The sequence below is a fragment of the Nothobranchius furzeri genome, chromosome 2 (genome assembly GCF_043380555.1).
Source record: "Nothobranchius furzeri strain GRZ-AD chromosome 2, NfurGRZ-RIMD1, whole genome shotgun sequence".
Taxonomy (NCBI): Eukaryota; Metazoa; Chordata; class Actinopteri; order Cyprinodontiformes; family Nothobranchiidae; genus Nothobranchius; species Nothobranchius furzeri.
In genome coordinates, this window is record NC_091742.1 from 95,810,335 (window position 1) to 95,882,423 (window position 72,089).

A 72,089-nucleotide genomic window follows, 5' to 3' on the forward strand; every position below is an offset into this window, starting at 1 on the left:
CAACATATGCTTTGATTAGCTTATCACAAATAAAGTACTTTGATTAATCAATGAAAAGCGTTGTTCTTCTGTTCTTCTGTCTCTTCTCCTGGAATGTAAACATACTGAACCAAGCGTCCGACCTTGGCGATGTTACTGTGTGAAGGGGCAGCTGTTAAGGGCAGACCATTATAAGGTGAGAAGCAGTGGTGCTAAATGCTCTACTCTCCATTTTGACAAGAAGAACAGGAAGGCTGAAGAGCAAAAGGACACTAGGGGACAGGAGTGGTCATGTGAATGAAATCAGTTGTGAGGCACAGACTGATTATGGAGAGCTTAAAAAATGATGAATATTTTGAAATTGAGTTTCTGCTTGAGGGGACGTCAGTAAATTTGTTGCAAAATGGACTTGATGTGATGAGAGGACACGTGCTGCAGCGTTCTGCAGAAGCTGATGCATCTAGAGGGATTTTCTGGAGAGACCAGAGAAATCAAATCAAAGTTTATTTATCAAGCGCTTTTAATACAGCGAGTGCAACTCAAAGCACTGTACAAGAATAAAAATAACTACACAACAGTCAATTTCCCACACCACCACACCTCCCACCCCATGAGCAAACATCTAAATGTTTAAAAGTAATACCTCCACGGGGCGTTTAGAGGTGTGCAGAATAAATGAACAGTTTCTCCCTTAAAAGCTATATTTGAAAAATAATCAAGTTTATTTTGTCAGGCACAACACTGGGTTTATGTTTACATCTACCAGCCACTAGAGGGCAGCCTTGTGCTAAAAAGTCCTCTCAGCAAGGCGAGGCTGGGACTGTGTAAAACGGCGGACTGGTGCTGGAACATGTCAGCAGTGAACCAACATCTCGATGGCTGGAAAATTAATTCTGTTGTTGTGATATTGAAGCGAGAGTCCACTTAGTGGTTTCGTTAGTATACGCTGCTTTTTCAGGGAAGTTGAGGCCATGGTGAGTTTTATTGTGCAGACCCTGGTTTGGGCTCCCTATTAGAACTTGTTTTCTATTTTAAGGTGGAATGGAATAGCCGTACTAGTTTTCCTGTTGGGAGTAACGCTGTTACTAACGGCGTTGTTTTTTAGGTAACGGAATAATCTAATTAATTACTTTTCCCACTGTTGCAACGCCGTTACTGGGGATGGAAGGTTGTGCGTTACTATGTGCTTGTCGAACGTTGAGCAACAGTGTGAGGCTTTCTGACCGCCACACTTCAGCTGCAGCCAGGGAGAGAGAGGCGTCGGTAACGCGCTTACAAACACGATGATGATTGGCCGGGTGGGCGGAGACCCTCAGTGTTCTCACTGTCACTGCCTGCTGTAGACCCAATGAGCAGTGATGGGAATAACGCCATTTAAAATAAAAAAATATTTCTTTCTGTAACGAGCAAACTAATTAATTACGTCTTCTTTTAACAAAACGTCGTTTCTGTTACTGATAAGGAAATGCGTGCGTTAAGCAGCGCGGTGTGTTGAAGCTGTCATCAGCTGATCAGGAGCTAAAGAGGCAGATGTTTTCATCCAAGCGCATCACGGCCCGTGAAGAACGAGGAAGACGTGATGAATAGTCTACGGCTGCAGGTGCGGGTCTGCAGCCGTGCCCTTCTTAGCGTGACAGCGGGACGTCCCGAAGGTCCGCTCACCTGTTCACCGCTCAGACGTCCTGATCTTCTACCTTCCTAGATCATCCAGCTGTAACCTGTTTCTGATCATGTCTTTAGTCCCGCTGTAACACTGATGCATCTGTCTCAGACGGCATGGAGCTCAGGTGTTATCAGAACTTCCTGTGTGTGTTTACCACCCAGCTTCAGCTCTTCTGTGGTTGGGTCTGACCCAAGTTAGTAAATGTAAGTCCTCCATCAGGCTTGTGCCTCTTCTAGTGTCATTTTAAAGGATATTTATTTATTTATTTAACCGTTACTAGATTACCAGCAACAGAAATGCTACTAATAACAATTATGTGAAGCTGGAAAAATTAGAATACTGTGCAAAATTACATTTATTTCTGTAATTTAACTAGACTGAGAGACCATTTAAAGGCTCGGGAAACTTTACAGGTGTTTCTATTTGCAATTTTAAATTTTAGCTTTTTCTTGGTAATTAGTTACTTTTATAATCTTGTATCTCAGTTAGTAACTGAGTTACTTTTTTGACAAAGTAATCAGTAACTATAACTAATTACTTTTTTAAAGTAACGTTCCCAACACTGCTTGTAGGTTCCCGTTATTCAGCGGTTTTGAATACTAGGGCGAGAGTTACTGGAGGCCAACACAGCTGACTATTATTTGGGTCCTTTCAGGATTAATTTGCGCCTCTGTCAGCAATGTGGGCGGTGTTAACTAGAAAATGATTCCCGTTAGGTGATCAGGCTAACATGGATTTATCAATTAATCTAATTGATCCACCCTTTGAAATGGTTCCTTCCCACGCTAAACAGAGACTTTTTCACACGTGCAGAACAGAGCCTGTTTGAACCAACTAACCATTATGGTTTATTACCCTGAGGATGTCCCGCGACAATAGGGAGGAGGAGAGACTAAGCTCTCATTACCTAAGGTATCTTTTCTTATCTGTCACAACCTGAAACCAGTCCTGAAGTACAAGCACAAGCATTAAGGCGGCTTACCTTTGCTGTTAGGTCTGGTCGGGGCTCCCACTCAAAGGCTGAAAGAGCCCTTTAAGAATTGAGAACGAGGATTCTTTTTCCAAAGATTTTATTTCAAAATTAAAAATACAAAAAGCGTGAAGCTAAGACTAAATATCCCTTTACGAGGATGCTGCTTCTAAATTTCTCTCTGGGGACAACTTCTCTCTATTACTCCTCCATTACACACACACACACACACACACACACACACACACACACACACACACACACACACACACACACACACACACACACACACACACACACTACTAACTGTCTAACTCTCTCCCAACTAACTCCTAGCTACCTCTAACTGCTCTTATATATCATTCTAAAAACTGCAAAGCAAAGCATTTTCATGTTACAAGCATTTTTCAGAGTGAAGCAATTTGCATTACATATATCAACCAGTCACAAGACAGCCAAACAATGTGATCGTTATATTTGTAAGATGGTTTCAGGTTCACCCAAAGTTTAAACTCCCCCACGGACGGCTCCACATCCTGTGATGCTTCCTTCAGTTGGTCCACTTCTCATTTTCACCTGCCCGATTCCACTCGCATCAGCAGGCTCCCACTTATCTTTGCTTCCCTTGTGACCTCTTCCTTTGTGGCCTTCTGTGGTTCTGGCATGCGGGAGCTTGCAACAATATCACCTAGTTTCTCAAGGATATCAATAAAACCTGCAGCCACCTGAGGGGTTAGATGATTTTTCTTGACGATTCTCACAGAGGACTCCTGTTGGGTAAAACCAGTGATATTAAAAAATACACAATAATGGTCAGAGACGGCCAAGTCAACAACAGAGAGCACACGGGTGGACAAGTCATAAGTCAAGTCAAGTCTAAGATGTGCCCTCTGTTATGAGTTGGCTAAAATTGATTTAATTAAGAATAATTAAAAAGCCTGTTGATAAAGGGTCTGAAGGCTTATCGATATGTAAGTTAAATCACCAGCTATAATGATCTGTTCATTGGAGTTGTGTAAGGTTGATTAAAAACTATAAAAGATGTGCTCCTTTTGCGGTTCAATAAACTGACACACAAAATCTGAGGAGTCCCAAAAACACCTGCATCACATTCAAATGTGCTAAAATGATCAAATTAAACAGGTTTAGTGGTAAGTGTTGCTGAGCTTACCAAGGCAGTACTGTCTCCCCTCTAACTGCTCCTTGAAGAAAAAGTCAAATTAAAATTTAGTGGGGAAACCTCTGTGAGAACCACAGGGGCATCTGCATTCAGCCAGGTCTCTGTTAAACATAAACAGTCCAGGTTAGAATCTAAAACGAGGTCAATAATAATACGTAAGTTGTACTGTTATCGCTACGTGTTGGATACACTGTGTATGTTAACGCAGGTCAACAGCAAGCCAAACTCATTTTTCGTGAGCCAGGAAACTGAGCGTCTTGCTCCTTTATTACGGTCTTCTCGACAGCTTACAATCTTTTACAATTGTGGCTTGAATAGCTCGACGAAAGTGCTGAGTGAAACTAAAAATAAACCAGAAATAAAATATCATTTAGCTCTTTGACATGTGAAATAAATGCATAAAAAGAAATATCTATTGATAGAAAACATGTATCGAAGTTGGTCTTCGCTGCTAAGTAATGAAAACAGTAGTTTGAACAATCCTCCGATATGCAAATTAGGCTGCTAGCATCATTGCTATGTTAATAGACCATGCTCTAAGTAAAATCCGCTTCTGGGTTATAAAGATATATATAAATCTATATAAAGATTCAGGGCACAGGAGATGAAGTTTAAACACAGATAAGCAGGCTTTCTGTACAATGTTTTTTCCCCCAACTGTCTGTGGCTTCCGCTTCCCACAATGCATTGTGAACACAGATTACTCCTTCAAAATAAGATACAGAAAAACTAACGCTGACTGTATAGAAAACATATTTTTTCACTAAATTATTATGAATCATTTTTAATCTTTTACTTGGGACGGAACATAAGTATCTAAGATTTCTGGGGTTGCATCTTTTTTATTTATGGTAATGGGGTTGCTCTCTGCTGATAATGACTAGAATTGATGAGTTAAAGTGAGGTCCAAGTGCAATAAGCAAGTTACTGTTAAAATCTGGGGTCATAGGACCAGGGATGAGCTGGAAATCAGGAGGTGGTGGAGAGGGCAGGGGCAGCGTGGTGGACAATGGGGGACGTGGACATGCCAAACTCATTGCCAGGGCACGAATAACTCTGTTTAGGTGAAGCCCATCTGCCCTGAACAGGTGCCTCCTGCCCCAGAAGGATCCAGCTCGGTGACCTAGTGGTAGAGTGTCCGCCCTGAGACTGGGAGATCAGGGTTCGATTCCTGGTCGGGTCATACCAAAGACTTTGAAAAAATGGGACCCAATGCCTCCCTGCTTGACACTCAGCATTATGGGGTTGGATTTGGGGGGTTAAACCACCAAATGGTTCCCGAGCGCAGCTGTGTGACTTCAACATTAAAATTGTCTGTAAAACTATTGTTGTGCATCGGGACTGGGCAATAAATCTAAACATTTATTGTTATCAAAATTTCTGACTCATCATGATAATTTTTCCATGTCAATAAATCTGATAATAAAAAAATGAAAAGATGTGTGTAGGCTGGCAACATTCATGTCCCTTCAAGAGGGTGTACCATCTTGAGTCACGTAAAAATGTGACTCAACGTAAAACTTGACAGCCCCATCTAGTGGACAACTTTTGTCTCTGCGCATACCTGTAGTTATCGTTCTTTTATCGTTATCGAGGTGAAATCCTCAATATATCGTGACATTGATTTTAGGCCATATCGCCCAGCTCTAGTTGTGCATGACTGTAGAAGAGGAGAGCCAAGTGTTCAAAGATAAAAGTCTACTAAAACGAACAATTCCTCTGCCAACGGTGAAAGTGGGACCAGAGATAAAACAGACACAAGGTTTTTAATAGATTAAAAAGGTGGATAAAATCACGCTTCAGGAGCTCCGATTGCTGCTTGTAGATGTTGTAGCTGCTGGCGTGGATAAAAACCTTACTCACATGTGAATGGAGATCAGCAATATTTATCACTGCTGCTAGCGCTCCTCTCATCCGAACATTCCTCATAATGCATCAAAGTCAAAGTCAGTTTAATTGTCACTTCTGCCACATGTACAGGACATACAGAGAAATGAAATTACGTTACTCTCAAGCTCTCGCTAGATAGAAAATAAACATTTAGTATAAAAACAGTAATCAAGTTCAGAGAGACTGTGGGGGAAAAGAGAGGAAAGTTGGGAGAGCCGGGAGGGAGTTTAGCTTCCTAACTGCCTGATGGATAAAGCTGTCCTTCAGTCTGTTGGTCCTGGCCTTGAGACTCCGCAGTCTCCTCCCTGACGGCAGCAGCTCGAAGAGGCTTTGCGTTGGGTGAGTGGGATCAGCCGCAATCCGAAGGGCCTTTTTTGTGAGGCGGGTGATGTAAATGTCTGATAGGGAGGGGAGAGAGACCCCAATGACCTTCTCTGCTGCTCTCACTATACGTTGGAGGGTATTAATGCATGAAACGTTGCAGGCTCTGAACCACACAGTGATGCCGCACGACAGTATGCTCTCGATGGTGCCTCTGTAGAAAGTGTACATGATGGGGGCTGGTGCTCTTGCTCTTCTTAGTTTGCGGAGGAAGAAGAGACGCTGCTGTGATTTCCTCGCCAATGCTATGGTGTTGTTCGTCCAGGAGAGATCTTCTGTAATGTGCACACCCAGGAACTTGGTGCTGCTCACACTCTCCACAGACACACCGTTGATGGTCAGCAGAGCGTGCTGAGTGTGTGCTCTCCTGAAGTCCACAACAATCTCCTTGGTCTTCTCCACATTTAGAGAGAGGTTGTTGTCAGCACACCATGTGGTAAGGCGGCTCACCTCGGTCCTGTAGTCGGTCTCATCCCCGTGGTTTATGAGACCCACCACTGTTGTGTCATCCGCAAACTTGATGAAGAGGTTAGAGCTGTGTAATGGTGTACAGTCGTGGGTCAGCAGAGTGAAGAGGAGGGGGCTCAGCACACATCCCTGGGGGGCCCCCGTGTTTGAAATGATGGTGCTGGATGTGTTTCTGCCGACCCGTACTGCTTGTGGTCTTCCAGTGAGGAAGTCCAACAGCCAGTTACACAGTGAGGTGTTGAGACCCAGCTGGACCAGTTTTTGAGTAAGCTGTTGGGGGATGATGGTGTTGAATGCTGAACTAAAGTCTATGAACAGCATCTGGACATATAAGTCTTTTTTGTCCAGATGTGTGAGGGCTGAGTGGAGTGCAGTGGAGATGGCATCATCGGTCGAGCGGTTGGGCCGGTATGCAAACTGGAAGGGGTCCAGGCAGGGGGGCATGATGCTGATGATGAGCATGCTGATCACTGTTGCCGGAAGTACATTCAACATCTAGTACACGTTGAGGTCCAGGTGGACAAGCATCTCCAGGGCTGCTGCGACCTTGGATCCGGGTTGAATTGCAGAACTCCTCGGCGAGTTCTGGCTGTAATCCAGGGCAACACTGTGAAGCTGCAGGAGCAGTGATCCTGCAGAGGGGTGGGGTCCAGGTGCTGTCGGAGAGGGAAAGTCCGGACCCAGGATGCTGAACCTGTTTGTCAGCTGCAGGCAGGTAGGAGAAGAGTGGTAGGAACTGTCCCATGCTTCCTTACTGTGGACCAGACACCCGACACAACTGGAGTGGACTTGATCGGGGCTTTGCGCTTTGCGCTTTGCCCCCTGCCGAAACCAGCGGTCGTCCTCTGCAGCAAGAGAAACATAGGCAGTCTGCACCCCATCCAGAGACCCTGTAGCGAATGTCCATGGCCTCACCGTGCTAGAGGGGAACCGTGTCAGCCAGCTGGGCACTAGTGGTGGTGGAGATGGTCCGACCCAGGATAACGTTTGAGTTTTGCTCATTTTGTTGGGTTTGGTGAAAATGTGATCCTCTGCTCCAGCTTGAAAACTCTCTGGCTGAACCTGAGATGGCTCTCACAGCCAGGGCTCTAGGTGAGCAGAGGCACGGAGGGGGAAGAGTAGTGATGGCCCACACTGCCACTTCAGTAAGGTAAAAGCATGCGATTACAGCAACTGATCATTTAAAAAAAATGCCTTCAGAGCAACGTTAAAAAGTTGTATGCAATTACTACGGCCAGTTGTTTAAACACGAAATGACATAAAACCAGATCAACAAGCGTGTTTTGTCGGGAGCCAGTCTAGCAGAAGTGAGGTGCAGTAATCAATCCTGGATTGATGAGGCTGTGGTGTGAGGAGGTAGAGATGGACGGAGATGAGAAATGTCTCCCAAATAGGTCGCAGGTTATTAAAATCGTTGGAGAGATTTCGCGTCTCTTGAGCCTTCCACATCAGTCACGGTGAGAAAGTTAACTCTTTTCTTTTTCTCCGTTTACAGAGCCAAGTCCACACCGGTGTCCAAAATATTATGATTATTTTCACGTAACATCTTTTTGTGTTTTTTACAGCGTAAGCAACGTGAGACGAGGTCATCTGTCCAGCAGCTCCGCATCATCACAAGACCAGGAACTGAAACCGGTGGAGGAAGGAGCCGAGAATGATTCCAGCGATGGTGGAGAGAATCCAGACTCGGATGACTGGAATCCAGAGCTGGAATCTCCAACCAAACAAAAATGGAAAAATAAATCTAAAACGGCAGTAAATAAGAAGAATAACTGTAAAGTGTGTGGAGTGTGGTACAGGCACCTGGTAAGTTTGGTGCGGCACTCCTGGACTCACGTGGAGCAGCAGCAGGATGTCTGTGGCGTCTGTGAGGAGAAGTTTGATTCAGTGGAAAAGTTAAAGGAACATCTACAAAATCACCAGAAACTTCACGGCTGTTCACTCTGTGGGAAGACTTTTGTTTCCCTGGCAAGTCTCAATAAACACAGAGCTAGACACGCAGTGAAGCGGGCTTTTAAATGTCTGATTTGTGACCAAAGCTTCGATAACGTGTCTGCTCTGTACCATCATCGTCTGTCACACAGAGAAGAGAAACCACACCAATGTGACGTTTGTCAGAAATCCTTTATTTTGGAGAAGCAGCTCACGGCACACCGAGAGACACACTCCAGAGTTGATGAATACTTCTGCAAAATCTGTAATAAGTCTTTTACTAACCGTAAAGGTCTGACCCGTCACAGGGCGATCCACTCAGCAGAGCGGCGATACGCCTGCGAGGTCTGTGGGAAACTCTTTAAACTGCGTGATTCAGTACAGAAACACATGAGAACCCACACCGTCCAAGATCGATCGTTCCTCTGCCACATCTGCAGCAAAACCTTTCCATCGAATGGAAATCTGAAGATTCACATTCAGACTCATGGCAGCGAGAGACCGTTCATCTGTGATGTGTGCGGGAAAGCTTTCGTATTCAAAGGAAGTCTAAGTGCTCACACGAGGACTCACAGCAGCGAGGCGCCGCACAAGTGCTCCGAGTGCGGACGCTGCTTCAAATGGAAGTCTCACCTGAATGTCCACCTCTTTGGCCACGCTGGCGTCAAACGCTTCAGCTGTGGGGTTTGTGGGAAAGCGTGTTATCGACAGGAACACCTGAAGGTTCACATGAGGACCCACAATGGAGAGAAACCCTACAAGTGCTCCATCTGTGAGAAAGCCTTCACCCAGAGCCACTGTCTGAAAACTCACATGAAGATCCACCAGACCGCAGAAAACCCTGTCCCTGGTCCGCCAGAGTCCTCGGTGACATCATCAGCCGAACCTTCATGCTTCAGTGTTGACGAGCAGCGACTCTGAGCTCCCCTGAACTGAACTCTGGCCCTCTCCACAGCTAGATCTTGAATGTGATTGGTAATTGATTATTCTGATTCATAGCTGAACCCCTGACATCACCCAGCCCAAAACAAGAGGCAGTCTTCAAGACGTTTGAGCTACGCCCGCCTAACTGGCTGACATGAGTGCCTCAGACATTTTTGAACCCCACAGGAAAATATACTTGGTGTTTGGTTATCTGTTGTACTGTGTTTTTTTTTTAAGTAATCTGACATTTTCATATTTTACACTGTACCTCAACATGAAAGATAAGAATTTCTTAAATAAAATAAAGGTAAAAGTACCACTTTTATTGTCTCAGGTTCATGTTTGGGGTTGAGTTTATGTTTGAGGTGTGTAGAGTGGTAAATGTAGTGCTTTAAAAGCTAAATATATAACCTTTACCTATGAACACTAAGCTGTGATAAATATAGAATATCAACCTGCTTGGTCTTTGGATGTTAATTAGAAGAAAACGGCTTCAGGTTGTGTGTGTGTGTGTGTGTGTGTGTGTGTGTGTGCGTGCCCGTGTGGGGGGTCTTGTTCTGTGTGAAAACGAAGCGGTACAAGTGATAATGCTGCAGGATTTCATAATTGTATCTTCTCAGCAGCAGCACTGCAGGTGCTCTCCATGTCCAGCATGTGTGTAAGCCAGGTCCTTAGTCAACTTAAAGTTACGCACATTTTTTCTGCTAAGTTTTCTTTCATAAATCCCAAAGTTTGCGTGGAAAGTAGCTTACGCAGTTTTCCGACCCCGTTTTGTGCGTAAGCTAGCTTGATGAATGAGGCCCCAGGTCATTAAGCCAATCGGTAAAAAATAGTAGTGGCTTAAATAAATCACCAAGGTGGGATTCATTAGCTCCCAATCTTTCAGGTGGCTGAGGCGGCTGTGCTGGACACACGTGAACCTGCTGCCAATCAGGACCACCTACATCCCAGGTGTCCTAAACCATTACAGGGTATCCGCGGGTCCTTAAAAAGTCTTAAAAAGTCTTAAATTTGCTTTTCCAAATTTAAGGCCTTAAAAATCCTTAAAAATTACTAATAATCCTTAAATACAGTTTCCAGAGGTCTTAAATTACCAAAGACCCAATAAACAAGATTATTTTATTTCAATTTTCATGAATTTCTAGTTAGTGTTCAGCATTTTTTTGTGTACGATGTTGGCGTAAGCGGAACCGTACACATTCAGTTGGTTATGAAAGGGGCTTTTTTAGATGAGCACATTAGCTGTTTAAGCTAGTGGGAGATTGCACCATGGGGACGTGCAACTTTTATGGTAACTGGATGGCTAATCCCACTTTCGCAACGTGGTTCGCACCGGTTCCAGGCAATAGCTGGAAATTATAGTTTAAATTACATTTTAAAAAATAGCTTAAATTTGGTCAAAGTGGCCTTAAAAAGGTCTTAAAAAGTCTTAAATTTGGCTCCCTTAAACCTGCAGATACCCTGCATTAAGATTGGTGTCTACACGTGAATCTGCGTGGACATATTTGCTGCTCGCGACAACACATCTGTAGGTTTCCCTGAAACCGCGAGACCAGCCTCCACTGGGAGTGAAGTTTGAGCACCAAGCTTGACCCAGGATGCTCCCTTACGTATTTTCCCTAGACTCGCGGATTCCCAGACTCCTGGTAGTAGCCCCCGAGCGCAGCTCCAACTCTTAATATTAATACAACTGGGAATAGTTTACTATCTTTAGAGGAGACATCTATGCATTTGATTGAACCTTCACATTTTATCATACAAATCTTTAAAACATAAATATATTATCAAAATGTTACCTTGTACCTCTATTAGGGTGCTGCAAATAACAAAATCCATCTCAAAGTTCTGTCAAAGCCATTTCTGCCATTTTAATGGCTGTAAATCCAGCTTGTGCTAACTGTTAAAACAGGAAATAGACTTCAAAAATAAAAGCATTTCATCCAAACAGGAAATTGACCAAAACAGATTATAAATAGCTTGTTAATAAAATACAAGCCAATGAAGAAGTGATTTTAGGGTAAGTTACACTCCCACTGAAATATGAAGAATTGGTTTACACAAGAAGAGAAAGGAACAAAATAACCCAAGTTAAGGTTAGTGAGAAACACCTAAATGGACTTTTTTGTACTAATAAACCGGACAGATGAGTGTCTAATAGTGCTGTATGCATGTAGTCTTTAGTTAGGCATTTTAATGCATCTTATTTAAATGTAAAAAATTCAGCTTAAACCATAGTTATGTCTCCCTCTTCAGGTTAAAACTCAGCTCTGCACTGATTTTGAATCAGCCACAGCTGATGGCTATAGAAGTGGGGGTTAGGGTTAACCCCTAACCCAGATCAGGACAAGTGGGGGAGTAGAGGGAGGTGGAGTGTACAGCCGGTAAAGACGGCTCTCCCTTGCCCTGCCTCCAACATGCCTCCATCTAAATAGGATAGATTATCCAGAGTTATCTCTGTAGTTATGCTGCTATAGGCTTAGATTGCTGGAGGACACACTGACCACTTTCCACACTCTACTGCTTTCTTCTACAGTCTGCTCTTTAACTGTATTATTTTCTGCAATTTCAGCTGTTAACTTTATTTTCTCTCTAAGTGTTTTTCTCCCCAGAAGAAGCTACAACGACGTTCTGCTGAGCTGTGGTGGCCTCATGGAGGGGACCATCGTCTAGCACACTGCTGCTAACCACTTAAACATTCTCCGTCTCCTGATAACTTTTTGGTTTCCTTGACGTTGGATGTGCTACTACTAGTTTATCCGTTTAATTATAGATCCACTAGGATAAATACAATAAAGTTTATCTTTCACCAAATAGAATATTTACTAAGCAATCACGGTGTAACCAGACACATTGCTTTGTGTGTGTGTGTGTGTGTGTGCGTGCATGCGTGCGTGCGTGTGTGTGCGCTCTGTCTTCTCGATCCCCAGTGAGTCGTGGAGGATGGCTGCTTATACTGAGCCAGGATCCTCTGCAGGTTTCTTCCTGTTAACAGGGCGTTTTCCTCTCCACTGTCGCTAAATGCTTGCTTAGTATGAGGATTGCTGTTAAGACTCTGACACTAGTCAGTGACTCGATGCAACCTGCTGGGTTCCTTATATAGGAAACTTACTGATTGGCTTAATGAACTGACCTGCGCTGGAATGTTTACTGTGTGAAGGTCCTTGAGACGACTCTTGTCGTGATTTGGTGCTTTATAAATAAACTTGAATTGAATTAAGTCACCAATGTAAGATGGTGCTTGTCCATGTAAGGCCCTATAGACCAGAACCAGGATCTTGAAATGAACCCTGAAGTTGACTGGCAGCCAGTGAAGCTGGAGGAGAAGCGGGGTGATGTGGGTGTGTTTGGAGGACTTGGTCAGAAGCCGAGCACAGGCGTTCTGAACCACCTGTAGACGGTTCAGGGAGGTTCTGCTCAGACACGTGAAAAGAGAGTTACAGTAGTCCAAGCGTGAGGAGATGAAGGTGTGGAGAACTGTCTCAAGTTCAGAGCGGGACAGAATGGGACTCAGCTTAGCAATGTTCCTGAGATGGAAGAAGGAAGAGCGAACAAGAGAACTGACATGAGAATCCAGGGTGAGAGCTGGGTCAAAGGTCACGCCAAGATTCCTGACTGAAGGTTTGGTGTGAGAAGCAAGCTGACCAAGAGAGTCTCTGACTTTGGGAACCAGCTTGTCTGGGGCACAGATGAGGATCTCAGTCTTATCTTCATTCAGCTGAAGAACGCTCCCAGCATCCAGGCTTTGATAGAGTCTAAGCAGGTGTGTAACAGCTGCAGCTTAGACATCTAATGGGGCTTAACCCTTTAGGCCCTAGGCCTTTTTTCTTTGGGCCCTGGCGCCTCCCAATTGGGGCCTTTGGAGTTTCATGTCCCAAGTGTCAGAGATTGTTTGCATTCCTCGAGCACAGCTACAGCTACAATCAACACAGTTTAGATTGTAAACAAAGTAATTTTTGGTTTTTGATGCATTAAGATAAAATAACACTTGAACTTTATTTTAGAAGAGCTGCCCTGTGCGAAAGTGCTGACAGGATGGAGGTTCTGAGTTCAAATTCAATGTAGTTAATTTATTCAATAGTTTTATTTATTCCAGGGGTCCTCAGCTAAATTTGTTCAAGTTTTTTTTTCCCAGCAGACACCAGTGGAGGTCAGATGCTCATCTAAAACAAAGTTCAAATACCATTGTATCTTTATTTATTACAATTTAAAATAGCATGTTTCTCATCCGGGCTGTTTGATTGTGGTTTTAGTTGTGTTTGGAAAATGTGGACAGTTGTAGATGTTTGGGACATGAAACTGTAGAGGCCCCCAATTGGGGGGCGTTAGGGTTAAACAGGTTAAAAGAGCTGTACAGGTGGATGTCATCTGCATAAAGATGGTAGGAGATTCCTTTGAAGGAGCTCAGGATGTGCTGAAGAGGAAGCAGATAGAGGAGGAAGAGTAGAGACCCCAGCACAGAACCTTGTGGGACACTATGGGTGAGGGAGGTGGTGGCGGATCTAAACTTGGAGACGGCCACAGAAAAGGAGCGCTCAGAGAGATAAGAGGAGAACCACTCCAAAGCAGATCCTGATAGGCCTACCCAGTCTCTCAGCCTCTCCAGTAGCAGGTGATGGTCAACAGTGTCAAAGGCTGCAGTCAGGTCCAGTGAAGACTGAACAATTGTGATTGTTTTGCATTTAACCAATACTAGTGTCAGTGCAATAGTCAAAGGTGTGGAAACCATCGACATATATACTGGACAATTCATTTCCATAGGCTCCAATAACACATTTTTGAGGAGAAATGGGAGGTGGCCACCACCGCCATTTTGACCGTGTCACAGGTTTCGTCAAGCCCAGACAATTCCATAAAAGGGAAGAGAGGAGGAGCTGAGGGTGGGGTTGTAAGGCTGGGATCAACTGACGACACTCGGTCGAACTAGCTACAAGCTAACCTGAAGCTAACCCAAAGCTAACGCAGAGGTGGGAGCTAAGCTAACAGAGGTAGCAACCTAGCTACAACCGGAGTTAACTGTGCACAACACCAGAGCTTCTGAGTCAGAGATACTCTGGGCTGACCGCTGGGTAAAACCGGGTGGAACACAGAGGTCTCCCGAAAGCTGCTGAAAGCCAGCAGCCACACAGCAGACAGAAGCCGCAATCAGACAGAGATGTGCCGAGCTGCAGGGAAGGAGAACCGGGTGGAAAACATCGGTCTCCCGAGAGCTCCACAAGCTGATAGTGGGAACCCAGCTCCAACATGTTATATTTCAACCCATTTTCTAAAGTGCAGCATTATGTTAAATGCACTGGGTTTTACCCTATTACATTTAAATTTCATGGTTAAACAGTACATGTTAAAATCTAAGCTCAGCTCGGCAGTGACCTAAAATACATAAATATAATTTTACTTACTGAAAAAATGAAGTGGAGACTTCTTGGACGCTCTATTAGTGCAATTAATGCCACAGCAAGTCATTTTGTCCAACAATTGCACAAAAATATCCAAAAAAGAATACACAAACACAGATACTCAAAATGCCAGAGCAGTTTCCAAGCCAGGCCGAGGCTCTACTGAGGCCTTTCCACGGAGCTAGCTCTGTGGTCACGTGGGTCTGATGCTCATTAATTATACAGAATTTTAGGCTTTTAATACACTTAAACAGAAGAGTGAGAAAAAATTCACCCCCCTCAGAGTTGTCATGAGTGTAAACTAGATCATTTAAACCAAAAACATGTTTTGGTACCAGGCTGTAAACATGTTTATTTCTGCTGTGAAATTGGTATTTTTAACATGGGAGTCAATGAGGATTTGCTCACTTCTGACACCAGCCCCTAGCGGATGAGGGTGGAACTGCAAATTTTGGTACTTCCGGGTTGATATTGTGGGGGCTTGGTGGAAACGCTGATAAAAGTCGTTTTGTTTTTTTAGATGACACTAATTTATATGTTTTTATTTCTACTTTATGACATACATATTGTCTCTTGTTTTCATGATTATTTAGTCTCTTACGCTGCGTCATATTTTATCTGTACAATGTTTTTCTGGCTACTGTCTTTTTCCCCACGGACGCATTTTGCAGCTGTACCACAATCCGGAAGTAGTTCGCTCAGACCACGTTTGGTCCGTTTTCATCCACCAGAACATAAGTGATGTTTTACTGCAGCAGCGGCGGCTCGGAGCCGCTCAGCGGGTCTAAAACTGATATTGTGAGAGGAATCATCACCGAGAAGCTGACCACGGCCGCCCAGGAGATCTTCGCGGTGGTGGAGAGGATCGTAACCGACTACGAGGCGGAGGCTTCGGGCTTCAGGCAGCAAGTGGACCGCCAGAGGAGGCAGCTGGAGCTCCTGCAGCCTCGGGTCAAACTCCTCAGAGAAGGTCAGTGGGAGGCTGGAGGTGGTGCTGAGAGACTGTTCTGAAGGTTTATTACTGACACGTGGAGGTAAACGTTTCATCTGACATGTTGTTTTATTGTGTCTGAAAACACAAAGAGCTGGTCCCAGATCAGCGCAGCCATGAGGTGGTGGCTGCTGGTGAGGAAGAGGAGCAGCCAGGTATGTGTCAGCAGTTAAGCAGCTACAGATAACATTTCTACAACTGGAGACGGACTCAGATGTTTGTTCACATCAGAGATCAGAGACTAACTCTGGCTGTTTGGTGTCCAGATGAGGAGGAAGCAGCAGAGAGCCAGGACCTGCCGCCTGTGACTGATGAGGAGGATGGTGGTGATGATGCTGGTGATGATGATGATGAGCAACAGCCCCCAGCAGACATTGGACCATTCCAAGATAACCTGAAAGACCCAGATTATACAATCCCATCAAGGTAACAGGATGACCAGAGGAGCCTCCACTGCCTCAGCTGCTGCTTTCTGATGTTGTTGAGAACATCTTGTCTTCATGGTTCAGTGATGAAGTTTTACAGACACAGCATTCGGCTGTATAAAGGTTAGATTTAAAAGGAACTCCGGCTATGAGGACGTGTGTGCCCTAATAAGCCACAAGTTTTCTGTTGTACCAAGCTATGTCGTTAGAAACACACAAAATGTAGCTGTTTATGTATTAATCTATAATATTTAGTGCAATTTTTGACATACGTAGGACGCCATGTTTGCACTCTGGGGGCGATGACGTATATTGGTTGCTCTTGGAAGAACAGCTATTGACGCTGGTGTTTGTTTACGCTCTCACCGTATTAATTATTAAGTAAAATGCTGCATTGTGCTGCTTTTGGATGTAATTTCCAGTCAGAGGGCAACAAGGGGAGTGATGTGAGTTTACAGCTTTCCCACTGGCAACAAGAGGAGAAAGCAGTGGGAAGATGCCTGTGGACGGACACAACTTCCCAAAGATCCGCGGCTGTGTTCCCAACATTTTTCTCCTGATGCGTTTGAGGCTTATAGTCGACCACGACTACTTAAAGAGCTCACCAGAGCGGCTGGCTATAAGAGAAGGTGGAAACTAAATGCTTTAGCGACCATTTTCCCACACAAGGAGCCTAAACGCCCTCGGAGGGACGAGAGACGCTGTCCTGAGCCGACAACCCGCTCCTGCAGCTGCCGCTTCTGTCACGCTCAGCCAACCATCGGACACGCCACTCGTCACGGATGAAGCTGAACGTTCACCTCTCCCGTCGGTAAAACAAGCAGCAAGTGTAGCAACACAGTGTTGTCCACATATAGAATATCTGCAACAATGACTAAAGTGGTTTCACTGAACATCCTAATCATCTATGAAGCACACGACAGCTCTGGATGCTAAAATTCTCCTAAATCATTCATCATTGAATAAATCTGATCACACGATAGCTTACAGATAACTTCTGCTGACACAAATGTGAGCTCTCTCCCTCTCAGTTACCATGGAGACGCATTTGCTGCACACGCACCACCGGTTCTATCCTGCTCTCGCTTCATCCCGCCCTTCTTGCTCTTCATGTTGATGCTCGTGTTGTGACACATGGTCAGTGATGTCATCATTAATGTTTCGCTCTGGTTCAAAGTGAAACAGCTGAACAGATGACATGTCGATGTCGCTCAACGGTCACTACAGGGTCCCAAAGCCGCCGGTGCAACCGAGGTACAACCATATGACGTCACTACCCAGAGTGCAGTACGACGCTAACAACAATGGCGACCCACGAGTTAAACTATTTTTACTAATTTCATAAAGATTAAGACATCAAGAAGGTTTTTACACCATTTTAATATAACTGATCCTAACATTTATCTTTTAAGCACCACAGAGTTTTGTAACCTGGGTTCCTTTTAAGAAATCAAATTCATCAACCATCAGAGATCGCTGCCAGTTAGGGCGGCAACAACGAATCGATAAATTCGATGAAAATCGATTACTAAAAGCGTTGGCAACTAATTGCGTCATCGATTCGTTGTGTTGCGCAACTCTTCCAAAAGCCCCCCTGCCCGCTGTTGCGCGCAGACCGTAGCAAGTCAGATCAGCGCGAGGGAGAGCCGGCAGGTGTTTGGAAGAGGAACATGGCAGAAGCAGCGAGACCCAAAAAAGTAAAAACTTGTAAAGTTTTGGGAGCATTTTCAGTTAAATCAGGCGAAGACATTCGTTACCTGCAACGTTTGTAGGTCAGACTAGGCATGGCACGGGAGTACTGCAGTGATGATGCAGCATCTTAAACGCAAGCATCGCAATCATCAGCGAGGAAGGAGAGAGCTCTGTGTCCGGGTAAGTTAAAAACTTTTCAAAAGTGATTCACCCAAGCCCCGGATTATTACACAGGCTAGACATGCCCTAAGCTCGTAAAAAAAGTCTATAAAATCGTAAGTGCAACGCTATTAGATGGGGGGGGGACTCGCGCTGCTGCGAACCGGTTCCGCCGCCACATTCCCGCAGAAACTGGTTGATCACACCGGGGCCAGACTACTAGCATGTGGCTTTACAACCACAATGTCCTCGGAAGCAAAAACGCTTTTAAAAGGGAGGGAGGAGTCCTAACTTGCTGCAGGCGTGTTGTGTGAGTGTGCAGTTATATACTGGTTAATATATTTTTGGGTTCAGTTGCTTTCATGTGGCCTAATGTGAGTCTATTTGGGATCATTGGGATGATCAGCAGCATTTCTTGATGTGACTTTATGGCAGTTGCCCAGGGCATCATCGCAAGGAGGATGGCATTCATTTACTTTTGTTTTATTTGGTATTTTTTCAGTCATTTTTGGAAATAGTGATTAATTTTGATTAATTCACAGCCTATGTTTAATTACATTTAAAAATTAGTTGTTTGACATCCCCAGTTATAATAAATGTCTACAGATGAGATCAAACAAAACAGATGAGAATTGCCCTTAAAGAGCAAGTCACCCCCAAATAAACTTTTTTTTGCTGATAAACTAAATAAACGAGTGTCTGATCGTGCTGCAGACACGTGTCGTCAATAATTTGGCACTTCAGTGCATCTTAGTTCAAATTTAAATATTCTGCCTAAAACTGGCAGTGTTGTGCCGTTGTCAGATAAAAACTCTGCACTGTATTTTAATTTAAATCTGCCACCGCTATTGGCTAAGAAGTATGCTATGATGTAAACTGGTACATTATGATGTCACAATGCTGTCGTGAGCCTGTGTGTGTATTTGTTAGCGGCTCCGCCCTCTCGGTCTGCCAGGCAACAGCATTTGTTGCATTTTTCAAACATGAAGTGGGAGTGGAGTTAGACTCTGGTAGGGGTTGACTTGCTCTTTAAGCTGTTTAATTGGACCAAGCATTTTAGGTCACAGATAGGTGTAGCTTAGGGTCTCTGTCTATACACCTTATAAGACAATTTAGGTGATGGCATGTTGTTTTTCTGCTATTGAACTGTTTTCTAATAATGTTGTGTTTAATAAAGTGAAGGAAGGAGAGAAATAACGTTTCCCTAGCAGTTTTTAAAAATGCCCCCATGTAATCCGATTAATCGATTAATCGTGTCAAGACCCCATCCGATTCATCGATTATCCAAATAATCGTTTGTTGCAGCCCTAGTGGAGTCTCTTGTCTAAGTGTTTTTTCTCCTTATGAGTCACCTTGTTCTGTGACTCCCATGGAAAACCATCCTAACAGTGTAGAGGCGAGCCAAGGCAAGCAGGCGTTGGTGGAAAAGGGGCAATGGTCTGAGGCAGTTTGATCTGACCAGCCTTTCCCAAAACCCAAGGATGTCCCAACATGAACACCGTACAGAAGAGAGCCTCTGAGACATCCAGCCAATCAGATCTGCTTCCATTCCACAGGTCAAATTCTTCCATGATTCACCAGGTCAGAAAGGGACCCGGCAGGCCTCGGATCAAAGATAAATACGATGGACTAGAACTCAGAGTCCGGTTACTGGAGGACCCTAAGATGGAAGGGCTTTCTAATAAAGGTAGGTTTTGAGTGGAGGGGTGGGTGGGTGTATGGACAGATGGTCAGATGGATGGATGGTATATGTAGGATGGGGTTGGGATTTCTGGTCCTCGATTGTTGCTGTCGTGGATGTTGTAGTTGTTTCCCTGTGCCAACCTGAGTTTTATCAGTAGACGATTAACAGGCTTCTGCAGAGCTCGATAACCTTGTGAACATGTGAACCAACCATTGAATAAGGTGTGTTGGAGCAGGGAAACAACTAATTCAGTAATTCAGTTTGTAGCGGATTTCCGAACCGGCCAATTCTGAACAAGCATCCTTGAGACATCTCTTCTGACATACAGTCTGTTTGCACGCTGCAAGCTGACACAGCCAGACGGCTCCCTAATAGCTCTTTTCCATCGCCTGGTCTGGAACGGTCAGGTCTGGGTTAGGGATGCACCGATGGATCGGCATTTGATCCCAATCGGCCGATAGCGCCCCCATCGGTTTTGATCGGAGTTTTCAAAATTGATCAAAGCAGACCGATCAGGTAGGGTTGTCACGGTAACCGGCGTAGCAGTAAACCCCGGTAAAAAAGTTGACAATAATAATAACCGTCTTGTTTTTAAAAAAAACTATATTATCTCTCTGGGTTTACCGAGGCTGCGGTGTAGGCGCGGTGACCCTTACCAGCCACCGTATCATCTGCTGAAGTTGCCGGCGGCACATGCGCACTTTGTTGTTTACAACCAAAACTTTCTTGAAGCTAAAGCTGAAATAATGGTCAAAGGAGGAGACGGCAGCGCTCAGGAGGACAATTATTATCCCTCAAAGAAGACAAAGTGGGAAGTACGGGCATTTTTTTGATATTTGAAGAATGCCGAGGGACAGTTGATAGAAGACGGCTATCCTGTTTGCAGCACGTGCAGAAAAAGTGTCTGTGAAAGGCAGCAACGCTTCAAATCTCATGACACATCTGCGTGACCATCACCCACAACTCTACAGTCAACGCAAGGCAAGCTAACGTTAGCGTTTTAGCTAAAATGCGTGATCCGAGGATTTGGGTTGAGGGAGAACGCAACGAGTCGCTATATAAAGCAGCCGCAGCGCCGCTACCTGCATATAAACCGTGTCGCGGACACCGCCATGTTGAAATGACGCTATGCATTACGGGGCTCCCAGGGGCAGATAAGAGTTGGTCTCTCTCCGAGAATAATTATGAATTTAACAATGATTACTGCCTGATGACATTTTCCCACATCTGCAAAGCTCACTGGAAGGACACAAACCGAGGACAATACTTTCCTGATATAGGGTTTATTACTCAAGTAAGGGTAAAAAAGTATCTGATTAGAAGGCTACTTGAGTACTGAGTATCATCTGATCTAATATTTTTAAATGATTACATCAAACAGACAAAAAATAAGAAGTTATGGGCAAATATTGGTATTTTAAAGACTAAAGGGGAAAAATGTAAACAAATAAACAACATAATTACAAAAAAACACATTTTAGGCTAAATTTAGACACAAACTGAGGACAATATTTCCTGACATACAGGGTTTATTTAATTGTGTGAAAATGTAGCACGTTTAAAAAAAATACCGTGATAATACCGAAAACCGTGGTAATTTTGGTCACAATAACCGTGAAGTTAAATTTTCACACCGTGACAACCCTAATACAGACCATTTTAGATTAGGTTACATTTCCTTTATTCCCAGATTATGTAGTTTGTAGCACTCATTATAATGTTGTAGAAAATTTCTGGCCAATCCACATGATTGGTATCGGTGATCAGCATTCTTTGATATCGGTATCGGTGATCGGCAACAAACCTGATCGGTGCATCCCTAGTCTGGGTATTATGGACCGGTATGTACCGGTATGGGTCTAGAAGTTTTTTGGCAAGCGTTTCTATCGCATTCCAGGCTCCAGCTACTAGGCGGGGTGGCGTAATGCGTCATACGCGATTAACGTCACACAGCGCGACGAGATCGCGCCAAAACACAACAACAATGGAGTCCAGTCAGCAGCGCGTTCTTTCTGTTCTTGGTATTTGGTATATTTTTACACCCACACCACGATAGCGTTTAGAGCTATGCTGTGCGCATCGAGGAGGAGGGCAGCTGAAAGGCGACGACGCTTTCTGAAATTAATATCGGACACGAGGCATAACTTTCTACTGTTGAGACAAAGACGGAGGCGCCAGGTGGTAAGTAACTTCTAATGCTGTAATACATGTCGTTATAATCTCTGAGGGGGGTGTCTAGGGCAACTATCAAAAATGAAAAACAAAAAAAGCACCAAAATCAAATGGCTTGGTTGTATATTGATCGTTTTTAAGACATGCTAAACATGAAAGGCCAACACCTCACTAAGTTTCAAACATCTTCTGCACTCATGGTGATGCTAGTCAACACGAGGGCCTGAATCCTTCACTCTTTACTTCCTGGGCATGTCATAGATAAGTTGTGCAGCTATATTGAAATTATTATAATTAATTATATAGGTAATTACAAGCAATACCACATTTGTGCATTTAATAAAGTGAACAAAACATAGCCAGTCACTGGTAGCGCCATAAAGAACAGCTGTTATTTTAACCTTAAACAAATTCTATTTATGTGAACTTTATGTCTATAACCATACTGTTTCAATCTTTTTTACTGCACTATTGTTTTTAACTTTTACTGTGTTATGACTGTTTAAAAAAAAAAATTTTTTTGTTGGCTCTTTTGAATCAGCGACGACAACCAACTGTGTGTGCTAGGGCTGTCGCGGTTGATGAATTCCCCCTGCGGTGATTCAGGGTGGCTTAATATTGCGGTGTGCGATATTATTGCAGCCCTTTTTTTATTGCAGTACTATCTAAACATCATGTTTACACATTTAAAAAAGGTTAAAAATTGCCGTGCCTTCTCTTATAACGCTTTACTGAATGCAGATCAAAGGGCAGTAACAACACAGATCGCAGTAACGTTTGTTTCTCCGACAGTCGGAGTCCGACTGAACTTAAAAACAACAAAATTCAGGAGGTTAAACTTTTAAATGCAAATTTGGCTGCAGCATCTAACAAATAAGAAACAAGTCCCCATTTTGTTTAGTTGTTTAAAATCAAGCATAAAAAATTACATGTACCGGGCGGGGGCACTATCATTTCACTTTCACACACACGAATGACGGTGATTTATAGCTCGGTCACGTCCTTGTTACCCACAAGGAAAACCAGCATGTTAACCATATACGGTTTGAGAGAGGATCTGAGAGGGGTGGCAACATTTGCAGCAACACTGAAAACCCTCTCGGATGGTGCGCTCGTTGCACTAACGCACACGTACTTGCGTGCGACTCTGGCGAGCAAAGGGAATCTCTCCCGGTTGTTGCTCCACCGTGTCCGGGGGGTTTCTTTAGGGTGGATGCATTCCTCCTGCAGGTAGCGAGTGAGCTCCAGCTCGGCTCAAACTCTCTTCGGGACGGTTGCAGAAGCAGTGCTTGTCCGGGACTTCAGCAGGTCTCCGAGCGTTTATTTATTTATTTGCCGCTGGTGGCAGCTCTGTCTCGGCCAAGGACTCTGGCTGCGCAGCAGCTGACGTACTGAAAACCAAAGTGCTCCCAAAGGAGTGAAGTAACGTTTCGTTTTGATACCAGTGCAGCCATCCTTCTCAACATGCATCATTGAGTTGAACCAAGTTCGGTAATCGCGGTGGCCCATGATGCAGCACGGTGGGCTTCTTCATATTGCGATATTTCATTTTTGCGGTTACCGCGACAGCCCTACTGTGTGCCTTCAGCCGTGCCAGTGCCTTCTGGGATGTGACCATGCCAAACTTCACTCCGTCAGATTGGATAGCTCATTTCAGAATGTCAGAAGAGACCTTTTCATATCTTTGTTCCAAGCTCCGTCCAGCCATGCAGAAGAGGAACACCAACTTCAGAGCCTACGTGCCACTCAGGAAAAGAGTTGCAACAGCAATGTGGCAGCTTGCAACCAACAGTGATTACAGGAGCATCGGGCTTCTTTTTGGTGTCAGCACGACCTCTGTGTGCCGCTGTGTGCAGGACTTCTGTAAGGCTGTCTGTAAAGTCTTGCTTGCCGAGGTTATTGCTTTTCCAACTCTGCAAAAGCTACAGGAAATGGCTGACTATTTTGAGACCAGGTGGGGGGTTCCTCAGTGTGTGGGTGCCATCGATGGTTCCCATATCCCAATAATGGCACCACAGGGATTCCACACAGACTACTTCAATAGGAAAGGTTGGCATTCCATAATCCTCCAGGGCATTGTGGATGGCAGAGGCATGTTCTGGAATGTTAATGCAGGTCAGCCAGGTAGCTTACATGATGCCCGTGTGCTGCGACTGTCCACATTTTGGGACTTGGTTGCTCATGGACAACTGCACCCAACTAGTACCAAGAACATTGAGGGAGTAAATGTAGGCTTTTATGTGCTCGGGGACTCTGCCTATCCTCTACAGAACTGGCTCCTAAAACCATTTTCAGACAACGGTCGTCTCACTGCTGAACAACAGACGTACAACAGGAAAACGTCCAGAGCCAGAGTTGTGGTCGAAAATGCATTTGGGAGGCTAAAGGGTAGGTGGCAATGTCTTCTGAAGAGAAACGACAGTGATGTAGAGCTTCTTAAACACATGGTGCTGACCTGTTGTGTGCTTCACAATATCTGTGAGAGCCATGGGGAGGAATATACAGAATGTGACACACCTGCTGATGAACCAGTGGTTGCAAATATGCAGGAAGTTGCAGAGGAGGGCAGTGATGTGCGTGAGCACCACCTCACCCCTGCCACGTGGACCTCAAGGGATAAACCATCAATCCTGCTCAATGGTACACTTTCCTCGCGGGGTCACCCATAAAGAAAGTGGGAGGGTTAACAAAGAACGGCTAATTTATCACAAACCTTTACTTCAACAGGATTCCACTCTCATTTCATGTCTTCTGTTCCAGTGTTTAAGAAAGCTCCGGTCCAGGACCTGAAGTGTCCTCGTGGTCTACAGGAGTCAGACTTCATGGACCTCCTGAGGTCCTCCTTCCCTCAGCTGGCTAACGGAGAACCTTTTGACCTCTTCAAAACCGATCGCAGAAGGAAGCTGCTGCCTCTGAGAGTGAAAGCTCTGACTCCAGAGGAGATCCACGAGACCGTTAACTGGCCTAGTAGATGTGGACAATTACTGACCCTCTACCTACGACTGAAGGTTGGTCTGAATTTGACTTGTTTCCCTTGTTTTACTGTTAGATTCGCGTAGAACAGGGTCAGAACTTTCTGGGTTTGCAGTAGCGCGGGGCAACAGCTGTGTCGGTACCTCAACGGCCCTCTATGCTTTTAAATAGCATGTATGATCCTTTATGTATGATCAGTGTTTCCCCTTTTTCCAGCAGTGGTGCGCACACAGGGGGAGGAAGGGTGGGTGTAGCCGTTTTGTTACCGTGAGGGGGGGGGGGGGGGTAATAAAACCAATAAACGTTTTTTTTCCCCACAGTAAAAGTTTAGTCTAGTGTTTCAAGCACTCATGTTGAATACCCGTAACTGTGCTCATAGCCGTCATCCAGAGCTGTAGCTCCTCGATTTAAGCTAACAAAATAAAGCCTAGGGCATTTAGACATTACTACTGTAGATTATCCAACACACCTCTGTGCAGATGAACACAGAATAAACATCCCAAAGCTAACGGTGTTTAGCACAAAACGTCCAGATGCATTTGAAATGGCTAGCTAGCTAGCTGTGAGACGACAGACCGCGGAACCGGTTCTCCCTGGCTCCCCGTCCCCACGCAGCTCACCGCTCCACCAGGGGATGGGTTCAAATGCGGAGAAATAATTTCACTAGTGTGTGGACGCTAATGGGACTTTACCTTTAAGTAAAAATGAGTCAGACGGCCGTGCCTGGAGAGGGCTTAGATGATTTAAAGGGGGAGTCGAGGCATGGGCGGAGACTTGTTTCATCCACACCTCCTGTTAGCAAAACACTTCTGAAAGAGGCGTTGCCTGGCGGACCGAGAGAGCGGCACTGAGGCGGTGATACGCCGCATCCCCCTCAACACCCCCGCGTGCGCTGTTGGGAGTTGGTTAAAAAAGGAGTTGTTAACGGCGAGCGGTTCAGAGCGCCAACGTGTCATATCTGCAGGTGAGCGGTTGAGTCAGGCGGAGGTGCGGCTGCCTCACCTGGAGACCAGTGCGGCGCAGCCACGTAGTCGTTTGCTGACAACGTTTTTCAGCCACAGCTGATTCTGCATGGATGTGGAGCGGAGTTTTTACCTGAAGATGGAGATAGAATCACGGGTTTGGGCTGAAATAACACATTTAAAGCAAGTTGCACTAAACTGCCACACTGATGATTACACGCCTGCAGCACCTTTAGACACTCACCTATACAGGTTATCGGCAAAAACCAGTTAATTTAGGCGTTACTGGCTCTTTGCATAAGGACGTTTAACAACCAGTATGTGTATAGAAATAAAAATGTTCTACACGTTCTGGTGCAACGCCCTGGTCCTGTAGAACGACCCCTGGCATTTTAACTGGGACTGCCTCTGTGTTCATGTAAAACCACATATTACTTTCCCAACCAGTTGCAGTCCCAACGAACACGAGAAAAGATCCACAGTTCAGTTCTGTACCATTCCTACACATGACCTCTTGACCTTTAGGGCTACTACATGCCCTCTGGTGGCAGAACAACGAACTGCAGTGCAGAGCAGGCTGCCTGGGTGTTTTTTCTGGGTCGCCGGAGTCATTTGTTTTTCTCACAAACACCGCCAAAACGCCAAACCTCGACAAATTTTACACGCTTGCTTTGGGTCACCATAAGTCGGCAGCGGTTTGTGCCATCCAAAAAAATTCGTTTTTTATAAGAGAGGTTGCGCTTTGAAGTGGATCCAGGGTTATTACGGTAAATCCTGTCCCGCTGCTGTTATAGAGAGCGAGAGAATCCGTCTCTCTGTCCCACACTCCCCAACGGGGCTGAGCGGCAGGCATAAAGAGACAACCACAGCCGTTATTAATATCGACTGGAAAAAGAGCACAGGTGCAGATCTGTCAGCTAAAGACTTTGGCTTGGCTCCCCTAACCCCACACAGACACACCCCACCCTCGCCTGCTGTAGAACAAGGTGTAAACCCTGGAGGTCTACAAGCGTGGACTCCACAGATCCTGGGTCAGTCAGCACTAGAAAAAATACATCTTCAACAATTAAGTGATCGTGTTTTTTGAAATCACAATTTTGCTCAGCTCTAGGATGCAGCCGTTCAGTTTGGACGCAGTCCCAAATAATAACAAAACAGGGAATGTTTCCCCAACAGCTTCAGGAGAAGTGTGAGCTCTAATGGATAAAGAATAACCTGAATGTTTCACACCTGGATTCTATTTTCTCTCTAATTTCCTTTCAGAACGGTGAGCAAAACAATCTCAACAAGGAAGGAGAACTTTGTGATTTTCCAGCAATGGTTGAGCCTCCATCTGCTGAACCAGTGCACCTACAGAACAACGAGGCTGAGATCCATCAAAGGTTAGTTAATTATACACATCTGTACAAAATGTTTGTAAACATCTTTTTATCACAGCATTTTAGAATGGAGCAAAGGGGATTAAATAGGATGAAAGTATTAGCCTGGCCGGCCGTGCCAGTGCTTCCTTAGCAGGACCGTGCGGGGACCTTAGACGGGGCGGGTGCTCAAAGTAAAAAAAAAAAAAGGGGCACTTATAGAGCAATCCAACAAGTTAGAAAATTCTAATGACAACATAATAAAAATATATAAATTAGTGTCATTAGTGTTAATGTTAGTTCATAAATAACAGTTTTAGTTTTTAAAGCTGACTTATATCTAGAGATGTTACAACCACATTTCTGCCCCTGATCTGAGTCCAAGTTGTTTGATTTTTGATTATCTTCCAATAGGGCTGGGCGATATGATGATTTTAGACCGTTTTACGATCTACACATGTGACGGTCTGTCATTTTTGAGACGGTTCACAGCTCTGCTGTTGAATTTCTGCCTCTGAATGAAAATGGAACTTACCTCAGGCGAATGACACGCCTTTGTTTGACCCTCAACCAATCAGAGTGAGTCATAGTAATATATTAGTGCCCCGCTTGTTTTCACCTGTGTGTGAACAAACACGGCTTCGGCCGCAGCTGAGAGCGACAACGAGGTTTTCGTTCCGAAGAGGAACGCCTTTTCCATAGTACCGACCGAGCACCGATTCACGTCATTTCAAACGGTGCCTCGTTTCGGTACCCGTCCTTCATAACGAGAACTTGCCTAGACAGCTGCGCATGCGCAAGAGCGTTATGTCGTCGGTCGCTGAGAGCGAGTTGTAAACAGAGCAGCATGGTAGAAAGAACACGCTAAAGCTTGGGTCCACTTCACTAAATGTGATGGGTAACTGGGTGATGATGAAACCAGCAACAACGATCTAAGTGAGACATACTCATCTTAATCTGCTCCGGTAGGTAAATAAAATGTTTAAGATAACGTTAGCTTGATATGTTAGCTTCCGTTTCGCTAATGGTGCGTTCGCTTTCTCCTCGGAACTTCTAGAACTTTCCGACTAGAAGAACATGAACGCGCTCTAAAGTTTGGCTTCACTTTACTGAATGCGACGGGTGATTGGGTGAAGATGAAACCAGCGACAACGATCTAAGTGTGAGGCATCATCGTTTTAAACTGCTCCAGCAGCTAAATAAATGGTTAAAGATAACGTTAGCTTAATATGTTAGCTTCCATTGCCACCATTGTTATCAGCTAATGGTGCGTTCGCTTTCTCCTCGGAAATTCTAACTTCCCAGTAGGAAAAATCAAATGAAAAAAAGACGGCAAAAGGAATGAAGATACACAGTAAATTTAGTTCACAGTAAAGATGTTTGCTTCAGTTTAATTATCAGCTTATAAAACTACAAGGACGATGTTAAAATGCAAACAGTTGTATGTTATTTATCGTGATATTTATCAAATATGGTTATATATTGAGAAAAATATATATTTAATTATAAAAGAGAATTAAAATAATAAACACTCAAAAATATCGAAAATTGGTACCGTTAAGTACCGGTATCGATTCGAAGGGACCGGGAATTAGTACCGGATCGATTCAAATGTCAAAGGTACCCATCCCTATTATATGGAACTGGTTTGGTTTTTCACCAGATGACAAAGAGCAGCGAAACGTCATTTGCAAACTTTGCAAGCAGAGCGTCAAGGCAAGTGATGGCAACACCACAAACTTGTTTAATCACTTGAAAAGAAAGCATCCCAAACAATACAATGAGAGCCAGCTGGCAGCTAAAGCTAAAAAGCCTGCGGCTGCAGCGGCTAGTGCTTCTTCCAGGCAGCAAACGCCAACAGAAACACTCACAAAACTCACTCCCTACGACAGAGACAGCAGACGATGGAACAGCGTGACAGATGCAGTGACGTACCACTTGGTTAAAGATTTGTGTCCCGTGCGAACAGTAGGAGCGGGATTTAAGAACATGATAAAAACATTGGATTCGCGCTACGAGTTTTCCAGCTGCAAGTATTTTTCGAACACCGCCATTCCACGCATGTACGCTGAATGCAAAGTGAGAGTTGCAGAAAATATTCCGAATGCGCAGTTTTTTGCTACCACAAGCGATCTCTGGTCCAGCCGCACATCAGAGCCGTATTTGAGCTTAACTATCCACTACATGAGCAACTGGGAGCTACATAGTATTTTGAACAAGTTAAAGTTTGCACAATACGTTTGCAATTGACATGTTTGCACTTTAAATATGTTTACGATTTTAATTTATGTTAAGTTACTTGAAAAACGAGAAAAACAGATTTTTGTAATTGTTTCTCAGGGCTTTTATCATCTCTGGTGTGAGTTTAAAATATAAGTGTGTTAGCACTGTGCTGATTATCCCTAATATGAATAAATGTTTATTTATTCAATGTTTCTCTTCTTTAATACGCAATTGAAGTTATGCTATTCATGGATAAAAAATCGTGATTAAATCGAAATCGTGATAAAATATTTGAAAAATTGTGATATTCTATTTTTGCCATATCGCCCAGCCCTACCTTCCAATACTGAGTCCTGTTCTGATACCAGGTGGTGATGCAACGCATTATAAAAGAAGAAATAAGTCGTCCTTCTGTCTGTATTTGTTATTTTAGCCTGAAAAGGTGCCTTCGCACTTAAGACAAAAGGGGCAGGTGCTCAAGAACCCCCCCCCCCCTCGCCCGCACGTGCCTGTTCCTTATGGGTAGCGCTCCCATTCCAATAACCCCACCCCCTGAGAATTCTGGCCGAGCCAATCAGAGGGAGAAGCACTGGAGGAGTCAACAGTAAGAGAAAAACTGTCAGATAGGGACGTTCTGGTCCCATTTTTTAGCTCCAGATCCGAGTCCGAGTCATTTGATTAGGAGTATCTGCTGATACCAAGTCCTGATCCGATACTTGATAAATGACCTGCACTTGTACAGCGCCTCTCAGAGTAAAGACTCCAAAGCACTTGACACTACAGTGTATCATTCATCCATTCACACACACAGTCACACACTGATGGTGATGAGCTACGATGTAGCCACAGCTGCCCTGGGGCGCACTGACAGAGGCGAGGCTGCCAAGCACAGGTGCCACCAGTCCCTCCGACCACCACCAGCAGGCAAGGTGGGGTTAAGTGTCTTGCCCAAGGACACAACAGCAGAATTCTCTGTCCGGGCCTGGGATCGAACCTGCAACCTTCCGATTACTGGACAACCCGCTCAACCTGTTGAGCTACTGCTGCCCCTTCAGCAAAGCATTGAAATACGATGCAGAAAGGAAAACGCTTCAACATTTTTATTATTTTTTTTTTAATTTTTCAATTATTTTGGTATTTCTTTCTCTCTGTATTTATGTCATTTTCTTAGTTTATCTGCAGAAAAGTTTAGCTTATCTGTCATGTTTGGGTTGATTTTCTGGACCCAGGACATACACAACCGACCACAGAAGCCAAGGCAAGTAAAAAGCAATATTTTATTCAAACGTTTAACTCAGGGGTAGGGAACCCTGGTCCTGGCGAGCCGTTATCCAGGTTACACCTACCCCTGGTTTAACTAAAGGAGGTGAGGAGTCAAGGGACGTCTGGCTTGTGACAGTGTCTGTAAGCAGAGACCAGTTAGTGACTGGGAGAGCTGATGAATGGTAAGGAGAGAGCATGGTAGAGCAGAGAGCTTACAGTTCAGGAGTAGGTAACACGCTCATGGGAGGAGAGGTCAGGTCTGAGGTGGTGGCCAGGCTCGAGGTAGTTCCAGAGGGGCAATGATCGCAGGAGGGGAGATCTGGGTTCAGGTGAACAGTGGAGAACAGGTCCGTCAGGAGGGACTGGGTGAGATGTGGACTTGAGATGCGCCCCAGAAAGTTTTTGCTGGAGAGTTGGTGGTGTCATGAGTACCTGGAAGCCGGAGCATGGTTATAACTAGAGAATAACAAGAAGTTAGGCTTGAGAGGTTTTCAGGCGAGAGATCCCCAAGGTGAGTAATCATCTGGCAAGGTGCTGTTGTCTCCCTGCTTCTTATGTAGCCAGACCGGTTGGTGAAAGATCAACAGCAGCTTAGCCTGCTCCTCGGCGCCACCCACCTGTGATTAAGCACTCTGAGGTTATTAGATTAGGAGGCCGCTCACCTCAGACCATGACATCACTTAGTTATTAATGTAACGTAGTAATTATTGTATGTATTTGGGTGCTTTTAAAGCTTAATATACTACCCTACACTTTAACCAATGTGATGTGAATTTCCATTTAAACATGGGAATCCAGTCTGATAGGTCTTTGAATGTTTTAACCAGAAGATTTAAAATTCATTGTTTATTCAGGGATTGTAGGATACTTCATATTAATTCAAGAAGAGAGTCAAGTTTAGAAAAAGTAAGAATTTATTTTCCAAACAATTAAAAACACGACAAGTTAACTAAAAGCCCCTTCAGACAGGCCATGAAAAACGGAAATGTTCCGGACTCTGTCCGTAAGACCTTTGTGTCTGAATACAAACATCCGGATAACGTGTTCCGGAATTTATCCGGACGAAGCCCCTAGTAACAGGTCCAGACTTGTTACGGACAGGGTGGCTGCTTCAGACTGGTGAGGTAAAGTTCCGGACAAGGGGGAGGGGGAGGAGGAGGGGACCGGGGGACGCTGTGCGCACCTAGATAGCCCGCTCCTGTAGCATGCGGCGAACCACTGCAGCTCGCCTCCTACGGTACCGTCTAGACGCGCGACGGAGCCCTTCACACCGCTTCAGTGATTCCTTTAACCATTGAGCTTCATCATCCAGGTCTCTTATGCGTCTTCGTGTGCGCAGAATTATGCTTAAGCGCCTCGTGATTTTTATCTTGAGAGGCGCTATAGAAATGATATTTAGGCCCGAGCAGCGAAAGCGCTGCGAAGGCCTCTTGTTTTTGCTCTGATTATTATTAGGCCCGAGCAGCGAAAGCGCTGCGAAGGCCTCTTGTTTTTGCTCTGTTTATTCTTTCTTTTTTATTATTCTCGTGCCCCTTTGAACGGCTTTTTGGGGACCTTAACATACCCCAAAACTCACAATATTTTGCACACTTGTCAGGCCTGGTGAAAAATTTGATATTTTAAAGGTCCCAAAAAAATCGCAAAGAAAATGGCTGAACAGCGCCCCCTACAAGGTGAAAAATACCCCTCTCCATAAAGCTTAGTTTATCGTACAGTTATGAAATTTGGTACACTTGTAGTCCTCAACAGTCCGCACAGAAAAGTCTCTTGCAACCATGGTCAATATCAAACAGGAAGTCAGCCATTTTGGGTTGAAATGGCGATTTTTAGCCGTTTTTGCCGTTTTTAGGGTCCGTTTCTGATTGGATTGCTCGATCATTTTTCGCACGATCGTCTCAAAAATGGTGTAAAATTGCTCAGAAGGGATGGGCGAACAAAATGAGACAAAGATTCTGACTTTTCGTATATGCTGAAGGGGCGGGGCCAGGCCTCAAAGTTTGACTACTCGCCAAAAAAATTTAAACTGCTATACCTTCATAACTGAATGGAATAGAGTTACCAAACTTTCTGTGGTCATTCGTCATCCACCCACAAAGTAAACTGAATGGTCGGATGATGACATCACACAAGCCCCGCCCCCTCAGGACCAAAAAGGTCAAGTTTTACTGTGAAAGGTCCCAAATTGCCCCATTTCACTTAATCACCAAGAATTTGCAGCTGGTAACTCAAGACAAGTGTGGGTTGCTTGGCGTCACTTTATGGGAGTTTTCGGCAGAGGGCGCGGCTGTGGCGGCACGGCGAATTCAGGCATACCGCCGTGGCCTTACGTTTGCCTCCCATTTCGTCAATTCTAAAGATATCGTCACGAAACTTCTTGGGAGCGATCCTAGTCCGGCCCCCCAAAGGATCTGATGTGAACATCGGGTGGGCGTGGCCTATTTTCTGAAATAGCGCCCCCTAGGACCATTAAAACTGTCAGCACCAAGCCATGCTTTGACTGAGGATTACGAAATTTGGTACACTAATGTGATGTCTCAGGACCTACAAAAAAGTCTCTTGGAGCCAAGTGCAAAGTCGCACAGGAAGTCGGCCATTTTGGTCCAAGTGCGCGATTTAGTGGTTTTCACACACGTTGTTTGGAGAGTGATGCTCCGTCGCCCTTTTCACCAATCACTTTCAAACTTCTGCTATGTAGTCTTAAGACATAGAGGAAAAAATTCAACCGTCGGATTTTAAATAAGTATAAAGGTGTGGGCGTGGCTAAGCCTCAAACTTTGACCTTTCGCCACGCCACTCTTTTTTTCACAGCTCCCTATTGGACTCCTTTTACCCAATCACCAGGAATCTCTGGTAAATAGCAGCAGGCAAGTTGAGGTCACTTGGTCTCCAGTACTGGAAGGTTTTGAAAAAAGGTGGGGCTTTGGGAGCATGGCGAAATTCGCCATCACGCCATGGAAATACGTTTGCCTCTCATTTCTTCATTTATCGTGATATCACCTCGAAATTTGTTGTGAGTGATCCTAGTCTCACCCCCAATAGAAATGGCCAGCTTAAGTTTGTGGGCGTGGCCTACTTTCTGAATTAGCGCCCCCTAGGACCATTAAAACTGTCAGCCCCAAGCCATGCTTTTACTGAGGATTACGAAATTTGGTACACTAATGTGGTGTCTCAGGACCTACAAAAAAGTCTCTTGGAGCCAAGTGCAAAGTCGCACAGGAAGTCGGCCATTTTGGTCCAAGTACGCGATTTAGTGGTTTTCGCACACGTTGTTTGGAGAGTGATACTCCGTCGCCCTTTTCACCAATCACTTTCAAACTTCTGCTATATAGTCTTAAGACATAGAGGAAAAAATTCAACCATCGGATTTTAAATAAGTATAAAGGTGTGGGCGTGGCTAAGCCTCAAACTTTGACCTTTCGCCACGCCACTCTTTTTTTCACAGCTCCCTATTGGACTCCTTTTACCCAATCACCAGGAATCTCTGGTAAATAGCAGCAGACAAGTTGAGGTCACTTGGTCTATAGTACTGGCAGGTTTCGAATAAAGGCGGGGCTTTGGGAGCATGGCGAAATTCGCCATCACGCCATGGAAATACGTTTGTCTCTCATTTCTTCAATCAATGTGACATCGCCACACAATTTCTGATGAGTGATCCTACTCTGACGCCTAATAGAATTGGACAGCTGAAGTTTGTGGGCGTGGCCTATTTTCTGAAATAGCGCCCCCTAGGACCATTAAAACTGTCAGCCCCAAGCCATGCTTTGACTGAGGATCACGAAATTTGGCACACTAATGTAGTGTCTCAGGACCTACAAAAAAGTCTCTTGGAGCCAAGCGCAATGTCGCACAGGAGGTCAGCCATTTTGGTCCAAGTACTCGATTTAGTGGTTTTTGCACACGTTATTAGGAGAATGATGTCTCGTCGCCCTTTCCACCGATCACCTTCAAACTCCTGCTATATACTCTTAAGACATAGAGGAAAAAATTCAACCGTCGGATTTTAAATAAGTATAAAGGTGTGGGCGTGGCTAAGCCTCAAACTTTGACCAGTCGCCATTACGTTACTTGACTTAATAACTCCCATGTGCATGATCAGATCAATTTCAAACTTTGTCTGTGTGATCACTGACCACATCTGAAGACAGTGACAATGTGGACAGCTGACATCACCTAAGCCCCGCCCCCTGACTACAGGAAGTCTACTGTTTTATGGTGAAATGCCCATATTTGTCCCCTCTAATTTAGTCAACATGACACTAAGGTCATGCACTGTCTTCATGATGTTGTAATGACCATTCAGATCTGATAGCTTTTCAGAAGGGGAGGGGCTTTGATGCCATGGCGATTTCTGGCGTGACGCTGTGACCTTACGTTTGACTGTACCTTCCACAAACAGCCTCCGATTTGCCCGAGACTGAACATCACATCACCAGTGTGGTAAAGATAGAGTATCTCCTAGTGGTGAGACGTGTAATGGTGGGCTCAGAGGGGATGCTGAGTCAGGGTGAGGTGTGGACGAGGAGGCCGTTCACGGTTTCTGGTGTCGGGGTGGTTGACTTTCTGTTCCGCCAGACATGCCCTGGTGCTCCCGGCTGCCGGCCAGGACGGAGAAGCGCGGAGCTGGGTTTGGAGAGCATCTGGGATGGAGCGGAGGGGGCGCGGACGGAGGACGAGCAGCTTCGCTGCGAGGGCCGAACGACGCTGCTTGCAGCTTTAATTAGGCCCGAGCAGCGAAAGCGCTGCGAAGGCCTCTTGTTTTTGCTCTGATTATTTTTTGTTATTCCGTGCCCCCTTTGAACAGCTTTTTGGGGACCTTAACATACCCCAAAACTCACAATATTTTGCAAACTTGTCAGGCCTGGTGAAAAATTTGATATTTTAAAGGTCACAAAAAAATCGCAAAGAAAATGGCTGAACAGCGCCCCCTACAAAGTGAAAAAAACCCCTCTCCATAAAGCTTAGTTTATCGTACAGTTATGAAATTTGGTACATTTATAGTACTAAACAGTCCGCACAGAAAAGTCTCTTGCATGCATGGTCAATATCAAACAGGAAGTCGGCCATTTTGGGTTGAAATGGCGATTTTTTGCCGTTTTGGCCCTTTTTAGGGTCCGTTTCTGATTGGATTGCTCGATCATTTTTTGCACGATCGTCTCAAAAATTGTGTAAAATTGCTCAGAAGACATGGGCGAACAAAATGAGACAAGGATTCTGACTTTTCGTATATGTTGAAGGGGCGGGGCAAGGCCTTGAAGTTTGACTACTCGCCAAAAAAATTTAAATTGCTATAACTTCATAACTGAATGGAGTAGAGTTACCAAACTTTCTGTGGTCATTTGTCATCCACCCACAAAGTAAGTTGAATAGTCAGATGATGACATCACACAAGCCCCGCCCCCTCAGGACCAAAAAGGTCAAGTTTTACTGTGAAAGGTCCCAAATGGCCCCATTTCACTCAATCACCACAAATTTGTAGCTGGTAACTCAAGACAAGTGGGGGTTGCTTTGTGTCACTTCATGGGAGTTTTCGGCAGAGGGCGGGGCTGTGGCGGCGCGGCGAAGTCAGGCGTACTGCCGTGGCCTTACGTTTGCCTCCCATTTCGTCACTTCTAAAGATATCGCCACGAAACTTCTTGTGAGTGATCCTAGTCCTCCCCCACAAAATATCTGATGTGAACATCCGGTGGGCGTGGCCTATTTTCTGAAATAGCGCCCCCTAGGACCATTAAAACTGTCAGCCCCAAGCCATGCTTTGACTGAGGATTACGAAATTTGGTACACTAATGCGGTGTCTCAGGACCTACAAAAAAGTCTCTTGGAGCCAAGTGCAAAGTCGCACAGGAAGTCGGCCATTTTGGTCCAAGTGCGCGATTTAGTGGTTTTCGCACACGTTGTTTGGAGAGTGATGCTCCGTCGCCCTTTTCACCAATCTCCTTCAAACTTCTGCTATATACTCTTAAGACATAGGGGAAAAAATTCAACCGTCGGATTTTTCAAAAGTTGAAAGATGTGGGCGTGGCTAAGCCTCAAACTTTGACCTGTCGCCACGCCACTCTTTTTTTCACAGCTCCCTACTGGACTCCTTTTACCCAAACACCAGGATTCTGTGGCAAACAGCAGTAGACAAGTTGAGGTTACATTGTCTCCAGTACTGGCAGGTTTCGAAAAAAGGTGGGGCTTTGGGAGCATGGCGAAAATCGCCATCACGCCATGGAAATACGTTTGCCTCTCATTTCTTAAGTTATCGAGATATCACCTCGAAATTTGTTGTGAGTGATCCTAGTCTGACCCCCAATAGAAATGGACAGCTAAAATTTGTGGGCGTGGCCAATTTTCTGAAATAGCGCCCCCTAGGACCATTAAAACTGTCAGCCCCAAGCCATGCTTTGACTGAGGATTACGAAATTTGGTACACTAATGTGGTGTCTCAGGACCTACAAAAAAGTCTCTTGGAGCCAAGGGCAAAAACGCACAGGAAGTCGGCCATTTTGGTCCAAGTGCGCGATTTAGTGGTTTTCGCACACGTTGTTTGGAGAGTGATGCTCCGTCGCCCTTTTCACCAATCTCCTTCAAACTTCTGCTATATACTCTTAAGACATAGGGGAAAAAATTCAACCGTCGGATTTTTCAAAAGTTGAAAGATGTGGGCGTGGCTAAGCCTCAAACTTTGACCTGTCGCCACGCCACTCTTTTTTCACAGCTCCCTACTGGACTCCTTTTACCCAAACACCAGGATTCTGTGGCAAACAGCAGTAGACAAGTTGAGGTTACTTTGTCTCCAGTACTGGCAGGTTTCGAAAAAAGGCGGGGCTTTGGGAGCATGGCGAAAATCGCCATCACGCCATGGAAATACGTTTGCCTCTCATTTCTTAAGTTATCGAGATATCACCTCGAAATTTGTTGTGAGTGATCCTAGTCTGACCCCCAATAGAAATGGACAGCTAAAATGTGTGGGCGTGGCCAATTGTCTGAAATAGCGCCCCCTAGGACCATTAAAACTGTCAGCCCCAAGCCATGCTTTGACTGAGGATTACGAAATTTGGTACACTAATGTGGTGTCTCAGGACCTACAAAAAAGTCTCTTGGAGCCAAGCACCAAGTCGCACAGGAAGTCGGCCATTTTGGTCCAAGTACTCGATTTAGTGGTTTTCGCACACGTTGTTTGGAGAGTGTTGCACCATCGCCCTTTTCACCAATCACCTTCAAACTTCTGCTATAGACTCTTAAGACAAAGGGGAAAAAATTCAACCTACGGATTTTAAATAAGTATAAAGGTGTGGGCGTGGCTAAGCCTCAAACTTTGACTTGTCGCCACGCCACTCTTTTTTTCACAGCTCCCTATTGGACTCCTTTTAACCAATCACCACCAAACAGTGGCGAATAGCAGCAGACAAGTTGAGGTCACTTGGTCTATAGTACTGGCAGGTTTCGAATAAAGGCGGGGCTTTGGAAGAATGGCGAAATTCGCCATCACGACATGGAAATACGTTTGTCTCTCATTTCTTCAGTCATTGTGACATCGCCATACAAGTTCTGATGAGTGATCCTACTCTGACCCCTAATAGAATTGGACAGCTGAAGTTTGTGGGCGTGGCCTATTTTCTGAAACAGCGCCCCCTAGGACCATTAAAACAGTCAGCCCCAAGCCATGCTTTGACTGAGGATCACAAAATTTGGCACACTAATGTAGTGTACCAGGACCTACAAAAAAGTCTCTTGGAGCCAAGCACAATGTCGCACAGGAGGTCGGCCATTTTGGTCCAAGTACTCAATTTAGTGGTTTTCGCACACGTTATTAGGAGAATGATATCTCCTCGCCCTTTCCACCGATCACCTTCAAACCTCTGCTATATACTCTTAAGACATAGAGGAAAAAATTCAACCGTCGGATTTTAAATAAGTATAAAGGTGTGGGCGTGGCTAAGCCTCAAACTTTGACCAGTCGCCATTACCTTATTTGACTTAACAACTCCCATGTGCATGATCAGATCAATTTCATACTTTGTCTGTGTGATCACTGACCACATCTGAAGACAGTGACAATGTGGACAGCTGACATCACCTAAGCCCCGCCCCCTGACTACAGGAAGTCAACTGTTTTATGGTGAAATGCCCATATTTGTTCCCTCTAATTTAGTCAAGATGACACTAAGGTCATGCACTGTCTTCATGATGTTGTAATGACCATTCAGATCTGATAGCTTTTCAGAAAGGCAGGGGCTTTGATGCCATGGCGATTTCTGACGTGACACTGTGACCTTACGTTTGACTGTAACTTCCACAAACAGCCTCCGACTTGCCCGAGACTGAACATCGCATCACCAGTGTGGTAAAGATAGAGTATCTCCTAGTGGTGAGACGTGTAATGGTGGGCTCAGAGGGGATGCTGAGTCAGGGTAAGGTGTGGACGAGGAGGCCGTTCACGGTTTCTGGTGTCGGGGTGGTTGACTTTCTGTTCCGCCAGACGTTCCCTGGTGCCCCCGGCTGCCGGCCAGGACGGAGAAGCGCGGAGCTGGGTTTGGAGAGCGTCGGGGATGGAGCGGAGGGGGTGCGGAAGGAGGGCGAGCAGCTTCGCTGCGAGGGCCGAACGACGCTGCTTGCAGCTTTAATTTTTCTTTTTTTTTCTTTTTTTTTCTTCCGCGTCTTTGGGTGGCCTTTAGGGGGTCTTAGCATATCCAAAAAGTCACCAAATTCTGGCCCAATATAGAAAGTGCGTGAAATTTACGTATTTCACTGTCAACATGAAAGTTGGTATAAAAATGTTTCAACAGCGCCCCCTGGAAAATTAAAAATACCCCTCCGCATTGACCTTTTTTCATAGTAGAGTGATGAAATTTGGTACACCTGTAGAACTCAACAATACGCACAGAAAAGCCTCTTGCACCCATGGTCAATATCAAACAGGAAGTCGGCCATTTTGGACTAAAGTGGCCATTTTTACCCCGTTTTGGCCATTTCTAGGCTCTATATTTGGTTGAACAGTTTGGTCATTTTTCGCACGATTGTCTCAAAAATAGTGTGCAATCGAACAGAAGCGATGGACGATTAAAATGAGAAAATAAAACTGACTTTTCGTAAATACTGAAGGGGCGGGACCAGGCCTCAAAGTTCGAGCACTCGCCAAAAAAATTCAAATATCTTTAATTTCATAAATAAAAGAATTACATTTAAAGTAATTTTCTATGGACAATCGTCATCGCCCCCCGAAGACAAATGAATGGTTGATTGATGATGTCACATAAGCCCCGCCCCCTCAGGCCTTAAAAGGTCAAGTTTTACTGGGAAATTGTCCAAAATTCGCCCTTTCAACTAATCACCCCATATTTGTAGCAGGTAACTGTAGACAAGTTGGGATTGCTTGGCGTCACTTTATGGGAGTTTTCTGCAGAAGGCGGGGCAGTGGCGGCACGGCGAAATCAGGCGTACCGACGTGGCCTTACGTTTGCCTCCCATTTCGTCATTTCTAGAGATATCGCCACGACACTTCTTGGGAGTGATCCTAGTCTGGCCCCCAAAAGAATCTGATGTGAACATCCGGTGGGCGTGGCCTATTTTCTGAAATAGCGCCCCCTAGGACCATTAAAACTGTCAGCCCCAAGCCATGCTTTGACTGAGGAGTACGAAATTTGGTACACTAATGTGGTGTCTCAGGACCTACAAAAAAGTCTCTTGGAGCCAAGTGCGAAGTCACACAGGAAGTCGGCCATTTTGGTCCAAGTACTGGATTTAGTGGTTTTCGCACACGTTGTTTGGAGAAGGATGCTCCATCACTCTTTTCACCAATCACCTTCAAACCTCTGTCATACACTCTTAAGACATAGATGAAAAAATTCAACCGTCGGATTTTAAATAAGTATAAAGGTGTGGGCGTGGCTAAGCCTCAAACTTTGACCTGTCGCCACGCCACTCTTTTTTTCACAGCTCCCTATTGGCCTCCTTTTAACCAATCACCAGCAATCACTGGCTAATAGCAGCAGACAAGTTGAGGTCAATTGGTCTATAATACTGGCAGGTTTCGAATAAAGGCGGGGCTTTGGGAGCATGGCGAAATTCGCCATCACGCCATGGAAATACGTTTGTCTCTCATTTCTTCTATCACTGTGACATCGCCACACAATTTCTGATGAGTGATCCTACTCTGACCCCTAATAGATTTGGACAGCTGAAGTTTGTGGGCGTGGCCTATTTTCCGAAATAGCACCCCCTAGGACCATTAAAACTGTCAGCCCCAAGCCTTGCTTTGACTGAGGATCACGAAATTTGGCACACTAATGTAGTGTCTCAGGACCTACAAAAAAGTCTCTTGGAGCCAAGCACAATGTCGCACAGGAGGTCGGCCATTTTGGTCCAAGTACGCGATTTAGTGGTTTTCGCACACGTTATTAGGAGAATGATGTCTCGTCGACCTTTCCACCGATCACCTTCAAACTCCTGCTATATACTCTTAAGACATAGAGGAAAAAATTCAACCGTCGGATTTCAAATAAGTATAAAGATGTGGGCGTGGCTAAGCCTCAAACTTTGACCAGTCGCCATTACGTTACTTGACTTAGTAACTCTCATGTGCATGATCAGATCAATTTCAAACTTTGTCTGTGTTATCACTGACCACATCTGAAGACAGTGACAATGTGGACAGCTGGCATCACCTAAGCCCCACCCCCTGACTACAGGAAGTTTACTGTTTTATGGTGAAATGCCCATATTTGTCCCCTCTAATTTAGTCAACATGACACAAAGGTCATGCACTGTCTTCATGATGTTGTAATGACCATTCAGATCTGATAGCTTTTCAGAAAGGGAGGGGCTTTGATGCCATGGTGAATTCTGTTCTGGTGGACGTTTCTGTTCTGCTGACGCGCCCTGTTGTCCCGGGCTGCTGGTCAGGAAGGAGCGGCAGGGTGCTGGGTTTTGAGAGCATTGGGGATGGAGCGGAGGGGGTAAGGACGGAGGGCGAGCAGCTTCGCTGCGAGGGCCGAACGACGCTGCTTGCAGCTTTAATTAGGCCCGAGCAGCGAAGCGCTGCGAAGGCCTATTGTATCTGCTCCGTTTATTATTATTACGCTTTCTTTTTTCTTCCGCGTCTTTGGGTGGCCTTTAGGGGGTCTTAGCATATCCAAAAAGTCACCAAATTCTGGCCCAATATAGAAAGTGCGTGAAATTTACGTATTTCACTGGCGATGTGAAAGTTGATAAAAAAGTGGCTCGACAGCGCCCCCTAAAGAGTGAAAAATACCCCTCTCCATAAAGCTTAGTTTATCGTACAGTTATGAAATTTGGTATACTGGTACTACTCAACAGTCCGCACAAAAAAGCCTCTTGCAACCATGGTCAATATAAAACAGGAAGTCGGCCATTTTGGGTTGAAATGGCGATTTTTAGCCGTTTTGGCCATTTCTAGGGTCTATATTTGGTTGAACAGTTTCGTCATTTTTCGTACCATAGTCTCAAAAATAGTGTGCCATCGAACAGAAGCGATGGACGCTTCAAATGAGAAAATAAAATTGACTTTTCGTAAATACTGAAGGGGCGGGGCCAGGCCTCAAAGTTCGAGCACTCGCCAAAAAAATTCAAATTGCTATAATTTCACAAATGAAAGAATTGCAGTTAAAGTAACTTTCTATGGATAATCGTCATCGCCCCCCGAAGACAAATGAATGGTCGCTGGATGATGTCACACAAGCCCCGCCCCCTCAGGACTTAAAACGTCAAGTTTTACTGGGAAATTTTCCAAAATTCGCCCTGTCGAATAATCAGCCCGAATTTGTAGCAGGTAACTGAAGAGAAGTTGGCGTTGCTTGACGTCACTTTATGGGTGTTTTCTGCAGAAGGCGGGGCTGTGGCGACGCGGCGAAGTCAGGCGTACCGCCGTGACCATACATGTGCCTCCCATGTCGTCATTTCTATAGATACAGTCACGAAACGTCTTGTGAGTGATCCTAGTCCGGCCCCCCAAAAGATCTCATGTGAACATCAAATGGGCGTGGCCTATTTTCTGAAATAGCGCCCCCTAGGTCCATTAAAACTGTCAGCCCCAAGCCATGCTTTGACTGAGGAGTACGAAATTTGGTACACTAATGTGGGGTCTCAGGACCTACAAAAAAGTCTCTTTGAGCCAAGTGCAAAGTCGCACAGGAAGTCGGCCATTTTGGTCCAATTACTCGATTTAGTGGTTTTCACACACGTTATTAGGAGAATGATGTCTCGTCGTCCTTTCCACCTATCACCTTCAAACTCCTGCTATATAATCTTAAGACATAGAGGAAAAAATTCAACCGTCGGATTTTATACAAGTATAAAGGTGTGGGCGTGGCTAAGCCTCAAACTTTGACCTTTCGCCATTACATTACTTGACTTAACAACTCCCATGTGCATGATCAGATCTATATCAAACTCCGTCTGTTTGATCATTGACCACATCTCAAGACAATGACAATGTGGACAGCTGACATCACCTATGCCCCGCCCCCTGACTACAGGAAGTCTATTTTTTAATGGTGAAATGCCCATATTTGTCCCCTCTACTTTAGTCAACATGACACTAAGGTCATGCACTGTCTTCATGATGTTGTAATGACCATTCAGATCTGATAGCTTTTCAGAAAGGGAAGGGCTTTGATGCCACGGCGAATTCTGGCGTGACGCCGTGACCTTACGTTTGACTGTAACTTCCACTAACAACCTCCGATCTGCCCGAGACTGAACATGGCAATCAACAATCATGCCCTTTATTCAACGAGGCACACACCGTTGGTGAAAGTTGTGTAATGTCACCACAGCGCCCCCTACACACCATTAAAACTGTAATAACTCCTACAGACGAGGTCGTAACTGCACCAAACTTGCTATGTGTACTCACACAATGGCACCCACCACAGTCCTGTGGTAAGTTGTTGATATTGCTTTAGCTCCGCCCCCTGACAGATATTAGGCCCTTAATAACACATGCATGATGCAATTCACACCAAACTGCACACAAATGACTGTCATCAACCTACAAACTTCTTCATGGAATAATTCTTAAATTTGGGACAGCGCCCCCTAGATACAAAAAACCTTTGTAACTTCTGCAAAAAAGTTCCAAACTACATCAAACATTGTGGGAGTCATCACACATCTGCAATCAACACATGTATGTGATCACTTGTTCAATTCACTTTAACTCCACCCACTTACAGCTTTTTGTCTCTAGATGACCCATGCAACGTTTGATTGATTCCAAATTAACAGAAAACCATCTTTGATGACCAAAGATGACCTCTATGGCATTTACTTGTAAATGGTCACAACGCCCCCTAGATGGGTTCAAACTTTATTAACTTCTAAAGTCAAAGTCAGAATGGCATTATACTTGGCTTGTGACATCACGTGACTGCACCAAACACATTGATGTGGTTGTTGATTCAAATCCCTGTAGCTCCGCCCCTTTCAGCTCACTGGCTTTAGATAACACACACAACGTCCGTTTGATGCCAAAATAACAGAAAACTGTCCTTGTCAACCAAATCTGACCTCAATGGGATTTTTCTGTAATTGATCACAGCGCCCCCTAGATAACTTTAACTTTCGAAAACTTTAATAAATATGGGCAAAAAAGCACTAAAGTTGGTCTGTGTCATCACACCAACAGTGTGCTAAAGATAAAGTATGCCCTAGTGGTGAGACATGTAATATAATGGTAGGCTCGGAGGGGATGCTGATTCAGGGTGAGGTGTGGATGAGGTGACTGTTAGCTTTTCTTGGTGTCAGGGTGGTGGACGTTTCAGTCCGTGGACGTGCCCTGGTGCCCCGTGCTGCCGGCCAGGACGGAGCGGCGGGGAGTTGGGTTTGGAGAGCATCGGGGATGGAGCGGAGGGGGTGCGGAAGGAGGGTGAGCATCTTCGCTGCGAGGGCCGAACGACGCTGCTTGCAGCTTTAATTACGCTTTCTTTTTTCTTCCGCGTCTTTGGGTGGCCTTTAGGGGGTCTTAGCATATCCAAAAAGTCACCAAATTCTGGCCCAATATAGAAAGTGCGTGAAATTTACGTATTTCACTGGCGATGTGAAAGTTGATAAAAAAGTGGCTCGACAGCGCCCCCTAAAGAGTGAAAAATACCCCTCTCCATAAAGCTTAGTTTATCGTACAGTTATGAAATTTGGTATACTGGTACTACTCAACAGTCCGCACAAAAAAGCCTCTTGCAACCATGGTCAATATAAAACAGGAAGTCGGCCATTTTGGGTTGAAATGGCGATTTTTAGCCGTTTTGGCCATTTCTAGGGTCTATATTTGGTTGAACAGTTTCGTCATTTTTCGTACCATAGTCTCAAAAATAGTGTGCCATCGAACAGAAGCGATGGACGCTTCAAATGAGAAAATAAAATTGACTTTTCGTAAATACTGAAGGGGCGGGGCCAGGCCTCAAAGTTCGAGCACTCGCCAAAAAAATTCAAATTGCTATAATTTCACAAATGAAAGAATTACAGTTAAAGTAACTTTCTATGGATAATCGTCATCGCCCCCCGAAGACAAATGAATGGTCGCTGGATGATGTCACACAAGCCCCGCCCCCTCAGGACTTAAAACGTCAAGTTTTACTGGGAAATTTTCCAAAATTCGCCCTGTCGAATAATCAGCCCGAATTTGTAGCAGGTAACTGAAGAGAAGTTGGCGTTGCTTGACGTCACTTTATGGGTGTTTTCTGCAGAAGGCGGGGCTGTGGCGACGCGGCGAAGTCAGGCGTACCGCCGTGACCATACATGTGCCTCCCATGTCGTCATTTCTATAGATACAGTCACGAAACGTCTTGTGAGTGATCCTAGTCCGGCCCCCCAAAAGATCTCATGTGAACATCAAATGGGCGTGGCCTATTTTCTGAAATAGCGCCCCCTAGGTCCATTAAAACTGTCAGCCCCAAGCCATGCTTTGACTGAGGAGTACGAAATTTGGTACACTAATGTGGGGTCTCAGGACCTACAAAAAAGTCTCTTTGAGCCAAGTGCAAAGTCGCACAGGAAGTCGGCCATTTTGGTCCAATTACTCGATTTAGTGGTTTTCACACACGTTATTAGGAGAATGATGTCTCGTCGTCCTTTCCACCTATCACCTTCAAACTCCTGCTATATAATCTTAAGACATAGAGGAAAAAATTCAACCGTCGGATTTTATACAAGTATAAAGGTGTGGGCGTGGCTAAGCCTCAAACTTTGACCTTTCGCCATTACATTACTTGACTTAACAACTCCCATGTGCATGATCAGATCTATATCAAACTCCGTCTGTGTGATCATTGACCACATCTCAAGACAATGACAATGTGGACAGCTGACATCACCTATGCCCCGCCCCCTGACTACAGGAAGTCTATTTTTTAATGGTGAAATGCCCATATTTGTCCCCTCTACTTTAGTCAACATGACACTAAGGTCATGCACTGTCTTCATGATGTTGTAATGACCATTCAGATCTGATAGCTTTTCAGAAAGGGAAGGGCTTTGATGCCACGGCGAATTCTGGCGTGACGCCGTGACCTTACGTTTGACTGTAACTTCCACTAACAACCTCCGATCTGCCCGAGACTGAACATGGCAATCAACAATCATGCCCTTTATTCAACGAGGCACACACCGTTGGTGAAAGTTGTGTAATGTCACCACAGCGCCCCCTACACACCATTAAAACTGTAATAACTCCTACAGACGAGGTCGTAACTGCACCAAACTTGCTATGTGTACTCACACAATGGCACCCACCACAGTCCTGTGGTAAGTTGTTGATATTGCTTTAGCTCCGCCCCCTGACAGATATTAGGCCCTTAATAACACATGCATGATGCAATTCACACCAAACTGCACACAAATGACTGTCATCAACCTACAAACTTCTTCATGGAATAATTCTTAAATTTGGGACAGCGCCCCCTAGATACAAAAAACCTTTGTAACTTCTGCAAAAAAGTTCCAAACTACATCAAACATTGTGGGAGTCATCACACATCTGCAATCAACACATGTATGTGATCACTTGTTCAATTCACTTTAACTCCACCCACTTACAGCTTTTTGTCTCTAGATGACCCATGCAACGTTTGATTGATTCCAAATTAACAGAAAACCATCTTTGATGACCAAAGATGACCTCTATGGCATTTACTTGTAAATGGTCACAACGCCCCCTAGATGGGTTCAAACTTTATTAACTTCTAAAGTCAAAGTCAGAATGGCATTATACTTGGCTTGTGACATCACGTGACTGCACCAAACACATTGATGTGGTTGTTGATTCAAATCCCTGTAGCTCCGCCCCTTTCAGCTCACTGGCTTTAGATAACACACACAACGTCCGTTTGATGCCAAAATAACAGAAAACTGTCCTTGTCAACCAAAGCTGACCTCAATGGGATTTTTCTGTAATTGATCACAGCGCCCCCTAGATAACTTTAACTTTCGAAAACTTTAATAAATATGGGCAAAAAAGCACTAAAGTTGGTCTGTGTCATCACACCAACAGTGTGCTAAAGATAAAGTATGCCCTAGTGGTGAGACATGTAATATAATGGTAGGCTCGGAGGGGATGCTGATTCAGGGTGAGGTGTGGATGAGGTGACTGTTAGCTTTTCTTGGTGTCAGGGTGGTGGACGTTTCAGTCCGTGGACGTGCCCTGGTGCCCCGTGCTGCCGGCCAGGACGGAGCGGCGGGGAGTTGGGTTTGGAGAGCATCGGGGATGGAGCGGAGGGGGTGCGGAAGGAGGGTGAGCATCTTCGCTGCGAGGGCCGAACGACGCTGCTTGCAGCTTTAATTTTTTTTATTTATTATTCCGGTGCCGCTTTGAATGGCTTTTTGGGGACCTTAACATACCCCAAAACTCACAATATTTTGCATACTTGTCAGGCCTGGTGAAAAATTTGATATTTTAAAGGTCCCAAAAAAATCGCAAAGAAATTGGCTGAACAGCGCCCCCTAGAAAATGAAAAAAAACCCTCTCCATAAAGCTTAGTTTATCGTACCGTTATGAAATTTGGTACACTTATAGTACTCAATAGTCCGCACAGAAAAGTCTCTTGCAAGCATGGTCAATATCAAACAGGAAGTCGGCCATTTTGGGTTGAAATGGCGATTTTTTGCCGTTTTGGCCGTTTTTAGGGTCCGTTTCTGATTGGATTGCTCGATCATTTTTTGCACGATCATCTCAAAAATTCTGTAAAATTGCTCAGAAGAGATGGGCGAACAAAATGAGACAATAAAATTGACTTTTCGTAAATACTGAAGGGGCGGGGCCAGGCCTCGAAGTTTGACTACTCGCCAAAATTTTTTAAATTGCTATAACTTCATAACTGAATGGAATAGAGTTACCAAACTTTCTGTGGTCATTTGTCATCACCTCACAAAGTAAATTGAATGGTCGCATGATGACATCACACAAGCCCCGCCCCCTCAGGACCAAAAAGGTTAAGTTTTACTGTGAAAGGTCCCAAATTGCCCCATTTCACTAAATCACCACAAATTTGTAGCTGGTAACTCAAGACAAGTGGGGGTTGCTTGGTGTCACATTATGTGAGTTTTCGGCAGAGGGCGGGGCTGTGGCGGCGCGGCGAAGTCAGGCGTACCGCCGTGGCCTTACGTTTGCCTCCCATTTCGTCATTTCTAAAGATATCATCACGAAACTTCTTGTGAGTGATCCTAGTCCGGCCCCCCAAAAGATCTGATGTGAACATCTGGTGGGCGTGGCCTATTTTCTGAAATAGCGCCCCCTAGGACCATTAAAACTGTCAGCCCCAAGCCATGCTTTGACTGAGGATTACGAAATTTGGTACACTAATGTGGTGTCTCAGGACCTACAAAAAAGTCTCTTGAAGCCAAGTGCAAAGTCGCACAGGAAGTCGGCCATTTTGGTCCAAGTGCGCGATTTAGTGGTTTTCACACACGTTGTTTGGAGAGTGATACTCCGTCGCCCTTTTCACCAATCACTTTCAAACTTCTGCTATATAGTCTTAAGACATAGAGGAAAAAATTCAACCGTCGGATTTTAAATAAGTATAAAGGTGTGGGCGTGGCTAAGCCTCAAACTTTGACCTTTCGCCACGCCACTCTTTTTTTCACAGCTCCTTATTGGACTCCTTTTACCCAATCACCAGGAATCTCTGGTAAATAGCAGCAGGCAAGTTGAGGTCACTTGGTCTCCAGTACTGGAAGGTTTTGCAAAAAGGCGGGGCTTTGGGAGCATGGCGAAATTCGCCATCACGCCATGGAAATACGTTTGCCTCTCATTTCTTCATTTATCGTGATATCACCTCGACCATTGTTGTGAGTGATCCTAGTCTGACCCCCAATAGAAAAGGTCAGCTTAAGTTTGTGGGCGTGGCCTATTTTCTGTATTAGCGCCCCCTAGGACCATTAAAACTGTCAGCCCCAAGCCATGCTTTGACTGAGGATTACGAAATTTGGTACACTAATGTGGTGTCTCAGGACCTACAAAAAAGTCTCTTGGAGCCAAGTGCAAAGTCGCACAGGAAGTCGGCCATTTTGGTCCAAGTGCGCGATTTAGTGGTTTTCACACACGTTGTTTGGAGAGTGATGCTCCGTCGCCCTTTTCACCAATCGCCTTCGAGCTTCTGCTATATACTCTTAAGACATAGAGGAAAAAATTCAACCGTCGGATTTTAAATAAGTATAAAGGTGTGGGCGTGGCTAAGCCTCAAACTTTGACCTTTCGCCACGCCACTCTTTTTTTCACAGCTCCCTATTGGACTCCTTTTACCCAATCACCTGGAATCTCTGGTAAATAGCAGCTGACAAGTTGAGGTCACTTGGTCTACAGTACTGGCAGGTTTTGAAAAAAGGCGGGGCTTTGGGAGCATGGCGAAATTCGCCATCACGCCATGGCAATACGTTTGCCTCTCATTTCTTCAATTATCGTGACATCGCCACAAAATGTCTGGTGAGTGATCCTAGTCTGACCCCCAATAGAAATGGGCATCTGAGATTTGTGGGCGTGGCCTATATTCTGAAATAGCGCCCCCTAGGACCATTAAAACTGTCAGCCCCAAGACAAGGTTTGACTGAGGATTACGAAAATTGGTACACTCATGTAGGGTCTCTGGCCCTACAAAAAAGTCTCTTGGAGCCAAGCGCAATTTCGCACAGGAGGTCGGCCATTTTGGTCCAAGTACTCGATTTAGTGGTTTTCGCACACGTTGTTTGGACATTGATGGCCCGTTGCCCTTTACACCGATCACCTTCAAACTTATGCTATGTACTTTTAAGTCAAAGGGGAAAAAATTCAACCGTCGGATTTTAAATAAGTATAAAGGTGTGGGCGTGGCTAAGCCTCAAACTTTGACCTTTCGCCATGACATTACTTGACTTAATAACTCCCATGTGCATGATCAGATCTAATTCAAACTTTGTCTGTGTGATCACTGACCACATCTCAAGACAACGACAATGTGGACAGCTGACATCACCTAAGCCCCGCCCCCTGACAACAGGAAGTCTATTGTTTTATGGTGAAATGCCCATATTTGTCCCCTCTAATTTAATGAAAATGACACTCAGGTCATACAGTGTCTTCATGATGTTTTAAAGACCATTCAGATCTGATAGCTTTCCAGAAAGGGAGGGGCTTTGATGCCATGGTGAATGCTGGCGTGACGCCATGACCTTACATTTGACTGTAACTTCCACAAACGGCCTCCGATTTGCCCGAAACTGAATATGGCAATGAACAATCATGCCCTTTAGCCAATGAGGCACAAACGGTTGGTGAATGTTATATAATGTCACCAAAGCTGACCTCAATGGGACTTTTCTGTAGTTGGTCACAGCGCCACCTAGATAACGTTATCCTTCGATAACTTTAAAAAACATGGTCAGAATAGCATTAAAGTTGGTCACTGTCATCACACCACCAGTGTGGTAAAGATAGAGGATTCCCTAGTGGTGAGACATAAAATATAATGGTGGGCTCAAAGGGGATGCTGAGTCAGGGTGAGTTGCGGACAAGGTGGCCGTTAGCAGTTTCTGGTGTTGGGGTGGTCGACGTTTGTGTTCTGCGGACGTGCCCTGGTGCCCCGGGCTGCCGGCCAGGCCGGAGCGGCGCGGAGCTGCGAGGGCCGAACGACGCTGCTTGCAGCTTTAATTTCTTCTTCTTCTTCTTAACATGAGTCCGATTCCCCCCCACCCCCCGCCGCCTTCAGACATCTGGAACTTTTCCCTGCTGTGTGAACGCAGCCGAAAGGACAAGTTCCGGTAGAAAAGTGGTGTGTCTGAAAACACAGTTCCGGTTAAAAACCGGATTGAATTGTCCGCAAATGTTCCAGAATGTCTGTCTGAAAAGGGCTTAAGACTACTGTGATGGATGGATCTAGGTGGATGGGATGTGGTGACTATGTGTGAATGTGAGGTTATCAGAACCTTCGTATCTAGAAGAACTGAGTTCTGGGTGTAAAAAGGAGAATTTGGTTTGCATTAACTAGGAAGTTGATTCTTATCAAAGCCATATCAGACGCGATTCATGCTGTGTCTACCTCACACTTTTGGAAGACCGTCTTCGCGGATCCGGAGGTCAGGAAGGTCGGATGACCTCTGGGCACCGAGGTTCAGTGGATTAACCGCAGCACCGACTCTCCAGTCCAGAGATGTTTCCAGAGTCACAACAGATAGATGGAATCGTTTGCGTCTAGAAGGACTCTTAGGGCGTCGGAACTGTATCAGCTTTGTTCTGCAGGAACCGTTTGCTGTGTCAGCTTCAGCGTGTCGCAGGGTTTTTGACAGCTTGTCGAAAATGTTCTGGGTTAAAGAGGTTTCGCTCCGGATGGCCGTTCCGTAGCTTTTCATTGTTTAGTTGTACAGTGACCTTGAGTTTCCTGAAAGATGCTTTAAATAAAATGTATTATTATTGTTGCTCCTAAATTCTAGGTTGTGCTACCTGGTGGGTCCTCCTCTCAACAAATATCACAGTTGCATGGTTTCTCTTCTCTTGAATCTTCCACTTAAACTCGATAATGATAAATTATGCGTGTTTTTATGTTTATGCTTGTTTACAGGGCCAAGTCTACACCAGTATTTTTGTCATTAATATTAACCCATCACATCATGTTTTGTTTACAGTGTAATCGATAAAAGCAGAGACCATCTGTCCAGCAGCTTAACAAGATCACAAGGCCAGGAACTGAAACCGGAGGAAGGAGCTGAGAATGACTCCAGCAATGATGGACAGGAGAAGCTAGACTCGGGTGACTGGGACCCAGAGCTGGAACCTCCAACCAAACCAAAAAGAAGGGGAAATAAATCTAAAAAGGCCGTAAATCAGACTGAGAAGAATAGCTGTAAAGTGTGTGGAGTCTGGTACAGGCAGCTGGCAGGTTTGATCAAACACTCCTGGAGTCACGTGGAGCAGCAGCAGGGTGTCTGTGGCGTCTGTGAAGAGAAGTTTGATTCGGTGGAAAAGTTAAAGGAACATCTACAAAATCACCAGAAACTTCACGGCTGTTCACTCTGTGGGAAGACTTTTGTTTCCCTTGCAAGTCTCAATAAACACAGAGCTAGACACGCAGTGAAGCGGGCTTTTAAATGTCTGATTTGTGACCAAAGCTTCGATAACATGTCTGCTCTGTACCATCATCGTCTGTCACACAGAGAAGAGAAACCACACCAATGTGACATTTGTCAGAAATCGTTTATTTTGGAGAAGCAGCTCACGGCACACCGAGAGACACACTCCAGAGTTGATGAATACTCCTGCAACATCTGTAATAAGCCTTGTACTGACCGCAGAGGTCTGACCCAGCACAGGTTGATCCACTCAGCAGAGCGACGATACGCCTGCGAGGTCTGTGGGAAACGCTTTAAACTTCACAATACACTGAAGGCACACATGAGAACTCACACCGTCCAAGACCGACCGTTCCTCTGCCACATCTGCAGCAAAACCTTTCCATCTCAACCAGGTCTTAAGAAACACATCCGGATTCACAGCAGTGAGAAAACGTTCATCTGTGATGTGTGCGGGAAAACTTTTGGATCAAACGGAAGTCTAAGTCTTCACTCAAAGACTCACAGCAGCGAGGCGCCATACCAATGCTCCGAGTGTGGACGCTGCTTCAAACATAAATGTCACCTGAAGAATCACGCCTTTCTGCATTCCGGCATCAAACAGTTCGTCTGTGGGATTTGTGGGAAAGCGTGTTATCGGCAGGAACACCTGAAGGTTCACATGAGGACCCACAATGGAGAGAAACCCTACAAGTGCTCCATCTGTGAGAAAGCCTTCACCCAGAGCCACTGTCTGAAAACTCACATGAAGATCCACCAGACCTCAGAAATCCCTGTCGCTGGTCCGCCAGAGTCCTCGGTGACATCATCAGCTGAACCTGCTTCAGTGCTGATGAGCAGCGACTCTGAACTGAACTCTGCTAGATCTTGAATGTGATGAATGATGATGTCGCTAAATGATTATTCTGATTTATAGCTGTACCCCTGACCAGGATTATTATTACCGAATACTAACAAAATAACAAATAATAGAATAAAAAAAAACGTTCTCGTTAATTAAAATAAAAAAGAAAAATTGAAAAGTAAACTAACTGAAAGTGTAAACTAACTACTTTTTAGAGGTGCTGGTCATAAAATTAGAATATTCTGACAAAGATAATTAAAGTAATTCCATTTAAAAAGTCAAACTTGTATGTTCGATTGATTCATTACACACTGACTGGTACATTTAAAATGTTTATTTAGTTAATGATGATGATTATAACTGACAATCAATGAAAATCCCACATTCAGTAGTTCAGAAATTAGAATATCAACTAAGACCAATGCAAAAGAAGGAATTTCTGAAGTGTTGACCACCTCAAAAATATTAACATGAAAAGTATGAGCGTTTAGTTGGGGCTCCTTTGGCCTGGATTACAGCAGCAATGCGGCATGGCCTGGAGTCCATCAGTCTGTGATGCTGTTCAGGTGTTACGAGAGCCCATGTTGCTCTGACTGGCCTTCAGGTCTGCTGAATTGTTGCAGCTTCCTCTCCATAACACTCCATAGATGTTCTGTGGGGGTATGGTCAGGTGAGTTTGCTGGCCAATCAAGAACAGAGAAACCATGGTCCTTAAACCAGTCCTGGTAGCTTTGGCGCTGTGTGCAGGTTGCAAGTCCTGTTGGACAATGAAATCTGCATCTCCATAAAGTTAATCAGTAGCAGGAAGCATGAAGTGCTCTAAAACTTCCTGGTAGATGGCTGCGTTGACCTTGGACCTCAGAAAACACAATGGACCAACACCAGCAGATGACATGGCACCCTAAACCATCACTGACTGTGGAAACTGTGGATTCTGTGCCTCTCCTCTTTTCCTCCAGACTCGGGGACCTTGACTTCCAAAGGAAATTAAAAATTTACTTTTGTCAGAGAACATAATGTGGCTAGGTGGAGAAATGAGGGCTCAGGCAGGATTCAATCCCCAGACTCCCGGGTGAGAATCACAAGTGCTAACCAGTCTGCCCAAGGGACATCCCCTTGGCCAAGTAGCCAGGGCGCATGATCAATCGTGATACAGTGCCATGACACTCACCCTGTCGCATCTTCCCCCCTCTTTCTACATGCACGTCCTTGTGCTCCCGCACAGGGTGCCACAAACTTCAAATCCATGGACCTACTTGACAGTACTACATGGATCCTGCCAACAACGCCAAATGTGGCAAGGTAGAGAAATGAGGGCCTGGGCAGGATTCAATCCCCAGACTCCGGGTGAAAATCATGAGCGCGGACATCCCCTTGGCCAAGTAACCAGGGCGCCTGATCAATTGGGACACAGTGACAGGACGCTCACACTGCCACAACAACTAACTCATTCACATTCAGCCGTTTCCTGATCAGAAAAGCCCTTCGCTGCCAGCGTTTTTCATTGTTTTTACTGTTTTTTTTAAAGAGTCACAGAACGTTGCGTGCTAGGATGATGTCAATGTCAAAACTACCAAAACAAAGAGTAGACTCACCTACATCAGAAAGAATCCGCGCGTTATCCATTCTTTCATAATCCGTTGTTGAATTGTGATCGGCAGAAGCTTTTCAGGTTCACGCCTCATTTTTTTACAGCAACGTCCCAAAATGACCTACAACAAAGCAGACACCTTGTCTACTCTTCAATTTAAGTTTATTTATAAAACACCAAATTACGTCAAGAGTCGTCTCAAGGCACTTCACACAGTAAACATTCAAATACAGTTCAAGGGCCTCATTTATAGTTTGCTTACGCACAAAATGGGGTCGGAAAACTGCGTAAGAAACTTTCCACGCAAACTTTGGGATTTATAAAAGAAAACGTAGAAAATGTGCGCAACTTTAAGTCGACTTATGACCTGGCATACGGACATTTTGGCACCTGCAGTGCTGCTGCTGAGAAGGATACAATTATGAATTCCAGCAGCATTATCACTTGTACCGCTTTGTGCGCACACAGAACAAGCCGACCCCCCACCCCATTTGTCCATTTGGCTGACTTGTTAGCGTGCGTGACTCTCACTCCGGAGTCCCGGGATCAAAGCCTGTTCTGACCATTTTTGAAATATCCGACACAGATCTCTCTGAAGAACTCACAGCATTGATGGCTTCAGCAACGCTGTGCCACTCCGTGGGTTTTCTCTTATTACTTTTGCGAAAGCACTTCCTTTCATTTTTTCACCTCACCCACAAGTACCTCAAAATTGCACTTCCTTGATCTGCGGTTACCGTTTGCTGCAACGAGCCAGCTTATGTATATGCATGAGATCCACATTGACCATTTATGGCAGAAAGTGGCCGTGTTGAGGGCAGGATATGATAACAAAAAATCAGCTGAGCACATTCCTAGACAGTTTCTGATTTATAAAGCGGAGATTGCATGAAGCTGTGCGACCTCCATGTTTTATAGATCACAAACCTACTTGGCGTAAGTACATTTGTTTTGCTAAGCTTAAGTACGGTTTTAGTAAGGATTCTACGCAATGTTTTATAAATGAGACCTCAGTTCATTAAGCCAGTCAGAAAAAAGTGTCCTATATAAGGAGCCCAGCAAATTGCATCAAGTCACTGACTAGTGTCAGTGACTATACAGCAATCCTCATACTAAGCAAGCATGCAGCGACAGTGGAGAGGAAAACTCCCTTTTAACAGGAAGAAATCGCCAAAGGATCCTGGCTCAGTATAAGCAGCCATCCTCCACGACTCATTGGGGATTGAGAAGACAGAGCAGACACACACACACACACACACACACCAAATATACCAAGTAGTGTTTCTATGGTTACATCAATCAATCAAAGCTTTATTTATAAAGCGCCTTCCGCAACCCTGTCAGGAAGCCCAAGGCGCTGAACATGGAACAATACAAAGTTAAATAAAGTGAATAAATCAGAAAATAAAAGCAATTCAAATTACAGATTACAAATTACAAAAAAGGTGAAACATTTTAGTAGAAGACAAATGTGTAAAACAAGGGAAAAAGTGAACTAATGAAAACTGTGAGATAAAGTCAACATAAAAGAGGGCCAAATTCAAACACGTTCAGGAAACGCCAAGCGGAGGAGGTGGGTTTTTAGGCGACTTGAAGACTGGCAGAGATGGGGACAGCCTAACTGAGGGTGGCAACTGGTTCCATAGTGACGGTGCTAGGTCTGAGAAAGCCCGGTCCCCGCGAGTACGACACCTAGACCGAGGGACAACGAGCAGGCCTTGGTCAGAGGAGCGCAGAGCGCGTGATGGGGAATGTCTGTTCAGGAGCGTGGCTAGATAGGGGGGACCAACACCCTGGAAGAAATTAAAAACAAAGACGAGGAGTCTGAAGTGTGAACGATAGCAAACCGGAAGCCAGTGCAGGGAGGCCAGAACCGGACTGATGTGGTCCCGTTTCCTGGTCCCAGTCATTGTGATTGCTTAGTAAATATTCTATTTGGTGAGAGATAACCTTTATTGTATTTATCCTAGTGAATCTATAATTAAACGGGCAAACTAGTAGTAGCACATCCAACGTCAAGAAAAGCAAAATGTTATTATCAGGAGAGGGAGAACGTTTAAGTGGTTAGCAACAGTGTTCAAGACGATGGCCCCCTCCATGAGGCCACCACAGCTCAGCAGAACATCATTGTAGCTTCTTCTGGGGAGAAAAACACTTAGAGAGAAAATAAAGTTAACAGCTGAAATAGCAGAAAATAATACAGTTAAAGAGCAGATTGTAGAAGAAAGTTGTAGCGTGTGGAAAGTATGTATGTCCTCCAGCAGTCTAAGCCAGTGGTTCCCAAACTTATTTAGCCGTGCACCCCCTTCTATGTCCCGACCATGTCGACACCCCCCCCCCCAGCCCCCACATCAGGGCATGGATATATATATATATATATATATATATATATATATATATATATATATATATATATATATATATATGTCAAGCTAAACAGTCACTCGACAGACAGGGTTAAAAAAATATGATCGACCTTTTTCCCCATCACTTTCATTTTTTAAATAGTAATTAATCAACATTCGATACCATTACAATTTCCTTTGATTTAATTTTAAATAAACATTTAGAGTGCCCAGGTAGCACATAAAAAATGCAATTTAATGTTGTTTTTAATGTAGGAACGTTTCTCCTTCATTCTGCTCTGCGTAAACCTGAACTGGTCACCTACTTGTTCGTAATCAAATGTCTATGGGAAAAGATGGAAACGATAAAGCCATGAGGTTCACTTTTGCCTCAGACCGACTTATTGCTGTTTTATGGTGTGGCTGAATCTGCGATCCGCTGCCACGCTGACTGGAATAACAAATGCTGCAGTAACATGAGTTGTAGTCAGGTTCATGAGGAGTCACTGGCTAGAGCGGACTCGACTTTAATACGTCATCCCAAAATAGAAGCCAATATCTTAATTTGGCCTTGAATGAAAAATGTTATAAAATCTCAAAAGTTTTTATCACAGAGGAGGCAGCGCTCATTTCCGTCTTCAGTCTGACGGCGCGCCGGAGTTTGCACAGCTTGCGCTTATTGAATCTGTGTGTGCGTGTGTGTGTTTTCCACTTCAAACACTGGTCTAACCAACCAGACCAGCATGTCCAGTAACATTAATGTTTCACTTCATGTAGGCTAGGAACATTTCACCTGCCGTGTCCCGACCGCTTCTGCTCCACATAAACTTTGTGCGTGATCAAATGTCTCTACAGGTGCTTTCTCAGCTGAAGAGGCTATTCTGCCTCAGACTGGATGCGTCATGCATCTCCATATTAGAGACGGGAACAAGCGCTGTTCAGCCAAAGTTTCATAATCAGAGAACGTTTTTCCAAGTGACACATCCCTCAGAGAGACCGGCTTTCCAGACCGCTTCAGTGGGAGGAAATCTTACCGCATGCGCCGTGGTTCTGCGCTGCGCTGCGAACCCCTCTACAGATCTTCAGCTCACTGTCTACCGGGTGCGCTCCGAGCCGTGCTGAACACAGGGTCCAGTATAAAGCTCTGATGTTCTGATGGGAATCATTTCTTGATTGGTTTAGTTACCTCCGCGATGTGCGTAACAATTAAAATGTCAGCTCATCTGTGTGTGCATCAGTGTGCGTCGGGGTGATTCTTTCAAAACAATCAACATCCTTGAGTTTATCCGTCAAAAATAAACAGTCAACTGGAAATATCTGTAACCTGCCATTTAACTGTTTTGCCTTCCTGTGAAGATTGTTGCAAAGAGAAACAACTAAACTTGATTTACCCCAGAGCCACGCGCACTGCGCTGTACTCCGTGACTGTAAATGAGGGGGAAACGATTTAATCGGATCCTTTTCTTTTCAACACGGTTTAATGTAAAGTTTCATTCAGTACAAACTTTAGTTACACCAATCTAACGAGACTGATTCTGGATTTGTATTCTGAACACTTTAAACATGTTTAAAACACAGAAATGCATGACGCGTCTAAAATTCGCACCTGCTCCGCTATTATGGAAATTAAACTAATAAGATGAATAACATCTAATTATTTTAGGCACAGACAACATCCCCCACACCTTTGAAAAGCTTGCAATGCGCTTGGTGCTAATATAATAATATAATAATGCTAAAATGCTCAGATGGGAATCATTTCTTGATTTATTTAGTTACATCCATAATGTTCTGTGTGTGAGGTTTACAATGTCAGAACACCTGCATGAGACAGGTGTTAATTACAATCTGCCAGAATGACTCGCCACCTTCAGATTCCTCCAACACCGTTAAAAATGATCAAATACGGAACATATCGGCGTGCGCAGGCCAGAGTGCTGAAGCTCGGCGCATTGTTATTATGAAGCTAGGGCACATGTGGAGGACACACACACGCGCACGCAAAATATACTCGTTTTCAATTACATTTATTGTGCCCACTTTTTCTTTGGCCCACCCACAAATGAGTTTCTGGCTATGCTAATGGTGACATATGACAGACTTCTCTGAGCTCCGCAGCCATTACACTTTTCATCTCGCGCACCCCCTAGCGGCAGGCGCACCACACTTAGGGAATCCCTGGTCAAAGCCTATAGAGCTCCGGACATCACGTGACTCTCAGAGAGTAGACGCCATGTTGGCAAGCAACAAAGGTAAACAAAATGAACATGATCGGCTTGGATTTTACTTCGTCTGAGTTTACTTCACACTTTAAACCCGAAGAAATCATTTTATATAGTCAGAAATTAAATAGACTAAACATCTCCAACCCTTACCGTGCCCCTGGGATACTTTTTTAAAATGCCAGAAGCTGTCGGAGCGGACTTCTTACCGGACCTGGCCAGGGAACGCCTTGGGATTCCCCCGGAGGAGCTGGCTCAGGCGGCTGGGGAGAGGGAAGTCTGGTTCTTTCGACGCTACTGCCCCTGCAACCCGACTCTGGATAAGCGGATGAAAATGGATGGATGGATGGACAAATATAGATTTACATGTAAGTAGTTTAAAAAGAGTGCTGTGCTGTTTGAATGTATAAACTGAACTCCAAGAGAAATCACTAGTCTGATTTTTTTCCGTGAATAAAATAAATATGTCAGGCAGGAGCGTCTCAGGATCTGTCTGAGATCTGTCTCGGTGAGACAGATAACAGCAATCCAAAGTGATTTTTATGTGTGATCTGACAATTGATCAACCATTGCTTAAAAATTAAATACTGCTTAGCCGGTTAATTGCTGTGATCATAAAACACGTAAACGGCAGCACGCAGAAATCACGAGGCAACGTTTTACGTGATGTTTACTTGCTGCTATGAGTAATAAGACAGAAAAAGCCACGCCAAAATAAGTTTAGGAAGCCCACTAAGAATCATAATAAAAGCATTTAAAATAAATACCATACACAGTTGAGGAAACGTTGGTTTAAGTACCTGATAAGAAGCGGTCGCTGCATAAGCGAAAACCTTTACTCTCGGGATCCCACAGTTTCATTTTAGCCCGGTCACTAGCGCGTTTTATTACAATGATCCAACGTTTGCGGCGCTCCAGATCTTGGGGAATCCTGTAGATGGCTCATTCCTTGTGCCCCAGGATGCAGAACAGACGCGGATGACATAACAGGAATCTACCATATTTCCCGTTTGAGTTTTCTGACAATAACAAATAGTCCAGCTGCGGGCTTCTGCCTGCCACTATGGCACCGTTTCGATTTGAACTGTTGCATGCCGGGAGATGTGACGTCAACACCCGGAGCTCTATAGCAGCATAACTACAGTGATAACTCTGGATAACCTAGCCTTTTTAGATGGAGGCATGTTGGAGGCAGGGCAAGGGAGAGTCGTCTTTACCCACTCAGGTTTTAACCATAGGCCCTATCAAATAAAAACATTTTAAGCCTAGTCTTAAAAGTAGACAAGGTGTCTGCCTCATGGACTAAGGCTGGGAGCTGGTTCCACAAGAGAGGAGCCTGATAGCTAAAATATCTTCCTCCAGTCCTATTTTTAGATATTCTGGGAACCACCAGTAAACCTGCAGTCTGAGAGCGAAGTGTTTGGTTAGGAACATATGGAACAATCAGATCACTGATGTATGATTGGATGGTTGGGCTGCACCTGGCGGTAAGGTGTTTCCTGTTTCCTGTTTTCAGTGTTGCACTACGTGTAGCTGTTTGGTGTTTGGGGCTCGCTAAAACTGATTTAATTTCTCTGTACTAGGATATCTCTGAGTTATTGTAGCACATAAGCACGCTAAAACACACATTTTCTGTTGTTCTATCTAGCTTTTAGTGAACCATTTGAGTTTGCACGCAGTTTATTTGGTGTTGAACAGTTTGTTCATCCAGTTAGCTTAGCCTCAGCACGGCTATGGCTACTTCTGTCTCTGCTTCTCCGTCTCATATCTCTTGCTCTCTGTGTCAGATGTTTAGTTACTCCTCTGCCTCCTTTAGCGATAATGGTACATGTAATAAATGTAGCATTTTTGTAGCTTTGGAGGCGAGGGTGTCGGAATTGGAGTCCCGGCTCCGCGCTGTTGAAAAACCCGTAAACAGCCGTAGCTACTTAGCTAGCGCGGGGCTGACTAGCTCAGAACCACCCCATAGCGATCCTCCAGCAGAACCCGAGCAGCCGGGACCTCGGGCCGGCTGGGTGACGGTACGCAGGAAGCATAGAACCCAGCCCGTGGGCCACCACCAACCCGTCCACGTTTCTAATAGATTTTCCCCGCTCAGTGACGCACCCGCTGACAAGCCGACTCTGATCATTGGCAGCTCCATAGTCAGAAACGTGACATTAGAGTCTCCAGCAACCATAGTTAAATGTTTACCTGGGGCCAAAGCGGTCGACATTAAATCTTATCTGAAACTGCTGACTAAGGATAAGCGTAAATGCAGTAAGATTGTTATTCACGCTGGAGGTAACGACACCCGGTTACGCCAATCGGAGGTCACTAAAATGAATGTTGCTTCGGTGTGTAAGTTTGCCAAAACAATGTCGGACTCCGTAATTTTCTCTGGCCCCCTGCCTGATCGAACCAGTGACGACATGTTTAGCCGCATGCTGTCCTTCAACCGCTGGCTGTCTAGGTGGTGTCCTGAAAACAACGTGGGCTACATTGATAATTGGAAAACTTTTTGGGGAAAACCTGGTCTGATGCGGAGAGACGGCATCCATCCCTCTTTGGATGGAGCAGCTCTTCTTTCTAGGAACATGGCCAGTTTTATTAGTCCCCTATGACTACCCAGGGTCCAGACCAGGAAGCAGAGTCGTAGTTTAACACGACCCTCTGCAGCTTCTGTACTGTTACCCACCCACTACCCCATAGAGACAGTGTCCTGCCCACGGCCAAAATCACACAGATTAAATATCAGGCTTAATAAAGCAAATCATGGAAATCTCATAAATATTAGAACAAATTCAACTGAGCAGAAAACTAGAAAAATTAAATGTGGGTTGTTGAACATTAGATCCATTTTTTCTAAGACTTTGTTAGTTAATGACTTGATTTGTGATAATCAGATCTCTTTGCTCTCTCTCACAGAATCCTGGCTGCAGCAAGAGGACTATGTTAGCTTGAACGAGTCGACTCCTTCAAATTATTTAAATCATCATATTGCTCGAAGTACAAGGAGGAGGAGTAGCAACCATTTTTCATTCGGACTTATTAATCAGTCCCTTACCAATTCATAGCTACAGTTCGTTCAAACATCTTATTCTTAGTTTTCCTAATCCAGATTGTGAAACTGTAAAACCACTCTTGTTTGTAGTTTTATATCGTCCACCAGGCCCTTACTCTGAGTTTTTGGATCCGATCTCAGATTTTTTATCTGATTTGGTGCTAAATACTGATAAGGTCATTGTAGTGGGGGATTTTAATATTCATGTGGACATTGAAAATGATAGCCTCAATGTGGCCTTTAGTAATATCTTAGACTCAATTGGTTTTACTCAAAGAATACATAGCTCCACCCACTCCTGCCATCACACATTGGACCTTGTGCTGACTTATGGCATAGAGTGTGAGGAAATAACGAACTTTCCACATAATCCAGTCCTCTCGGACCACTTTCTGATAACCTTTGAGTTTTTTATAACTGAGTTCTCGAGACATGAAAGTAAATTTCATTATAGTCGGTCTCTATCTGACAACGCAGCTGCGTCTTTTAAATCAACTGTTCCATCTTTACTTCTCCTCAGCATCTCAGAGGCATGTAGCAGAGGGCAATATTTTCAGTTCTAGCCCCTCACAAATTGATGCCTTAGTTCATCATGTTAATTCCTCTTTACGTGTGGCATTAAATGATGTTGCCCCTTTAAAAAAGAAGGTAATTAGGGACAGGAAGTTGGCTCCCTGGTTTAATTCTCATTTACAAGTCTTAAAACAAAACTCTAGGAAATTGAAGAAAACATGGCGCTCTACGCACCATGAGGAGGCCTACCTATCCTGGAAAAATAGATTTTTGCTTTATAAAAATAAGCTTCGACAAACTAGAACTGCTTATTTCTCAGCATTAATTGGGGAGAATAAGCATAATCCTAAATTTCTTTTCAGTACAGTTGCTAAACTTACACAGAATCATAGCTCTGAGCCATCTATTCCCTTAGCCCTCAGCAGCAATGACTTCATGGGATTTTTTACAAGTAAAATTAATTCTATTAGAAACAAAATCTTTAGCATCCTCCCTAATGCGATTTCTTCTTCCTCAGTAAGTGAGGCAGCATCAGAGGTGACTGTAGAACCTCATCTGTGCTTGAACCGTTTTGATCCAGTTGAGCTTTCAGAGTTATAAAAAATATTACCTTCATCTAAACCTTCAACTTGCATTTTGGATCCAATCCCAACCAAATTATTTAAAGAAGCATTTCCTTTGGTTACTGCCCCCATTCTAGATATAATCAATCTATCCTTAGTAAATGGATATGTACCACAGGATTTTAAGGTTGCTGTAATCAAACCTTCACTTAAGAAGCCTTCTCTGGATCCAGATGACCCAATGAATTATAGACCAATATCTAACCTTCCATTTTTATCCAAAGTCCTGGAGAAAATAGTGGCCATCCAAGTATTTGAGCATTTAAACACTAATGATCTGTTTGAGGGATTTCAGTCTGGTTTTAGAGAGTATCAAAGCACTGAAACTGCATTATTGAGAATTACAAATGATATTCTCATGGCCTCAGATAAGAATCTTGTGTCTGTTCTAGTCTTGTTAGATCTCAGTGCTGCCTTTGACACAGTTGATCACAATGTTCTTTTAGAAAGACTTGAACATGTTGTAGGGATCAAAGGAACAGCGTTAGGCTGGTTTAAATCCTACCTGTCTGACAGATTTCATTTTGTAAATGTACATGACAAATCGTCTTCATAATTCAGGGTTACTTGTGGAGTACCACAGGGTTCAGTGCTTGGACCAATTCTTTTTACTATATATATGCTCCCAATTGGTAAAATCATTAGACAGCATGGGATAAACTTCCACTGTTATGCTGACGATACTCCGTTATATTTATCCATTAACCCTGATGAACCTAATCGGTTGGGTAGATTACAGGCTTGTCTTGAGGACATAAAAAATTGGATGACTCTAAACTTTTTGCTTTTAAATCAAGACAAGACGGAAGTTCTCATCTTTGAACCAGAAATCCAGAAAAGGAAATTGCTTAGTCAATCACCTGACCTGAATGGCATTATATTTATCTCCGTGAACAAAGTAAGGAACCTTGGTGTTATCTTTGACCAGGACGTGTCATTCAAATCCCAGGTTAAACAGGTTTGTAGGATTTCCTTTTTCCACCTTCGGAATATTGCTAAGATTAGAAGCATCCTTTCCAGGAATGATTCTGAAAAACTAGTTCATGCATTTATTACATCAAGACTGGATTACTGCAATTCATTACTCTCAGGAAGTCCACAGAATGTAGTTAAAAGTCTTCAGCTTGTCCAAAATGCTGCAGCTAGAGTTCTGATGAGAATTACAAAGAGAGATCATATATCTCCTGTCTTAGCTTGCCTACATTGGCTACCTGTTAAATTCAGAATAGATTTTAAGATCCTTCTTCTCACATATAAAGCTCTTAATAATCAAGCTCCATCATACATCAGTGATCTGATTGTTCCATACATTCCTAACTGAGCACTTCACTCTCAGACTGCAGGTTTACTGGTGGTTCCCAGAATATCTAAACTTAGGATGGGAGGCAGATCTTTAAGTTATCAGGCTCCTCTCCTGTGGAACCAGCTCCCAGCCTTAGTCCATAAGGCAGACACCTTGTCTACTTTTAAGACTAGGCTTAAAACATTTTTATTGATAGGGCCTATGGTTAAAATCTGATGTTAGCTTAGATCTGGACAGGTGGGGGAGTAGAGGGAGGTGGAGTGTACAGCCGGTAAAGAGGGCTCTCCCTTGCCCTGCCTCCAACATGCCTACATCTAAATAGGATAGATTATCCTGAGTTATCTCTGTAGTTATGCTGCTATAGGCTTAGACTGCTGGAGGATACACTGACCACTTTTCACACTCTACTGCTTTCTTCTACAGTCTGCTCTTTAACTGTACTATTTTCTGCAATTTCAGCTGTTAACTTTATTTTCTCTGTAAGTGTTTTTCTCCCCAGAAGAAGCTACAACGATGTTCTGCTGAGCTGTGGTGGCCTCATGGAGGGGGCCATCGACTAGCACACTGCTGCTAACCACTAAAACATTCTCCTTCTCCTGATAATAACTTTTTGCTTTCCTTGACGTTGGATGTGCTACTGCTAGTTTACCCTTTTAATTATAGATTCACTAGGATAAATACAATAAAGTTTATCTTTCACCAAATAGAATATTTACCAAGAAATCACAATGTAAGCATAGACACATTGCTTGGTTGGTTGGTTGGTTGGTTGGTGTGTGTGTGTGTGTGTGTGTGTGTGTGTGTGTGTGTGTGTGTGTGTGTGTGTGTGTGTGTGTGTGTGTGTGTGTGTGTGTGTGTCTGCTCTGCCTTCTCGATCCCCAGTGAGTTGTGGAGGATGGCTGCTTATACTGAGCCAGGATCCTCTGGAGGTTTCTTCCTGTTAAAAGGGAGTTTTCCTCTCCACTGTCGCTATATGCTTGCTTAGTATGAGGATTGCTGTAAAGTCACTTGATGCAGTTTAATGGGTTCCTTATATAGGACACATTATTTCTGATTGGCTTAATGAACTGACCTGAATTTGAATGTTTATTATGTGAAGTGCCTTGAGACGACTCTTGTCGTGATTTGGCGCTATATAAATAAAATTGAATTGAATTGAATTAAATTTAAACTTTCCCTAAGGTAATCTTGGATTGATAAAATTACCCAACATTTTTGGTGCCGTGACTCCGTCGTGCTGAGCCTGAATTTGGGAGATCTTCTCCGGAGAGCCGACGAGGCGCACCGCTTTCTTCTAAAGCCCGGGGGCAGTGGCGGTTCTACATGGAATTACTCCCCGGGCGAGGCCCCCTTTGAGCGCCCCCCCAACCGCCCCCACCACCACCACCACACCACCCGACCTGCACGAACACACACGTTTTCTACAAACAGGCATGTTTTATTAGAACGACTACTGAACATTCATTTTTCTAAGTTGCACATATTTACATTAATTACTATGAAGTTGTCAGAATGTAAGGCAATATACATTATACACTGTATCAAAATATATAGAATCAAATATACAAAAACAACTAAACTAACTAAATATTAAGAATATATGCACATAATATATAATAAATATTCTAAATAGCAAAAATATTTCACACATAACAAACTAAAGATAATCACTACAGCACTGCACTTACAACAGAAAACACAAACTAAAATTAAAACCCAACCTTGATGCAATGTCATCAATAATGTCATCATATGAAATCTGCTCCCCTACTGAGTGATTGATACTAATCAGAGCCAGGTTAGTGAGCCGCCCCTGAAACATAGGTGACCTCAGGTATGACGATCAAGTTTTGAAAAGTTCCTCTCAGCTTGAGCCACAGAGACTGGCAGAGCAGTCCAAAAGTAGGGTAGATCTCCAATAGATCTTTATCATGATCCATAATATTTTACAATTGCCTCTTAAATTGTAATTTAAACTGACATAAAAAAAACTGCAGACTACCAAAAATGCCAACTTTTACAGAACAAATCATGTAAAAAATAATCAGTGCAGCCATCTGCAATAAATAAACAGGATAGTTAGTGGTGACTGGGGAGTTTTCTTCTGCTTGTAGAGTTGTTTTATTTATTATTATGTGAACATGATCAACATGTGTTTGTTGTTGTTCAGGCAGGCCACAGGCTGCAGCGAGCATTTAACAAATCCTAGTTTGAATCAGTAAAAAACGATTCAAGGAATTTATTCGAACCATTTGAATATTCGTTTCAATATTTCAGCCCTATTAGCTCTGTTAGCAACTAGCTGACCGAATTTAACCGTTAAAATCCCAGTTAACTGGTTCAAAAAATTGAAAACATGCATCATGGGAGCGAACATACCTTTATTTTTCTCCTCTTTTTTTCTTTTTTATTCCTGAATCGGGCACCTGTTGGTTTTAGCCTTTTTATGTTCATCTCTTCTATTTGGCTCTTGACTCAATAAGTTTCCTTTAGTCAGGACTAAACAATGTGACCTTGATGGGGGGGTGACCACAAAATCGTTTTGTTTTTCCTTTTTTTATTCGGCCATTTCACACAATTCAGAAACACCTGAAAGAATGATAGGCCTCTGTTTATGATATTATGAATGAAATGTGGAAGAACATCAAGATGTGATTGACTTTAGCCATGTTACAGTTGATTCAGCCCCTACCCTCTCAATTCATTTGGACCCACCAGAGGTGAATTCCCCCGCCGCACCCCTCCCCTTCCTCTTCTTCATACACACACACGGTGCACGGAGCGCCTGCAGCTGAAGGGGGCGCCAACTTGCTGTTTCCAATCCAGACACTGTCATATGACAGATAATAGAAAACCTCGGTGAGGCGCTGATTTCCTTTTTTTTTTTTTTTACTCAGCGCTTGTGCGCCCCTTTTGTGTCATGAAAAAATGCCGCCCCGGGCAACTGCCCTGTCTGCCCGTGCCTAAAACCGCTACTGCCCGGGGGGCTGAGATTGCTCCACCGGCTGGCTGCTTAGCTCTGCAGACGGACTTCTGCCGACGGCTCACGCGCACCGGATTCGGGGAGAATCCATCGCGCAGGGGGGAGTGAGTGAGTACCTTTCTTTTTGCACCCTTTTTTTTAAAAACGACTGGTTGACAGTGTGTTTTACGCTTTTGCTGTGTCTGCCTATCAAACACGAAAAACGTTTTGTGTTCCGGCTGAGAAGGGCTAGAAGAGCCGCCAAGCCTTGTCCTAGGTCCGGCTGTTCGGGTTCTGACCTGTCTGACTGAAAAAGAGCTGAAAAGATAGTGGCCAAGAACGAACGCTACTGGAGGAAGGTTGTAATCAGGGCCGTGTACTCGGTCTGACCCACCGCGGTTTTAGGTGGGCAGAAATAAGGCTGAAATTGCAGACCAATGGTAAAAAGCTGAAAAGCTGCGCTTAAAGTGAGCTGGCTGATTAAATAAAAAAATGACAGCGCCGCGTTAAAGCTGTCGCTATATAGACGCAGCGCAGGCTGACAGCCGTGTGCTGGAGTTTAAGGGTCAAAGGAGTTCTCAGTAATCACACTGTCGCTTTGATTGTTAAATATTTTATGGTGCTGCAGAGGTACAAAATACGATCACCGCTACATTTGGCTCAAAAGACCCAAAATCGTTCTAAATTCACCCTTTATTGTTTCATGGTTTGTGAGTTTTGTGGTTCTGTGGTTTTGTTCATTGTGTTTAAGAAAGTGTGGTTCTTTTGCCTTATCAAACACAACAGAGAGACAGCTTTTGTCTTGAGCTTGTCTGCTTTTAGCACTGGCAAAATTGGAGTGTTACATGTGCTATAGGTTTCTTTTAGTACTCCTGCTTGAATTAGACCTTCAATAGTTGCATTTATACCCTCTTCTGCTTCTGGCTTTAGTGGGTATTGGGGTCGATAAGGCAGTCTTGCATTTGGCTTCAGTTCCACTTGAACTGGAGTTGCCGTAGTTACCAGTCCAACATCCGTGTCATGTTTGGACCATAGCTGGTCTGGAATCTGTTTTAGCATGTCAGCTTTCAACTCGTTTTGAACTGTTTCTGATTCTGCTACACCCTGCATGTGTTTTTTGTTTGCGACTGTTACAACCTGTGGTTTTGACATCATAGTGGTGTCGCAGAGAATTTAAATCATTTCTGCATTTTTTGTAGTGTAGATTAGTGGGTTATCTGTTTTCTGCGACTCTGTTTTAGTTGCTGTTAACATCATTGGTCCATTGTAGTGTAGATTAGCGGGTTATCTGTTTTCTGCCACTCTGTTTTAGTTGCTGTTAACATCATTGGTCCAAGATCTTTTGACTCAAAGCCTTTGTTTACCATTAAGGTAATGTGTGGTGCTGATTCTGGCACAGTGTGCCATTTTTCAATAAATGGGTTTTCTTCCACATTCACAGCTGCACCTTGCTGTCCTATCACGATGTATTGTGACACTAGCCTAACGTGCAAGTCTTTTGTTTCTTTGTCCCATTTTTCTTCAAAGATTCTACTGCATGATGGATCATAAGTCATTGTGCAGTGATAGTCACTGAATGGTACAGTAGCTTCTGGAATTTGAGCTTCAATAAATTTTTCCCATTGTTGAAACATCTCGGAGACTGGCTTGTTAATGTCACCAAGCCAGTAGACCTTAGCGTGTTCTGTCTGAGCAGAATTTGAAAGTTTATTCCAGAGCTATCTACATAAATTCATTCTGGTGTGCACCAGATTTTTGTTTTTAGTTTACACAATGCATCTCTTCCTAGTAGATTAACTGGAGTTTGGTCTGAAATCAGAATTTGGATTACGATTTCACTGTCATCAACTGCTAGTTTTACTGGAGCTGTTAAGGGGTTTATTTGTTTTGCTCCCGAGAACCCTGTTGTCTTTACGCTTTTCTCAGACATGGGGAGATGAGTTGCATAATTTGATTTTATGCACGAGTAGGTTGCCCCAGTATCAACTAACATTGGGACCGATTTGCCTTCTATTTTAACATTGATCACTGGTTCTTTATCGGCGTTAGCTGTTAAAATTGGTAGTTGCTCCTCCCCCCCAGGGCCCTCCGGGCATCCCTAGAATCCTTGTTGTGCTGCCCATGGATCAACTGGACCTCCTCTTCCCCGGTTTGGTCGTGTTCCACGACCACGCCCAGACCATTCAGGGTTTGGAATTGGATTCGGACAGTCTCGATACAGGTGACCCATCTGGCCACACCCCCAACATGAACCTGGAAGTGAGGGTCGATTCTGCTGCACCCAGCCTTGTCGAGTTGGGTAGCGATTGGGGAAACGATTTGGAAATCGTCTCTGTGGTCCGGGCTGCTGTCTACCATACTGGTTTGGGTAGACATTGATAACCGGTTGAGATGGAGTTTGAGGCGGGGCCACAGCTGTCTGCAATGCTTGGACTTGGCTGTCACTTTTCACCACTGCTGCCTGAGTTTTTGCCTTGCTCTGGAGATCATTTATATGCAGCTGCGTGAGTTTTCTTTGAGCACACTTTTCTTGCTCAATCATTTTGTTATTGTCTTTCCGATAGCGGTCCACTGCGTGGACTACATGGTCTCTGAACTGTGCATGTGGCATTGAGTCCAGTCCCACCACATCCTCCAGTTTGTCTCGCACAGGAGTCGGGAGAGTGGAAATCAGGGATGTTCGGAACAGAGAAGTCATTATTGGCGTCCCCTCAGGACCCTCCTCCGTCTCCAGCTTCCACCGTCTGAGCTGCCTGTCAACAAATGACGCAGGACTCTCAGTCTCTGAAAGTGGCTGACCTTTCAAGGCTTTGGGGTCAATCCTGTTGGGATATGCTGCTCTTAGTATGTTCCAGAGTGCTGTAGCGTTATGGATTTATGCTCTTTTATGAAAGAGGAACCATGCTACGTATTAATTCGGAATATTAATTTTAATAAATCAATAACCAAATTTTATATTGTTCAAAAGACTCAAAGGTTGTTTTCATCCATAAACTGCCGATAATATCTGAGTGTCTGTGTTTCAGTTCAATGAGGAAACAAGTTTGAAGGATTAAAAGTTTTAATTCTTCAAATTAAACTAATGATTTTGAAAATTGACAAACAGGAAATAACAATCACATTGGCAACTTTGTGGGACAATCTTTTAACAGTTTATATGCTGTTCTTGCTCAAATAGACCTTCTGGTGAATTTATGAAGATTGAGAATGTTGTGACATGAATGCGTGTGTGAGTCTGATTTTGCTTCAAGAAGAAACAGGTGTCTGAGTGAAGTGATGGTTTGGATAAACTTAGGTCTTATCAGAGAACTGCATCAAACGCTAAAACCGTGTTCTGTCTCACCGAACTCTTGTGGACCCTCTTTCGGATCCGGGCCGTGGAGGATGTTGTGGTTCATCCAGATGACACCGGCGGCTGACAGGAGACGTAGGTGTCGAACGGAACCGGTCCAGAGTTGCCCTCGGTACACGTGGATGGTAAAGCGTTTTATCGATGCGCTTTCTTAAGTTAATTCACTCAGAAATCAAAAGACTCGGTAATGAGTCTTCGTTAGAAGTCGCGATTCAGCTATTCTGCCTGGCTTGGCAGAAACAGCGTGAAAGGGGGGAAGAACGAGCCAACAGGCTCTGCCCCCCCTTTGGTTTTCAGGTCTGTTCTTTCCCGTTGTCCAACACGAACTAAATCATAAAACTGAAAACTTACCAAAAACCTCTCTTCTCAAAGCAAAACATGTGCGTCATCAAATGTGTCTGGAGTTTACTGTGGGCAGATGTGTGTGGGTGTGTGTGAATGTTTGTGTGCTTGAGTGTGAAGGTCAGTACCACACATTCAACATTATCTACTTAAGTGTGGATTCATTAATCCATTATAATTACCCCAAAGCATACTAGTCATTCATTTGATTAAACACATTTATAATGAGCAAAATGATAATGGTTATTTTAACATTAAAATCAAGAAAAAGAAGTTTAAACTTTATGTTTTGACTTGGTCTGGGTACAACTCATGTAAACACATCTTCTGGTAGACTGCAGGTGGCAGATGTTATGGTTTCCTCCCAGACTCGCTGGCGTTCAGGTCTTAATCTGTGGGTGAAAGTTCTCAGCGACCCAGCTATGACCCAGCTGCGTCCAACACCACCATTGTGACAGAAAACCCATATTTCCTCACGTTACAGTGCATTTCTGTGTGTGTTAAACTCCGTGCCGTCAGCCATTGGGTCCAGCATCCATTGGACTCCATTGGATGCGAGCAATGTTCCCATAGCTGATGTCCCAACAACTCGAGCCAAAATAGCTTTGAGATCTCCAAGGGCAAGCATTAGCCCAGTTGTCTCCTGTTCGAAGGCCCCAATCCACCTTCCAGCCCCATCTTGAATGTGGGGCAGCCGCGAAACCAAACCAGTGAGGTCGAGGCTCTGCCAGGGAAT

General features: G+C 44.4%; 2 protein-coding genes across 5 annotated transcripts in view; both read left to right on the forward strand.

The window, feature by feature from the left end:
• Positions 1-9,710, forward strand: part of LOC107374437 (zinc finger protein 37) — a 40,615-nt gene extending 30,905 nt beyond the window's left edge. For all 3 annotated transcript variants that reach the window (XM_070548421.1, XM_070548420.1, XM_054733972.2), the window contains one exon: positions 8,097-9,710. In XM_070548421.1, coding sequence (XP_070404522.1) covers positions 8,097-9,384 — 1,288 coding nt within the window. In that variant the 3' untranslated portion in view covers positions 9,385-9,710. The remainder of the gene's footprint in view (positions 1-8,096) is intronic.
• Positions 9,711-15,255: 5,545 nt separating this feature from the next.
• Positions 15,256-53,340, forward strand: LOC107374438 (zinc finger protein 436). Of its 2 annotated transcripts, none has more exons than XM_054733973.2 (7): positions 15,256-15,750; positions 15,864-15,926; positions 16,038-16,197; positions 19,604-19,734; positions 24,664-24,911; positions 27,102-27,220; positions 51,770-53,340. In XM_054733973.2, exons 1-7 carry the CDS (start codon positions 15,522-15,524, stop codon positions 53,082-53,084), a joined length of 2,265 nt encoding a protein of 754 aa, XP_054589948.2. In that variant the 5' UTR covers positions 15,256-15,521; the 3' UTR covers positions 53,085-53,340. The 2 variants fall into 2 exon arrangements, with proteins under 2 accessions (XP_054589948.2, XP_070404544.1); XM_070548443.1 differs by having other exon boundaries at positions 15,876-15,926.
• Positions 53,341-72,089: the final 18,749 nt, after the last annotated feature.

What these genes read in the sequence shown, in the direction of transcription:
- LOC107374438 (XM_054733973.2), top strand. Translation starts at nt 15,522, where the DNA reads ATGTTTTACTGCAGCAGCGGCGGCTCGGAGCCGCTCAGCGGGTCTAAA. An exon ending in TGAGGAAGAGGAGCAGCCAG is followed by an intron (nt 15,927 to 16,037) that starts GTATGTGTCAGC and finishes TTTGGTGTCCAG; the next exon opens with ATGAGGAGGAAGCAGCAGAG. An exon ending in GAGGCTGAGATCCATCAAAG is followed by an intron (nt 27,221 to 51,769) that starts GTTAGTTAATTA and finishes TTTTGTTTACAG; the next exon opens with TGTAATCGATAAAAGCAGAG.